The sequence below is a fragment of the Nansenia antarctica genome (genome assembly GCF_963989245.1).
Source record: "Nansenia antarctica genome assembly, chromosome: 3".
Taxonomy (NCBI): Eukaryota; Metazoa; Chordata; class Actinopteri; order Argentiniformes; family Microstomatidae; genus Nansenia; species Nansenia antarctica.
The window spans coordinates 23,345,720-23,417,808 of NC_137688.1; the positions used below are offsets into that span (position 1 = coordinate 23,345,720).

The 72,089-nt window shown below is 43.0% G+C and overlaps 2 protein-coding genes across 2 annotated transcripts in view; both read left to right on the forward strand.

Annotated features, from left to right (window-relative positions):
* LOC308153904 (kelch-like protein 10) overlaps window positions 1-1,376 on the forward strand; it is a gene marked incomplete at both ends in the record, with an annotated part of 2,431 nt that extends 1,055 nt beyond the window's left edge. The window contains 3 exons of the mRNA XM_080527088.1: window positions 30-647; window positions 768-917; window positions 1,005-1,376. Of these exons, the coding sequence (XP_080383214.1) occupies window positions 30-647; window positions 768-917; window positions 1,005-1,376 (1,140 nt within the window). The remainder of the gene's footprint in view (window positions 1-29; window positions 648-767; window positions 918-1,004) is intronic.
* A 14,193-nt stretch (window positions 1,377-15,569) lies between these two features.
* On the forward strand, window positions 15,570-18,778 carry slitrk4 (SLIT and NTRK-like family, member 4; the record flags this gene model as incomplete). The annotated part of the gene is made up of 2 exons (XM_080525576.1): window positions 15,570-15,674; window positions 16,250-18,778. Exons 1-2 carry the CDS (start codon window positions 15,624-15,626, stop codon window positions 18,776-18,778), a joined length of 2,580 nt encoding a protein of 859 aa, XP_080381702.1. The 5' UTR covers window positions 15,570-15,623.
* Window positions 18,779-72,089: the final 53,311 nt, after the last annotated feature.

The window sequence follows — 72,089 nt, forward strand, 5'->3', positions numbered from 1 at the left end:
AGTATATCTGTCTGTATCTGTTTGCTTAGGTACGCATTGCCTTGATGACAGCAAACTACTTCATGAGCAATGTGAAGAATAATCCACTGGTGAGAGACAATGATGACTGCAAGTCCATCCTCAACAACACACTGAAGGCATTGTATGACTTGGACATGAATGGGCCCTCCAGCTCTGACTTTGGCAACCCTCTGACCCGCACTCGCCTGCCCTATGCCATCTTACTGGCCATCGGTGGTTGGAGTGGTGGCAGCCCCACCAATGGCATTGAGGCATATGATGCACGGGCTGACCGTTGGGTCAATGTGACTCGAGAGGAGGAGAGCGCACGGGCCTACCATGGTGCTGCCTACCTCAATGGTTTTGTGTACTGCGTGGGAGGCTTTGACAGCGTTGACTACTTCAACAGTGTGCGCAAGTTCAACCCAGTCACACACACTTGGCACCAAGTGGCACCCATGCACTCACGGTGCTGCTACGTCAGTGTGGCTGTGCTGGGTGGCTGCATCTACGCCATGGGCGGCTTTGATGGCTATGTGCGACTCAACACTGTTGAGCGCTATGAGCCTGAGACCAACCAGTGGACACTCATCTCACCCATGCATGAGCAGAGAAGTGATGCCAGTGCCACCACACTTTTTGGAAAGGTAAGTGGAACAGAGGAATAGGTAAGACTAACTGTACCTGGAACACAACTTGGTAATTATTGTACATTGAATCTATTAAAAAGCCAGGATGGATGAATTTACGAGTTGCCTTAACTCTAGGTATACATATGTGGTGGTTTCAATGGGAATGAGTGCCTGTTAACAGCAGAGTGCTTCAACCCTGAGACCAACCAATGGACTCTGATCGCCCCCATGAGAAGCCGACGCAGTGGGGTGGGGGTCATCGCCTATGGGGAGCAGGTCTATGCGGTGAGACCTACATAAAAATACACAATAAATCTATGCTCAAGTTCTGATATTCTGTTATTGACCCACATTTCTCCTATCCTCTCTTAGGTGGGCGGCTTTGATGGAGCCAACCGTCTGCGAAACGCAGAGTGCTACAATCCCCAGACCAACACCTGGCGCGCAGTTCCCACCATGTTCAACCCACGGAGCAACTTTGGCATCGAGGTGGTGGATGATCTTCTGTTTGTGGTGGGCGGCTTCAATGGCTTCAACACCACCTTTAATGTGGAGTTCTACGATGAGAAGACAGATGAGTGGTATGACGCCCATGACATGGGGATCTCCCGCAGTGCCGTTAGCTGCTGTGTGGTGCCCGGACTACCCAATGTGCTCGAGTATGCTGCCCCGCGAGATACCCTGCAGAACCCCCGGGAGGAGCTGAAACTGTCCACCTCCAATAGCAGCATCCTTACTGTCTGACACCATATCTACCCACCATCACCCCCCATCCCTACATGACCCAGTCCTGCCCACTGCAGTCCATCTGGGCAGAGACAGAAACTACCCAAATAAATCCTTCAAGTGCCCATGGAAATCACATATGCATAACATTTCTGTCTTTCTTATTGCTTCTATCAGGCGGGGTGGTACAATTATTGAATGTATAAGGGAGGCTTTAATTGAATGCTAGTTTGCAATCATGTCTTAATGAGGCTATTGGGAGATACAAGAGGATATTTTCTCTTTGATATTATGACTTCTGCGTTGATAAAGTGAACACAAATGTAACATTCCTTACTCATTCAAACAAACTCATATTTCACGAAATAGAAGAACGTAAATTGGAGTTACAGGGCAGATAAGTACATAAAGTATGGACAAGCTTAGCTCTGGTCCAGAGCTAAGACTGAACCTTTGTTCTTTGTATGTGCAAGAGTCTCACTTCTCCAAAATACAAAATGAAACACTATCTGTTAACGTAACGGTACACATATTCAGAAGAAAATCGGTATGGGTCTCTTGGTTCGTTATACGAACGAATGCAGCGTTATTTTAGCCACTGCGTTTGCAGAACTTTTTTGTGTGTGTGTAACTTTATGATGAAGTGATTTCAGCCAGTACGCATAAGCACACACACCACAGAAAGATTGCCGGTAGTTTAGCAATTGTTATGTTATTCAGTATCTCAGAACATCTCAGGTGCAAGAAAAAAAACTGTGAAGTGCAAACCCAGCTCCCCATGGCATTTAAGCAGCCTCTCACGAACAATTCAGACCCCATTTATGAACAGCACACAAGCACACATCTGGTACATTTGGAAACTTAGCAGTGAACTCACCTCTCTCCATTCTGAGTAAGTAAGACTATCTAGTTAAGCTGGACTTCTGTTGATACCTGTTGATACCTGTCTTGTTATTAGTAATAGAGTAATAGCTGTCTGTTTTAAGACTATCTAGTTAAAGTTGGACTACTGATACCTGTCTGTTCATTAGTAATAGTGATAGTAATAGTAATAGGGTGATTGCTGTCTGTTTTAAGATTATCTAGTTAAACTGTCTGTTTTCAAAACAAAGGCTTCAGAGTCATTCTAGTGAAACTACCAGTTTCTGGACCTAAGTAGGTGCTAATCTGTAGTAGGAGGAGACTTCTATCTCCCCTATATAGTGGATAGACCAGGGCCAGGGAGCTCATACATGCGACTAGTGAGAACACCTGTCAGTCGTTCTCATTAGTGCTCGTTAGAGGGGAGGGGCTACAAGCCTGCTAGTGTCCATAAATATCTGGCCTGTCTGAGAGCGACAGCCTCCTGACACTAAGACTCGTGACAACAAGACAAGGGAGTCTATCTGTGGGAGTCTAAGACTCGTGACAACAAGACAAGGGAGTCTATCTGTGGGAGTCTAAGACTCGTGACAACAAGACAAGGGAGTCTATCTGTGGGAGTCCATCGAGGAAGGCCTGAGAGGAAGCCAGGGTACTAAGTACCTTCTCTTCCAGTTGTTTGTAGTGCTGCTGTCTTCTCTTGTCACATCGGTCTACTGAGTGCGATTAGCTACTCCTAGTTCTGCTGGTTCGTTAGCCCTCTTCCCCTCTACGGACTTATATCACAATGTGCTTTCTCCCTATTCCTGTTCTTCTGACACTCAGGAGTACACCTAGATGCTACATCCCCCCTCGCAACCCTTCCAATCTCATCTACCCACCTTCTTCTACCGACCATGACTTTATCGTCACAGGCGGTCTCTGGAATTGCCAGTCGGCGGTCCGGAAAGCTGACGCTATCTCAGCTTATGCATCTCTTATGGCCCTCAATTTCCTTGCTCTTACTGAAACCTGGATCACACCAGAAAACACAGCTACACCAGCAGCCCTCTCTGGCGCCTACTCCTTTTCTCATTCCCTAGACCCTCTGGTCGAGGGGGAGGCACAGGACTCCTCATCTCGCCCAAGTGGTCACATACTGTCCTTCCCCTGGCACACCTGTCTATATCCTCCTTTGAATTTCATGCTGCTTTTGTCTCCTCCCCGGTCAAACTCCACATTGTTGTCATCTATCGCCCCCCAGGCCAGCTCGGTGACTTCCTAGGCGAGATGGATGGCCTTCTCAGCTCCTTCCCTGATGATGGCACTCCGCTCGTACTACTAGGTGACTTCAATTTCCAATCAGAGAAGCTTCTCTCATCCGGAGTACTTGACCTTCTCCTCTCCTTCGGCCTTACCCTGTCCCCCTCTCCTCCGACTCATAAGGCAGGCAATCAGCTCGACCTTGTCTTCACCAGATCTTCCCACACTTCCAACCTTACTGTTACCCATCTTCCAGTTTCTGATCACCACTTTATATCCTTCTCCCTCCCCCTCAAAACCTCCTCCTCCCTGTCAGCCTCTAACCACTTAAGACCCTCTCGTCGTAACCTACGTACCCTGTCCCCCATCACCCTCTCTTCTTCTGTCCTATCCTCCCTACCCTCTGTTGAATCCTTCTCCCTTCTATCCACTCATGCGGCATCCTCAACCCTCCTGTCCGCTCTCACCTCATCCTTCGACACCCTCTGTCCACTAACCTTGAAGCCAGCTCGATCCTCTCCTCGAGCTCCCTGGCTCTCTGAAACGCTACATGCTTGTAGACTCGAGCTCAGAGCAGCTGAGAGGAAATGGAGAAAAACTGGCCTTTCTGATGACCTTAACCTCTATCACTCTCTCCTTTCCAACTACGCCTCCTCGGCATCAGCTGCTAAAGCATCCTACTATCATTCTAAAATACATTCTTCTGCCTCTAATCCTAGAAAACTGTTCTCCACTTTCTCTTCACTCCTTAATCCACCTCCTCCCCCTCCTCCTTCCTCCCTGTCCGCCGATGACTTTGTCACCTACTTTGAAAAAAAGGTGGACGACATCAGCAGCACCTTTTCCCCCCCACCTCTCCCTCCTCCTACTAACGATGCTAACACCCATTCCAAACTCTCTCCTCGACACTCGGTCTCTGGCTTGTCATCTTTTTCCCCCCTCTCTCCTGATGAGATTCTCACACTTATCACATCAAAGCGGGCAACCACATGCCTTCTTGATCCCACCCCCCCCTCTCTTCTCCAATCCATTTCCACCGACATCCTTCCTTACCGTACCAGCCTAATCAACTCCTCCCTATCCACAGGATCTGTCCCAGCGGCCTTCAAAATAGCCAGAGTCAAGCCCCTCCTCAAGAAACCTACCCTTGACCCTTCATCTGTCCACAATTACAGACCTGTATCCCTTCTCTCCTTCCCTTCCAAAACCCTTGAACGCGCGGCATCTAAACAACTGTCTGACTATCTCCGGAAGATGGAACACTTAGACCCCCACCAATCCGGCTTCAAGGCTGGGCACTCCACTGAGACTGCACTCCTTGCTGTCACAGAAGCCCTCCACTCTGCCCAAGCTTCCTCCCTCTCCTCTGTTCTCATTCTCCTTGACCTGTCTGCTGCCTTCGACACAGTAAATCACCAGATCCTTCTCTCCATCCTCTCAGAACTGGGCATCTCTGGCACCGCACACTCCTGGTTTTCTTCCTACCTGGCGGGCCGCTCCTACCAGGTGACCTGGAGAGAATCGCTGTCTTCTCCACGAACCCTCTCCACTGGGGTTCCCCAGGGTTCTGTCCTAGGGCCCCTACTTTTCTCTCTCTACACCAAGTCTCTTGGCTCGGTAATCTCTTCACACGGGCTCTCCTACCACAGCTACGCAGACGACACTCAACTCTTCCTGTCCTTCCCCCCGTCTGATGTACACGTGGCAACCCGTATCTCTGCATGTCTCACTGACATTTCAACTTGGATGGTTGACCACCATCTCAAGCTCAATCTTAACAAGACCGAGCTCCTCTTCATCCCCGGGAAAGCCTGCCCTCTCCAAGACTTCTCTATCACAGTGGAGAACTCTACTGTAACCCCCTCCCTGACAGCCAAGAATCTTGGAGTGATCCTGGATAACCGACTATCCTGTGCGGAGAACATTGCAGCAACGGCTCGCTCCTGCAGATTCTTCCTCTACAACATCAGAAGGATACGACCATTCGTTACCAGAGAGGCAGCGCAACTCTTGACCCAGGCACTGGTCATCTCCCGCCTGGATTACTGCAACGTACTCCTGGCTGGTCTCCCCGCCTACGCCATTAGACCTCTGCAGCTCATCCAGAACGCTGCTGCACGTCTGGTATTCAACCTCCCCAAATACTCTCATGTCACCCCTCTCCTTCGCACCCTGCACTGGCTCCCGGTAGCAGCTCGCATCCGATTCAAGACCCTGGTGCTTGCATATCAGGCAGCTAATGGGACAGCCCCTGCCTACCTAAAGGAAATGGTAACCCCCCAAACTCCAGCCCGCTCACTCCGCTCCTCCACCTCGGCTGGCCGACTGGCCCCACCACCTCTGTACAGCAGTCGTGCTGCCCGATCACGTCTCTTCACAACTCTGGCTCCCCGCTGGTGGAATGAACTCCCCACGGCTGTCAGAACGGCAGAGTCACTACCCATCTTCCGTCGTAGACTGAAGACCCACCTCTTGGACTTCAGCTCCGCCTTCAACACCATCCTTCCAGACAGGCTAGTGACCAAACTACTAGACCTGGGTCTATCACACTCTATATGTGCGTGGATCAAGGACTTCCTGACCGACCGCCCCCAGAGGGTGCGGGTGGGCCCCCACACCTCCACAGCCCTCAGCCTCAGCACTGGGTCCCCCCAGGGCTGCGTGCTAAGCCCCATCCTCTACAACCTCTACACCCACGACTTCACCCCCGTCCACCCCAGCAACTACATCGTAAAGTTTGCAGACGACACCACCGTGGTGGGATGTATCTCGGGGGGGGACGAGGCGGCGTACAGGGATGAGGTAGAGCAACTGAGCAAGCTGTGCAAGGTTAACAACCTGCTGCTAAACAAGTCAAAGACCCAGGAATTCATCGTAGACTTCAGGAGGAAAAAGTCCGAGATCCAGCCCCTGCTCATTGACGGAGAGAGCGTGGAGAGAGTCTCAACCCTCCGATTCCTGGGACATCACATGCGGGATGACCTGGCCTGGAAGGACAACACAAAAGGCACCATCAAGAGGGCACAACAGCGGCTATACACCCTGAGATGCCTCAGGAAAGAACACAACAAGCAGGAGATACTGGTGGCCTTCTACCGCGGCGCAGTGGAGAGCATCCTCACCTACGGCATCTGCAACTGGTTCTACAGCTGCACAACGCGCTACAGAGAGTCGTGAGAACAGCACAGAAGATCACCGGCGCCCCCCTCCCCTCTCTGGAAGAGCTGTACAACACACGCTGTCTCAGGAAGGCCTCCAAGATCTCCAGGGACCCGACCCACCCTGGGCACGTACACTTTATCAGGCTGCCCTCGAAAAAGGAGGTACAGGACCCCGGCCGCTAAGACAAACAGACTGAAGAACTGCTTCTACCACAGGGCCGTCAAGGCCCTGAACACAGCAAAGGCCTAAGTTCTGGGCCCAGGACAGTCTGGACGGATTGTATGGCAGCTAGTGCTGAGGCACAAACATGTACATTTCAAGCCTGCAAACTGTGACACTTTAAATAACGTGAAAAAATACTTTTGTGCAATATGACAACCCTAGTTGACTATCTGTGCAGTATAGTACAGTGGATTGTGTACATAGCCTTTATTTATGTAAACCAGCTCCTTACCTTCTTGTGATTTTATTCTTTTTCTAAACGTTTTTTTTTTCTTTCCTAACACCAGGGGAGCCACCCCTCCTAAATTTCGTTGTTTGGTACCTGTACTGTAGCAATGACAATAAAGTCCATTCATTCATTCATTCATTCATTCATTCATTCATTCATTCAGGTTACACCTTAACTGCTCCTCCTGAGACATCTTCTGCCCCTCAGCACTACGTCTCCTAAAGACGTCCGCTTTCCCCTCTACTGTGTCCCTAAGAACTTCTATCGCCCCCTTTGTACTGCTTCTCTGTTCCTCCAGTATAAAAAAAAAATATATATAGGGTTTTAGAAGAAGGTGGTAGAAGAAGGTTTCTCCTTCTATCAGTGGCCCCGGGCCTGAGCTAGATTACTCTTCCTGCCACGAATGGTGGACTGATGGTTCACATGCTTAGCATTCAAATGTATTGTAAGTCGCTTTGGAATAAGGCGTCTGCTAAATGCCAAAAATGTAAATGTAAAATGGTAGAGGTACTGAAGTGTCAAAATGGAATGGAAGTTGGAGAGGCCAGGAAGCACAATTCCAGTCACAACAGATAATGCTAGAAATATTGTCAATGCAATCAGTGAAGCTGGACTGGGCCCCCAAATCGGATGCTTTGCACATAATTAAGCAGCACAACAAGCAGGAATCAACCAGGTGTCCAGGCTGCTAGGCAGAGTCAGAAGTGTTGTGCCTTTCCTCCACCATAGCACAACAGCTGCACATACATTGCAGAGCAAACAGGAGATGCTGAATGTGTCAAAATACATTTTTGTCCCCACTCGCTGGAACTCCAGTTATGATATGATGATGCGGTATCTTGAGCAGCAAGCTGCTGTTTACTCAGCATTGACAGAAAAGGCCCTCAAAAACAACAAAGACATAAATATAAATACGTTGCATGACCAGGATGTGAGAATGGCAGAGGAGGTAATTGGGGTCCTTAATGCCCTAAAATCTCTCACAACACTGATGTGCAATGAAGACCACACCATCAATTTCAATGGTCCTGCCTCAAAGCTCAAAGCTGCAATAAGACAGAGACTAAGGGACAGATACGCTGACCCTGCTCTACAGGACTTCCTTCATAAATGCACAGCTCTAGATCCAAGGTTCAAGGCCCTTCCTCATGTGGATAATGCCTGCCGTGAACGGATCTACCACAGTCTCACCACAGAGATTGAATAACTGGTATTGAATTCATTTTACATTATGCTTGTTTTCTTATGCATAAATGCCCTTTTTTGCTTCATTTGAAACATTGTATTGCTGCTACAATGTTAATAGTACTCATTTAATTCTGCAGGGTGAGGCCACAGAGAATACAGGAGCCATGTCATCCCCAGGGAGAGCAGACCCAGAGGAATCCCGAGTATCTCCTCCTATCAAGTCAGCCATGACCGAACTATTTGGTGAGCTCTTCAAGACTGAGGAGAGAAACAAGCCTACTTTGCAACTGGTGAAGGAAAAGGTTACATCATACATGGAATGGTGGAGGAAAAGGTTACCTCATACATGGCATGGTGGAGGAAAAGGTTACCTCGTACATGGCATGGTGGAGGAAAAGGTTACCTCATACATGGCATGGTGGAGGAAAAGGTTACCTCGTACATGGCATGGTGGAGGAAAAGTTACCTCGTACATGGCATGGTGGAGGAAAAGGTTACCTCATACATGGCATGGTGGAGGAAAAGGTTACCTCGTACATGGCATGGTGGAGGGAAAGGTTACCCCATACATGGCATGGTGGAGGAAAAGGTTACCTCATACATGGCATGGTGGAGGAAAAGGTTACCCCATGAATGAATGAATGAATGGGCTTTATTGTCATTAATACAGTACAGGTACCATACAACGAAATTTAGTAGGGGGGGCTCCCCTGGTGCTTGGAAAAAGACTAAAAACAAGAGGGCCAAGGTTAAAATAAAAAAGGGAAAAGAGCTGGTTTACATAAATAAAGGCTACAGTATGTACACTATCTACTATACTATACTACTATACTATACAATATAGTATAGTGTGCTGTACTCTATGCTATGCTATAAATATCCTAACTTTTCCTATATCTGAACCTTATGTACACAAGGGTTGTCATATTGCACATAGTATTGTTGCACATTCATTTAAAGTGTCGCAGTTAGCAGGTTTGAAATGTTCACAGTTGTATTTCAATATTGCACTTATGTTTACAATCTAGTAGCTGCCATCAAGTTGTCTAGATTGTCCAGGGCCTAGAACCTAGGTCTTTGCTGTGTTCAAGGCCTGAATGGCCCTAGGGTAGAAGCTGAGCTTCAGTCTATTTGTCCGTGCGGACATGGTCCTGAACCGCCTGCCTGAGCGCAGCCTAACAAAGTGTTCGTTCCCAGGGTGGGATGGGTCCCTGGAGATCTTGGTGGCCTTCCTGAGGCAGCGTGTGTTGTACAGCTCTTCCAGAGAGGGGAGGGGGGCGCCGATGATCTTCTGGGCCGATCTCACGACTCTCTGTAGCGCTTTCCTCTCTTCGGCTGTGCAGCTGGAGAACCACACGCAAATGCAGTAGGTGAGGATGCTCTCCACTGTGCAGCGGTAGAAGGTCACAAGCAGCTCCTGTCTGAGGTGGTATTTCCTGAGGACTCTCAGGAAGTAGAGCCGCTGTTGTGCCTTCTTGATGATGGCTGCTGTGTTGGTCCTCCAGGACAGGTCCTCCTGTATGTGCACCCCCAGGAATCGGAGAGTTGAGACTCTCTCCACGCTCCCTCCATCGACTAGCAGGGGCTGGACCTCAGATTTCTTCCTCCTGAAGTCCACAATGATTTGCCATGGCATGGTGGAGGAAAAGGTTACCTCATACATGGCATGGTGGAGGAGGGCACCGTTACACTCCTACCACCCGAGCACTTTCTTGACCGTAATTTGTTGTTGTTGGGTGGAGTCACATGTGACATATTCTCAACTCGAAGAAACTGGAATAAATGCTCCAAAGCGTCCCACAAGGCTCACCTTCTCAGCCTCTGGAGTTTGCTTGGGGCTATGTGCCACTGTCATCTCGCTCTCTCATTACCCCTCATTCCAACACCGCTGTGCACTGCCAATCAAAATGTTTACCACTGGAGCTGTGTGGGATTAGGCTGTGATCGACAGATGGTAATGAGCAGGGTGAGAGGTGACGTGGGGAAGGTGTGTTTGCATAGCAGAGAAATCACATCTACAGTAGTAATTCTCTGTCCGCATGTCAAATCAAGAGAAGGCGTCTGGTTAACATGGTTTGTCAGTACATGTTACATATACACACCCACTGAGGGCCATTTACATTTGGCCTCACCGTCCCTCTTTCACAGTGCAGACATTGTCATTAGGACAGCCCGTCAGCATTTGAAAAGAAGAGAGATGATGATTATATAGTGTGTCAAATGAAACAACTACACAATCCAAGTCAATTTCCTAACTTAATGTCAAGCAAGCATTACAGAGCCATCTTCTCCCTTGGATGGAAATTCATATTTCATATGTTCTAGTTCTCACAAATAACAGTGTTATACAGACTGTAACATTTTGTCTGCTGATCAGTAATCCCACGGTGGCCTTGGAGGAAGTGAGCAGAGAAGTGAGATTGCACCAAAATGAGCCTGATTCAGACCCATGCATAGAACAGTATTGCTCTGTTTACTCCCCAACATGAGGGAAACATTAATGATATGCATATGGAATCAGACTCGGTGTTGTTCAAATCTTATAAAACAATACAATAAATAGAGCAGACACCCAGAGGAATCCGGAGTATCTCCTCCTATCAAGTCAGCCATGGCTGAACTGTTTGGTGAGCTCTTCAACACTGAGAAGAGAAACAAGCCTACTTACTGGTGAAGGAAGAGGTTACCTCATACATGGGACCAATGAGCCTAAAATATCCTCACGTTGCCATGTTAGAAAAGCGCTAACTGTCTGTATCTGCTACCTCTGTCCCTAGTGAGAGGGTGTTCTCCATGGCGGGAGACATTGTTAGTGCCAGCAGATCTGCCCTTTCTGCAAACAATGTGGACGAGTTAATTTTTCTGAAAAAAACCATGAAAATAATGAATCTCAGTACAAGTCCTAATGTGAAGCTGAAAGCTGCTCATGTGAATATAAGTACAGTACAGTTCGAGAAGAGTTAATTTTCTAAATGCTGCACCTTAATATTATTTCATTATATTTTATTTATTTGAGAGAATATTTATTTTGATTTACTTTTCCTAGGGTTGCAGCTGGTCGCAGCAGTATTGACAGACTTTGTTTATTTAAGAAAGAAAGACCCATTGTTTGTTCAGTAAACCACTATTTAATAACAATGTTTATAATATTATATAATAACACTGTCATACAGACTGTAACATTTTGTCTGCTGATTAGTAATCCCATTGTGGCCTTGGAGGAAGTGAGCAGAGAAGTGAGATTGCACCAAATGAGCCTGATTCAGACCCATGCATAGAACAGTCTTTTACTCCCCAACATGAGGGGAACATTAATGATATGCATATCTAATCAGAATGGGTGTTCTAAAATCTTATAAAACAATTCAATTGACAACCTCCCTTCAAAGACATGCATGGCCATTTACTATTTGTCCCCATCACCTATTCTCCTCCGTGAGAGTTAAAAATAGGCGTGTGATTTGCATATCAAAGAGAGGAGGCTAGAGAAAAGAGAAGAAAATGAAAATGAACACGACCCCCTTCACTCGAAGAGCAAACACTGTCACTCTGGTAAGTACAACACTGTCTGAAGCTGCCTCACTCTCACACCTGCATACATTCAGAGAATTACAATAGCACAACTGGTGCACAGCTCTAAAGGCTTTGTTGCTATCGCATACCGTGTTACACAGAAAGGATAATACATGATGCACTGTACTGTACCAACGGTTACTGCAACAACAGGCTAGAAACATGCCTCCTTTTTCCTTGATAAATAATGGGACAGCCTCATGAATAAATAATGAACTATCAAATGCTTTTGATTTATGTAAAAACACTTGCATGCATGCAGTTATTGTTACTGCTTCAACTTGCTGTACACAGAAGTCTATTTTTGGAGTGCTGAATCACACGTAACACTGCAATATAACTAGATACAACATTCTCAAGTTGTGCCTGCAATGTCTATTTTTATCTGTAATGTACAGTGGGGGAAAGAAGTATTCAACACATACAAAAATAAAATAATTCAACATATTTCCATTGCAACTATTCACATGAAGTTTAGAGCAGACATTGGTATTAATTCTTAAAAATACACAGCAAAAAAAGATCCGTGGAAAGATCCGTGGAATGACACAGAAACACAGTATTGAACACAGTAAGAAAAAACACTAAACCAGCTCATGCCACTAATGAGTTATCCTACCTGTGCTAATTAGAATCAGCTGGGCTAGTGTATGTTGATGGGTAAGTACTTCCACTCTTTGAAAAAGGGTTTCCCACGTCTGAATGCAAGTAAACAAATAATTTGTCAAGCTTTTCTGCAAGAACATATCTCATGATGGGTAGAGGCAAGAGGAAGAGCTCTCCCAAGACCTTGGCGACAAGATTGTTGAGCAACATAGTAATGGCACTGGTTACTAACAGATTTCTCAACTCCTAAACGTTCCATTGGGGACGTTATCCGCAAGTGGAAGGAACATCGCTCAACCATCAACCAGTCATGCACAGGAGCTCCTTGCAAGGTTTCTGACCGGGCAGTCAGAAAAGTACTCCGAAGAGTCGCCCAAGAGGCAAGGACCACTCAAGTAGAGCTCCAAAAAGACCTGGGAAGCAGCAGGTAGAGTTGTCATAAAGAAAACAATAGGCAATGCACTTCACTGCCACGGTCTCCATTCACGATCACCCTGGAAGACTCCATTACTGAGGAAAAGCCATGTTGTAGCTTGTTTGAAGTTTGTTACAGAACATTTGGAGAAGCCTGTAGATTACTGGGAGAATGCAGTGTGACGAAGACAAGATGAATGAAAACATGTACCGGGAAATTCTTGAGAAGAATCTGTTCCATCTGTGCCATCCACTAGGATGGTAAGGATAAGACACAGGTGGATCTTCCAGCAGGACAACGATCCAAAACATACTGCAAATTGCTTCAAGAGGAAGAAAATAAAGCTATTGGACTGGCCTAGTCAATCGCCAGACTTAAATTCAATAGAGAATTTGTGGAAGGAGCTGAAGATTCACCAGTGGGCCCCCGAATCTTCAAGATTTAAAGACTGTCCGTGTTGAAGAATAGGCTAAAATCCCACCTGATCCCTGCAAGAGATTCGTTTTTTTCACACCGGAAGCGTCTTGAAGCTGTCATTGGAAACAAAGGTTTCTCCACCAGGTACTAAATACAGTTAGCGTGTTCAATACTTCTTTCCTCTGTCATTCCGTTTATTGCACATAACTTATTTTTATGGAGTGTAACAATTTATTTAACTATGTAGATGTATTAATACCAATGTCTTGTCTAAATTTCATGTGAATATAGCTGCAATGTTGAATTATGATGTTGATGTGTTGAATACTTATTTCCTCCACTGTATCTATTGTTGTACTGACATGACAACAACACATCAACATCAACAACATTCTTTATGTATTCTAACTATGTCAAATGTAAGGTCTTTCATTCATCATTTCTCAAAATACCTTTAATTTGGGGTGGCTGGCTACACATTTTCAACGTCTAGTGCTGCATAGCTTCCCACAGTGCATTATAAATCATGTGAAAATCACATCAACCAGGTGAGGGCGCTACCTTTTATTTCTGCATGTGTAATAAACCTGTCCTACCATATCATCCCCACACCGCGGGCTAAGGACAACCTGGAGTTTCCATGCTGATCTTTGAGTCAATCAAGGAGTGCAACAAACATAGGATGTACTGTCTGTATAGCGTCACATATTAAGATGTCTACTAATTAATGTCATGTCAATATGCTTTTTTTTCCTCTCTTTTTTAGAAGTAGGTAAGGCTTGTAAAATCTTACAGTTATTTTTGAGCTAATACTTTAATTAACGTAGGCTATGAATGTTATTTGAGCAAAACATGTGATCTCTGACCTATTACTCCGTAGTTTCTATTCTTGGCGTCACATGAGGAAGTGTGCACCTGTTGTCTGAGAACTAGGGTGAGGTTGAATGGCAGCCAGTGTCTGATGTCAAAACCCTATCCAAGTAGGCTACTGAACAGAGGTTCTTTACGCTTTGTACTAAGACAAATGTGAGAGGTGGTACTGAGCTGTTTCCTACTTCCCTCAGCAATGCTTTGCTTTGACTGCAGTCCTCCTTGAATAATACTCTCTCCATTAGAATGCCGCTCACGTTCCGTGCCGTTTTAAACACTCCAATCATAAAATAGAATGCCAGGCGCCAACCCCTCTTGAATTGTCAGGTAAGCGGTTTCATATTCAAACGAAGAAGCCTGCTGTATGATCTTGATCCAATAAGGTTATTATAGCACAATGTCTTATGCATAAACAACATTTTGCAGTTGATCATCACCACGATAAGAAACACAATTCTAAGTCTGTAAAAATACTACGTCTTTAAAGATTCATTTCAAGGTCTGAAGTTTTCCCTTTTGTCTGAAAACCCCCTCCAACCCCTCTCTCTCTCACACTCTCTCTCTCTCTCTCTCTCTCTCTCTCTCTCTCTCTCTCTCTCTCTCTCTCTCTCTCTCTCTCCACCCCCCCACCACCCCCATCTCTGCATCTCTGCATTCTCTCCTCCCGCTAGTCGTGTGGGAAGCTCAATGCAGCTGGAAAGCAGCATACTTATGAGGCAGGCAGGAATAGTTGCTATTACGAGACACACTCCCTCCTTACTGTGTTGCAGGAGGATCCCTGGTGACTGTTTTAACAGTAGTTCATTTGAACGCAGTTTCTTGATTCCGTTGGATGATGAAGAGCGGCACCGTCTACTTGCCCGCAACTGACTGAATGATTAATTTTTCGCGTCAGTTAGTCGCCGATCACATTTTTTTCTGCATATCACAGCGCGCGTTTTTCTTTTCCTTTCCTTGGAATAGAGACTGGCTGAGACCACACCAGGAACCCTATGAAGCCCTACCGACTGCACGATTCGAACAGGAACGCTTAGCATGCGATTTCATGTTTTTGGAGGTGAGTAAATAATGCGTAGGATTGTTTTCGCTTATGAACTGTATAAGGGGTTATTATTTCGTTTTGCCTGAACTGCTCAGTCCAACTTCAGCGAACCCTCGACGTAAGCGTCTCCCTGGACGGGTATTCGAACCGCACCATTTATTCTCTGCCCCCCCTCTCCTCTCTCGAACTGGAGAATGCTGGAGTTGTTTTGCAGTCACTCCAACTGCTCGCCCTCGGTCCCTGTTGTTTTAACGCTGAGGTGGGCGCAGTGTCTTTAGTTCATTCCAAACTGAAATGCTTCATGGAGATACAACAACCGTGGGAACCCTACGAGAGAGATAATTTTTTCAAACAAGTGGAGCCTGTCAAGAATAGACGCATAGGCTGAAATCTGAGCCCACTGTGATACCGACGTCTGAATGGGAGCAGAACGTCTCAATGCCCTGCCAATGTTCGCCTCGCAAGAAACCACATTTACAAACGCTCTGGGTGAGTGCTCGATTGTTTTTTTCATACATGCTTTTAAAGCTTGATAATGTGTTTTCAACGAATTTATTTAGTTTTAGTATAATGTGCTTTGGTTTGATCCGCCCAAGGCACGGGCTGAATTGGATGTTTATCCAACAATATGTCAGCACAGGGTGCAGTGTGTCTCCTACTCTTTCTGTTGAAGAACCAGAATATATGCCTGTGGAAAGAAATACAATAAAGATTATATTTGGTGGATAAAACAGTGTATTTTATTCTCCTGCAGATTTAAAGATATTTGGTAACATTATCTAGATCAGTTGTCAGTTACAATATATATATATATATATCACTATTATAATTATTAGTTTTAATATCATTAAATAATAATAAGTATTGTTATTAATTAACTGTTAAGAAACATTACTCCCTTTTTCAAGATAAAATGTCATTCCATTGGCTATGAATGAATGTAGTCAGTAGACACAACACTAAAATCAGCAGGAGTACTATGATGCACAGTATGATATGCTGTATTACTTGTTTGTACAGTACAAATATGTGTTTTGATTGTTTGTTTGTTTTTCCTCTCAAAGGTTACTAAATGGTTTTCTGGGGGATTTATCAAAGGCAAAATGCTGCTTCTAGTTCTGTTGGCCTTTTCCGTATCAAGTACGTTTTCTGACTTGGATTCTGACCTCTCAGCTGAGACCTGCAGCGCATGTTCTTGCATGTCCATCGAGAACGTCCTCTATGTGAACTGTGAGAAAATAACTGTGTACAGACCTACCCAGCTGCTGCCCCCAGTCTCCAGTCTCTACCATTTGAATTTCCAAAATAATCTATTGATCATTCTTTACCCCAATTCGTTTCCCAATTTCACCCACGCAGTGTCTCTCCAACTGGGAAACAACAAATTACAGAACATTGAGGGAGGGGCCTTTATTGGTCTTAGTGCATTAAAGCAGCTGCACTTAAATAACAATGAATTAAAAGTGCTTCGTGCTGACACTTTCGTGGGGATCGACAATTTGGAATACCTCCAGGCCGACTACAATTTGATCAAGTATATCGAAAAAGGATCATTCAACAAATTGCATAGGCTTAAAGTCCTCATCTTGAATGACAATCTTGTCCAGAGCCTTCCCGATAACATTTTTCGCTTTGCCTCCCTAACACATTTGGATATACGAGGAAATAGGATTCAGAAGCTGCCGTATCTTGGAATTTTGGAACACATTGGACGTATAGTGGAATTGCAGCTTGATGATAACCCATGGAATTGCACTTGTGATTTATTACCATTGAAAGCCTGGCTAGAGAACATGCCCTATAACATTTTTATTGGGGAGGCTATATGTGAAACCCCTAGTGACTTGTATGGGCGGCTTTTGAAAGAAACCAATAAGCAGGAACTCTGTCCCATGGGAACAGGTAGTGACTTTGATGTACGAATGCCACCCCCCCAGCCAGAGAATGGACAGACACCCAACACTGCACCCACTACAATAGCACCAATAGCCACCAAAGCCCCCAAAACCACAAACCCTTCTAAGATATATGGTAATGGCATTGTTGCTGGTTTACCTTTTGGCAATAGGCAAATTGTGTCCTATCAAACGAGAACCCCACCTCTCTCCTGCCCACAGCCCTGCACCTGCAAAGCTCACCCCTCTGACTTTGGCATTAGTGTTAGCTGCCAAGAGAGGAATGTAAACAATCTAGCAGATCTCATCCCTAAGCCACCAAATGCCAAGAAGTTGCACCTGAGTGGCAATTACATCAATGATATCAGTCCAGTTGATTTCCAAGGCTTTGAGGGTTTAGATTTATTACATTTAGGGAGCAATCAAATAGTCACAGTCCAAAGGGGGGTGTTTGCTAATTTGACTAACCTGCGTAGGCTTTATCTCAATGGAAATCAACTAGAGCAGCTGCATCCTGAGATGTTCCTCGGGCTCACTAACCTCCAGTACTTGTATTTGGAATACAATGCCATAAAAGAGGTGTTAGCGGGGACCTTTGACTCCATGCCAAATCTGCAGTTGTTGTATCTGAACAACAATGTGCTGAGGAGTCTCCCTGCTTACGTCTTTGCTGGTGTCTCGCTGGCTAGGCTGAACCTCAAGAATAACCATTTCATGACTCTGCCTGTGAGTGGCGTCCTAGACCAGCTCAGGTCTCTGACTCAGATTGATCTGGAAGGCAATCCATGGGAATGCTCATGTGATTTAGTGGCCCTGAAACTCTGGCTGGAGAAGCTGAGTGACGGGGTCGCTGCCAAGGAGGTCAAATGTGCATCCCCAGTGCAGTTTTCCAATATAGAGCTCAGGCTGCTGAAAAATGAGATCCTGTGCCCCAAACTCATCGCTAGGCCCCCTTTCATCCTGACTAGCGCCACCCCAGTGGCGACCTCTATGTCGCCAGCGGGAGTGGGCAAGGCTCCCCCGGGGGGTCCGGTTCCCCTATCCATCATGATCCTCAGTATCCTGGTGGTGCTCATCCTCACAGTGTTTGTGGCCTTCTGCCTGCTGGTCTTTGTGCTCAGGCGCAATAAGAAGCCAGCAGGGCGGCAGGAGGGAATGGGGAACCAGGAGTGTGGCTCCATGCAGCTCACGCTCCGGAGGCACAATCACAAGTCGAGCAAGAAAGACGACCTGGGCGGGGAGACGTTCATCCCACAAACCATCGAGCATATGAGCAAGAGCCACACGTGTGGGATTAGGGACTCTGAGTCAGGGTTTAAGTTTGCTGACTCCCAGAGACAGAAAATCATCCTGTGCAACAGCACTGACAAGGACTCACTGCCTCTGGACCCCCGAAAGAGGCTGAGCACGATTGACGAGCTGGACGAGTTCCTGCCGGGACGGGAGTCTAACATGTTTATTCAGAACTTTTTAGACAGCAAAAGGGATTTCAACAGTATAGGGGTGAGTGGGTTTGAGATCCGTTATCCTGAGAAGCAGCACGATAAAAAGATGAAAAAGTCCCTAATAGGTGGAAATCACAGTAAGATTGTAGTGGAGCAGAGGAAAAGCGAGTACTATGAACTAAAAGCAAAACTTCAAGGTACACCTGACTACCTTCAGGTCTTGGAGGAACAGACTGCACTGAGTAAAATGTAAGCTATCTACACCCCACCCCTTCACCCACACCCCATCAATGACAAAAGTGCCTTCTGGAAAACCTTATTGACCAATGGAAAACTGGGCACAAGGCTCCAGTAAGATTACAGAATTTCTTGAGAATCAGTGGCTGTGTTTCAAAATACAGACATTTCCCCCCTGATGTGGTGATGCCATTTTACCATATATGAGTATCACATCATACTTACCATACAAGACATCCTTAAGAGACAATTGTAGTATTTTGCTGCTATTGAAATTGGTACTTATCAGAGTTTTTGCAACCAAATCATTGGGTCATGAAAACAACGTTGAGTGTACCTCATTGTGATCCCACTGCAGTGTTTCTTTTTTTTGGTGGAAATATCAGATCAGTATTTTCGATGAAATAACAATATGAGAAATTGGTGACTTTGAAGTTTCCCTGGGAATACAGTAACAGTCTTTGGGATGCCTCATATTACTTACAGACTATTGCCACCTGTCTGGATTATAAATGGCCACTGCTGGGGGGAAGGGGGGTGCGGGCGGTGCTCCTTTGTTTTCACTTAGGAAAGGCACCTCAAAAATGGACAGCAGATTTGGAATGCTAGCTCTCATGACTTGTTTGTGTAAAGAGCCATGTTAATAGTGTTTGAATGAGATGTGTTTCCTCTTGATATGTTTGGGCATATGGCACTTGTCGGGACATTCTTTACTAAAGCCCAAGAAAAAAAGAGCTGCTTGCCATGTAAGCGTACCTGGATTTATTTTGTAAGTCTACATTATTTGTATCTGTGGGACAGTTTGTAAATTACAACAGAAGACAAAACAACTATACCATAAAAGACAAAAAAAATATGAAAAAAAGACATGTCAAACAAACACAAATGTATGATTGATGACCCCTGTCAACTGTCAATTGGTAGTCAATTAAACAACAGTACATGATTAATTTATTTTTCTATGCAGGATTATTTAAAGAGTATTGGTACTATTTAAAAGTGAAATGGACATGTAGAATGCATTAAGCAATTCAGGCCCAGATATCGAGCCACAAATTATTTATCAGAGTAAACATTTCTTCAAACGTTTTCTGAGTCTCTACTGCTGGCCTGGAATAAGGGGTAATAGTGATGTATGACATTTTTCACTATTATGTTGCACGAGTTGAGGCCTGGTAGTTTGTGAAGTTAAACAATTTCCTTATTCTTATATCCCACAGTATCTTGTCAAAGGTTTCTTATTAACATTATGCAACCAAAATAAATGTGCATTAAAGAGATACGATTCTGGATTGTTTGACTGTTTGTGAGGGGAATGGAGTTAAAAGTAAAAGGTTATGAATGAGATATGTAAAATTAATCTTTGGAAGGAAATAGTTTGGCTGAATTTGTTTTTTTTATTGCCACTGATTTGGACAGAGTCATATCAAACACCATGTGCAATAGTAATATGCTAAATCATGAATTGCTTAAATCATTTATTTTATTTATTAGTTCAAGATTATATTGTGGAGACAACTTATATTGTTATTTCAAATTATTTTATCCACTTTATTTTATTCCGTCCTTATTTAAAAAAAAATATTGTTAAGTTAATAAGTGTTTCAAATACAAATGAATAGAATGTACCTTGAAAGATATAATAATTACAATTTTTCTATCAGTCAGCAGAATACTGTATATTGGTTAGTTTCTATTGTATAAACCTGTTGAAGTCAAGGTATTAAAATCAGCACCTATTTGCACTGTGTTTTTTCTTTTTCTTCTAGAAAATGTCATTTTGTTTCCTCAGTCGTTTAAGTTGCTTTACAAATAAAGCCTTGGATGCTCATGAAGAAAGCCTGAGAATAGTTGAATGTTTCAACACCGCATCTACCACATCAATGTGGCATACATTTCAATTCAGAAATCAACAGATACACACACTTGTACAGCAAAGACAGATAATGATGTAAGCCTGTCATCAATTCTTTGTGGGTTGATTTCCTGAGTGGTTGAACGTGCTTAGCTAACAATCTCTTTTTTAAAGGGCCCTAGCCTGTAATTATTTGACAAAATGGGTTGGTTCTGTATATAACAGAATTCATGCATTACAGAATGCAAAAGTATTATAGTGTCATTATCTTTGCTGATGTTCTTGTGCGTATTTGCTTGTGTACTTAAGATGCCTTCATCAAGCACATTGAGTCTTCCACTCGTCCTGTGCCTCAGCCCAAGGGGGGTGGGTTAAACATTTGACTCAGATTCAGTCATGAATAACTCATGTTTTATGATGACACAGGGGGTGCTGTCTCAACGATGGAGTTTAAAACTATTGTTGAGTTCTTAGGAGCGACAGGACAGCTGATGAAACAGGGTTTGATGTGGTTGGTAACTATTGTTTAGAGGTTTTTGGAGGGACAGGTCAAGTGAACTTTTTACTGTAACATGATGTATGCACCTACAATGCACACACCAATATGGATTTAGCTAGTGGTTAAAATCAGTGTGTATTGGTTTCCCCAGCATTTGTTTTTGTTTGTTATTGAATGCACTTTAATAGCCTTACATGCTCCCTCCAACAGAGATTTATTGTTGTGAATTTATGTGATATTGCTTTCTGCTGATATAGTAGTGGTATTTAAAAAAATGTTATTAATTTATCATGTTCACAGCGAGGTGCCATCCTGTCTTTGTTGAATTAAAGAAATGTAGGACATCATTGAAGTGACCATACTCAAGAGTATAATAATGTTGTCATATAATTGTCTATTTTGAACGTTTCTTGTATTTGTTTCTTGTGGGTCTCAAATAGTAAACACATTGATGAACACAAAGGGAAAGAGGACATGGACATAGATCTTAGTAGAGCGACTTGAAGATTTCATGTGATTATTAGCAATGTTTTTTTTTTTAAAGAATAGAGGACTCTGTGTGCTGGTCCATTCTAAATTGAATCTTGCTATATGTTTATGGGTTTCTGCTGTGTGTGTGTGTGTGTGTGTGTGTGTGTGTGTGTGTGTGTGTGTGTGTGTGTGTGTGTGTGTGTGTGTGTGTGTGGGTGTGTGTGTGTGTGTGTGTGTATGTGTGTGTGTGTGTGTGTGTGTGTGTGTGTGTGTGTGTGTGTGTGTGTGTGTGTGTGTGTGTGTGTGTGTGTGTGAGAGAGAGAGAGAGAGCACAATTGTACTGTGTAAGCTGTTGCAGAAAGGACCAGAGGTGTGATACCACAGCTCTATGACGGTGCTTATTTTCCCAAATTACCCGTTTTGTCTCCTCTGTTTTGCCAAATCAGTGAAGGAGGACTACAGCAACTGTTGATAGAGATGTCTAGGTTTAATTGGCACCTTCAAAGGGAATTATATAACCCTCCAAATCCTGTCTTCTCCATCTCTAGATTTTTTGCTGTAATGTGTATATAGTGCCTCTCGTGGAAGTTCAAAAGAAGTGCATTTGTGTGTTTTCATTTGTACAGTACGGTACTGTACTCTCATATATTTTGTGATGTAGTGTGCAGATTATAATCTCATATCCCATCACCTGACCTTGGGATTTGCACAACTGAATTCTTTTTTTTCATGTTTGAGTTGCCTTTTTTATACAACATACTGGAACAAGATGACTCAGATTTTTGTTTGATGCACCCATCCATGGGCTTGTAGGGTATGGCCTCAGGAAATAGTTAGCTATATATAGAAAGTCCTTCTGCATGGTTAAATCAATCATCTGGGATGAAGAGATTATGATGCGCATGTTCCAAATGTGTATCCATGCCATGAACATATTATCCAGATAATTACACTGAATATGTAAAGTGAGATAATGGAATATTATGTATGTCAGAATTTGTTGAATGTATTATTAATATTGTTATACTTATGTTTTCAGTCAAAGTTTAACCTGAATATGCACATAATTGTACATACATACATGCCATTATTAGCATTAGCAAACTGATCATACTGCTGTCTGGCTATGTTAGCATGGCTATGCCTGACTACTTTTAACATTATTTTGCTTCGACTGGCTCACCTTTGGTTGGAGTGGGGAATGCATTGTTGGGAGTCATGGGGTCTCTAGTTTGAATTACATTGTTGTACTGTATGATGTCAAAATCACCCATTGCCCCACTCCTGTCCTAATAGATGACCGCTGGGCCCTCCAACCCCTCTAACCCAGTCCCTCACCCTGCAAGCAAAGCCCTTTTTACCTTTGTAAACGATGCGATAGAATGCCAATTGATTTATTTGTGTAGATTTGCATCCACTCAATGCCACATGCTCATTGGCCGCCTGACTTCCTGTTTGAGGCCTCCGTTGGTGCAGGGGAGGTGCAGGGCTGCATACACAAGCAGAGAGCCTGAGTCAATGGATGCCTTTCCATTTCCAACCACAGAGCGATAAGGACAGCCGGGGCCAGAGCTGTGATTGGTAGATAACAGGGATGGATTAAACCTCTGGGTCCTTGCCTCCTGCCTGAATAATGTGGTCATTTGTTTGAGAAAGAAAGAGAGTGGGGAAACGAGAGCTGAGCTGAGCTGCAGAAGGGTTGTGTGCCGGCTTCAGAGGGCTGGAGTGAAAAGGCTTAATGATGACTTACAGAATTTGAAATCCCATAGCGACTCTCTCTCCACGTCCATGACTATAGTTTAACAATGTACAGTTGTCTGTTAATGTGCAAGGGTGTGAGGTAGTTAGTGTATCGTCACATAGGTGAAATGATGATCAAAGTCGTTTGCATAAATAGTATTACTGTAATACGAATTATATATAAATGATTTCTCTTGCTTTTACTTCATGGGGGGTTGTTGTCTACATGCTGTGCATTGCTTAATACCATTGTGGGCACTTATTTAGTTAATTCTATGTTTGTGTTAAAGTGGTCAATCTTAGAGGCTCATTAAGAGATACAATTGTTTTTGGTTTTATTTCTGTAAAGACCTCAAAGGTATGCACATGTTGTGCACTCCTCCGTTTTGACTTAAAGTCAATTTTTATCCACTTTTGATGTGAACAGATTTCAATATTACAGTACAGCCCTCTGTCATTATATACTCAAGATGTGGGTGTTAGAGGTTGGCAGCAGATCGTACTGTCAAACTCTTGAGAAAAGTCAATATCACAGGAGCATGCACAATTACAATAAGCTGCAAATAAGCTGGCCCCATGTTATGTTTACAGTAGTCCTAAACATTTCGGTCACAGACCCTCTAACATTTCAGCTGCACAATGGGATGTTGCTTATGACTATTTAATTTGCGAAAGAACTTGAGAGTGCAGGAGTTTGAATCGTCAATCTTGAATAATACAGGAAAAAAGGTACAAGAGTGTCCCTGTTGACAAGTATACACAAGCTATGTTAACAACATCGGTAACAACCTGAGCATTTTAAACTCCCTCTGTGCAGGGGCGCCAGTGACATGACTAGGATGTAACAGAGTTGTTCTACAGGAAAAATAAATGGATATCAAGGCTAGGAATGATAGAGGGGAGCCAATGATAGTTTGATGTGTGCCTCAAAAGAAAATAACAAACAAGATGCTGTATATGTTGACTGTCACAATCCGTCAAATGTGCTGCTTATTTTGACATAGCAGACCTATCAGCCAGGATATTCTTTGTGTTTTGTATGGGTGGTGTTATTCTACCAGATAACTTATGGATTATGAATTGTGCAGATATAGAGAAATGTAGGTTAATCAAATAAGGTTATTATTATTTATAGAAAAATTGGGTTTATGGAATCATCATTGGTTGGCTGTGGCTATAGACATGAATAGAGAGGTCTTGTTTAAGAGGTGTCTAATGTTATTCTTCCTCTCTGCTGCACTTTTACAGCTGCTGAAAAAAACTTATTTTGGACTAGATACTGAGCCAGGTTGTCCAGAAACAACCGCTAGTCCTGACCCTCTGAGTGCCTAGACACTGTAGAGATGAAAGGACTGAGGTTTAGTATGAGCAAGATGGGGATAATTCCGCTGAGCCTTCAGTATCGGAAGGCAAGGTGAAGCTACAGTACCAGCTCTCACCATCTTGCTAATGTCTATTCCATCCTTTAAAATCTACAGAACTGTCCGGAGGGTAGTGGCTTGATAGCGATTGTTTTTGGACAGGGCCAGAACCATAGCATTTCATTCATCGATCTTCATTCTAGGATATCACTACTACACTGGATCACTGGTATTATACTGAAAAATAGCATGAGTACAAGAAGCCTAAAAATGTATGAGATTCATACATGCCTCTTGGCAGAGATTGTCAAACTAAATTACCTACTGTATCCAGTACCATAGCTAAATCCAAAGTCCCCCCTCAAATGAGTGACAACTTGACATATTAGTAAATGAAATCCAGTGTAACTGTCACAGTGTGACCCACAGTATGGCTTTGCATTTCTGTATTATTTCTCCATGCTCCAGAAAGCGAACCGGCCTGGTTTCTGCTATTCCCAAGGCAACAAGCAGTTATATATGAGTGCTCAGTCTGGATCGTTCAGGCAAAGAAGTTCCCGTAATGACATGAAAGTAGAATATGTTCAGACTCGATTGGGTTACCGTTTTCTTTGAATATAAAACAACCTCTGCCTCAGTTATTTGCAATTCAATACAGGGAGCACTCACAATACACTCCAGTAATTGTAATTAGCATGCAAACCAGTCCAATCAATCTGAAATCAATTTGTGCAGGAGAAAAGTTAAGTATATGCAGTTAAGATTAAACCGAAAGAAATCTAACAATATAATTCGAAAACACAACAATCCCCATATCGAAAGCAATATAGAGATAACGATGCCAGAAAATGACCTCCAGTTCTAGAGGAAGACAAGTTGATTATTTCTCTCAAAAGTGGCTCCCCAAGCACTATGGTCGTGCTCTTTGGAGACCCACTTTTTGTATGTATTGTTCCTCTGGGCACGTGTGCAGAGAAGGTAATTGTGGTCTTCAGATTGAATTCTCACTCATTGATTTCCCCCGGGAATATATCTACAGAATAAAACAATTTGTTGTTGCATTTCAATCTGAAATAAATGAATGAGTAAATGGATGAATCTGTAGAGGAGAGGTCCGGAGCTTTCACAGTGTCCCAGGTCAACAGTATTGTATTCCCAGTGGATACAACATTGTCTAGACAGATATTGCGGTGTCCCATAATGATGGCCTATACTGTGACGCACCAAGATGTCCCCAGTCACACTTAGAGTGAGTCTTAATATAATGTATATTTAATGCACTTGTCTAATGTGAGATCTTTTCTGTGTCAGCTTTACACAACAGACTGTTGCTTCGGTTCCTTATGGAGTGCTATATGTTCTTGCCATTCTATTACATCATGTTCTAATGTTAACGAGTGTGCTGGGGGGTTTCTTCTCCAAAGACTTTGATATGGTTAAGTATGACCACACATTAATATGTCTCTACATGACGATGTGAAGCACATTTTTTAATCATGGAATGTGAATTTGTTTGAACTTCAGTTGGCAGTGAGCTAGGCAGTCGTTGTCAGTGGTTAGTGTCAGTGGTTAGTGTGGCTATCTGAGTACTCTAGTTGCATGTACAGTTGGCAGTCAGCGTCTGTGGTTCACCACACTCTGACAGCTGCTTGTGTCACACACTAACTACAAACCAGTGAGTGGCTAAATCATGCGTGGTAATCATGGTCGTCTTTAAAAAAAAGAAGATCCATCCATTATTCACACAGGTGCATAAGTTAAAGACATGGCTTTCCATTAAGATTAGGTAATTTACTCTGACTACACTAGCACACAGGTTGCACATGAATAATAAGGGGACGTGTGTGTGTGTATGTGTGTGTGTGTGTGTGTGTGTGTGTGTGTGTGTGTGTGTGTGTGTGCGTGTGTGTGTGCGTGTGTGTGTGTGTGTGTGTGTGTGTGTGTGTGTGTGTGTGTGTGTGTGGAGAGATAACTTACATTGTTGTCAATGGCATATTACTATACTGTTGTAATCTATTTTCTATGTACCAATCATAAACAGTTTATTGTGCACATGCTGGAACTTTCAATTTCAATTTATTTTCTGGTGCTTAAATTTATTTTGGGATCTTCAAACCAAAATACATCCATCCCAGCTCTAGAGATATATATATACAGTATATCCATTATTGGTTGCTTCTTGACCATGTCCTTTTTTAAATTCACAATATCATGAATGTGTATGTCCTTTCCTGTTCTTATGTCCTGATCACATGTCTTGAAAGTGGTGTGTGATTTACAGCAATGGTCAAGTGATGTAGTCCCAACTGGAGCCAGAGCAACTGTTGAGACTAGTGAGCAAAGACAGATGTGCAGTAATAGTTGAGGAGTAAGGCCTGGGGGGTCCGTCTACACCAGCAAACTTGTCAGCACTCTAACTTGTTGTTCTAACATTTGTTGTCGCCACTTGCTGTTTTCTAACTGACAATAACCCAGTTCTGTCTTTGTTCACTACAAGCAGATTCAACAGTAGCTTAGAAGCTACATGTTCTTGTTTTTGCTGACATACTGTACTGTTGTTTCAGATCTAGCTACAGTGCTTCTAAGCCACTTAGGCTTTACAATTTGCCTTTGAGTTTAATATGATTTCCCTTATGAAAGAGCCTTACCGTATGATTAATTTTAGCTTTGGTTGTACTAATACATAGTCGTATCCCTGTTTTGAGACAACTTACTGCAAGACTTCACATAGATTCATCATGTCCGTACTGTATGTGAAATTACTCATCAGATTCCCTCATTCCTTGTGTGTGTCTTCTGTGCAGAGTCACCACACAATGCCTGCCTGTATTATTATTTCATGGACCTCAAGCTGCCCTTGCCATACTGTAATGGCAACAATGCGCTTCCCTCACGAACATCCTCAGGCTAGAATCTGATAACATTGGTGGGGAATGGAGACTCAGTTATCTCAGTGTTCATCATTTAAAACTCAAATTGTGCAGTCTCAATGGGGGCTACAACCAAGTTACATCCACACCACAAACTGCAGTACCTACCAGGGTAGTTGTACAAAGGGACTGCGTGAGGAACCGCCTGGGGTGGGGGAGGACTGATCCCTGTTCATCCCAGAAGTTTGGCTTTTATTTGGGGACTTTTATTCTTTGGTTGAGTTGAAGGGGGTATTGCAGTGGTGGATTTCTGTATTATTAATAACATCTCTCCCCCTGGCGCGCGGCTGGCCCAGGTTTCACTGGGTGTGAATTATAGTCAATTGGTTGCATAATCAACCCCCACATAAATCATGGATGCCGTTCCCCATGGCAACTCTTTTAAATAAATTAGTCCTTTTTTTCTCTCCCTCTCTCACAAGGCCGAGCTGAGGCTTCTAATGTAGATGTATTAATGGCTTCTTTCTGGGCTCAGTGGACATCAATTCAAATTTGGATGCTGGACTTCACCGATGACGTTGATTTACGTTGCGTACTTTCATTCCATAATCTTATCTCCATTTTTATATTCTTTTTGTGGGCTTTGTAAATGTTGGGGTGTGAATTTTTTCTATATACGTGTGTATATATACTGTATATATATAGGCCTATATATATATATATATATATATATATATATAAACATTTTTTTAAAATCTTCTTTTTTTTCTCTACTGTAAATTAGATGGTATGGCAAGCCAAGTCGTGACAGATGAACCATCACTGCAGAATAGTTGACATTCTCCCTCTCCCTTCCACCCTCTCTCTTTCTTTCTCTTCCCTAACTCTCTCTCTCTCTCTCTGCTCATGGTCCTGAGGAGGATGAGAGGGAATATTTATAATGTTCCATGCTGCATATACTTGCTGTCCTGTGTGTTAGTGTGGGTGTGTGAGAGGGAGAGAGAAAAAGAGAGAGAGAGAGAGAGAGAGAGAGTACAGTAGGATCAACAGAAGGACAGGCGTTCCTGTCAGTCGGCCGTCACCAGCACCACACACTCCTCGAGGGACCGTGGTGTCTGCCGCTCCATCAAGGATGGGCCTGACTGAGCTGGCGGTGTCCTCCCTGCGCCTCACCACACATCATTCTATATTATATATCGCGTTCCCTGGCCTCGGAGAGTGGAGACGGAGTAAAGTGCCTCTTAAACTGGTTCAAATGGGTCATTAGTTTAATCAGGGGGAAAAGCAGCGGAGTGACTCAGTCCATTAGGGGGATGGCGTTTCTCCCTTTCTGAACCGCGCACCGTTGATTTGTGCTGTTCCAACAGAAAAAAAATGCTCTGTTTAGAACCCTCAATCCCATGCTTCTCTCTCTCTCTCTCTCTGGCGTGCCCACAGTCCCTGTGTAAATCCATCAAAGGACGGATGGATGATTAAGCAAAAAACACTGACGCCAGAGAGTCGCTGAGAAACGTTAGAAGTCAATTTTCATATGGAGAGCGAATGACTCGAGAATAGTGGTGGTAGTAGTGTTGGTGGTGGTGGTGGTGGTGGGTGTGTGTGTGTGTGGTTGTGTGTGTGTGTGTGTGTGTGTGTGTGTGTGTGTGTGTGTGTGTGTGTGTGTGTCTCTCTGTGACTGTGTTTCTGTGTGTGTCTGTGTGTGTCTTTGTGTTTCACACGTGCATGTGTTTAAGTGAGGGTTAGAGGATGTTGATCAGGGAAGCTGTGTGTAAAGCACGGTGCTCACCACATGCTGCTGAAATGTGATCTTATTCCCAGACAGGTGCTGTTCATTTATCTGGCTGGCTGTTCCTTCGTTTTGTTATCAGCCCGCTGAGTACTCTGGGGTCTAGCCCTGATCCATCACTCTTCTCAGTGTTAAATCTTCCCTCGTTTACTCTGATCATGTAGACACGGACAGCTGAAGGCATTTGCTTTTTGGTCTACCCACCATTTTATCTGTTGGTCTATCGGATAACTCTTTACTTAATATGTGGAATGTTTAGGGGGCTAATAGCTAACCAGCTGGTCTCACGCCAATTGGGGAAGGGCAGATTTTCCGGCTGTTTCCGCTCCTGTTTGTCTTTCCTTTCCTGTAAACATGGCTGTGCCTGTGGTCGATGAAACTGCTCAAAGAGAAATGTATAACACCGCCTCCCCCCAGCCACAATACTAACAGAGCTTTTTTTCTTCTTTTTTTTAAAACATGAAACGTGCAAATATATTATTCAGCTAAACCTGCCCTCACTGTACAGTCAGTATAATCAGCAGTATTTGCAAATGGATAAGGGGAAGTAAGTGTTTAATTTCCCTTAGTGTGGTATTTGCAAAGAACTCTCATCTTGTAACACGAGGCTCCTCACTGCTCTAGAAATGTCATTTTTAAAATAATTGCATACCCAAAAGAGTGATGATGTCACAAGATGAGGTGGGATCCTTGCCAAGTACAGTATAGCGTAGAGGGGAAACCTTTTGTTCTTCCTTGTGCCACAAAGCTGCAAACATCAGCCAAAAGATGAAGAGTAGAGAATTCAACTTGTTCATGTTACAATACCTCAACCATTTTGTCTCCTCTTTGTTTAAGAATGCACTTTTCCATACTTTTAATTCCACACTTTTTTTTTTTTTACCCAAACAGACCTCTAAACTCTAATGAGTATGAGGAGTGCAGGGACCCCTAGGCTTTCCAAACTCAGGATCGGAGGGTAATTATGCAGATTGTATTCATAAATCCATTCCCAAAGCATCGCCTCTGCAGGGACATACAGATCAAGATTGCTGTCAGGCACAGGGGTCTCTGTGGGCCACAGATAAAGAGGCAGCTTGAAGTGTCGCAAAATGGTTTCCGGAACATTCCTTTTTCAACTCCGGATGAAAAGACGTCTTTTTTCGCACCCGAACAAGCATGGACGGCTAACAATAGGTTTGTTGTGATATTAGACAACTCCCATAATTCAAGACATTATTGGATATGATTGCAATGGACATAGAGCTTATTCATTCACTTTTTTCATGTCTGTGAGCTAATATAGTAGAGTGCCTTGTGCGAACAGAAATATAGATTTCAAAGTCACAGCTTATTCAGTGTAGTGGGAACCAGTGCTTCATGCAGCAGTAATGGACAGCACAGACTCTTAACTTATTTTTGCATTCAATTTTCACAACTTGCAGTGCTAGTGTGTTTCATCAACCTTAGTCGTTATTTTACAGGTTGAAAGTGGATGTGGAAATAGCAATGGTGCAGACAGAGTAAATAATCTGTAGCATACCAATACACAGATATGAAATCAGTGGAACGATGTTGATGTTTTTTCTCGCATTTTGTCACTCAAACACTGCCTTTGATAAGCAATCACAGACAGAATGAAACAGTCCCGCCTGGTGCCCTCCCTCTGTCTCCTGAATAAAAAGAAGTAGTGCAATAAAAGTGACATCTCCACAAAGACTCCATGCAACTAAGTAATTGGGGGTCTTTCTATGGAGAGAAGACAGACCCCATTAAAAAAGTAATTGTTCATACTTAATCATTTCTGTCTTTGTCATGAGAATAGAAATTGCTTTTGGGAAAATGGAGTTTGGTTTTATGTGTATTAATTCCCCCCATCACCCCCACACCACTCCATCCTCCCTAGATCACAGGTGGTTGAGTCTAAAGGAAATTGTTCTGTACATAAGTATGAAGTATGAGATAATTATCGGTTCACAGATTAGAGAAATGTTGGAACTGTCCTCATGGCTGCCAACATAGTTGTATTACTGTGAAAAGCATTCCTTCCACAGAGGGTCCAAAGTAAATGCAAATACAGGAAGTACAGCTTGAACAGTTCAATATTGTTATTGTACCCACTGCGTTTCATTCATAAGTACAAGTCAGGTCTGCAAATATAAAATGTTCGACTTTCAACAACAACAACAAAAAGTAGAGTAGAGCGGATATTCAAGAAAAGCCAGACATCATTAGCAAAGTAATAAGAGCATCTCTTCCAGGTAAATTGTTATGATGCAATGTGCACATTTTTCTGTTCTTGTCTCGACTAGTTGTGCCGTCATGGGGGTCTGCATATGAGTTAGATAATTAGCATTTTCTTTGTTCTGCACTATAAAGCCGGTACCCTCCTCCCCTTACACCCCTTGTCCTCCTTTGCTAATTGATCTGTGGAGTGACTGGGTATTTCTGTTTGTTGCATCACTTGTATTCCTACAGTCTGTCAGTTAGTCAAGTGTGACTACTTACTCCATATTCATGACACCCTCATGTAATACATCGTCAAACCCAAGCCTTTGTTGTGATAGGAGAAAGCAGTGAGAAGAGAGGTAAGGGTCACGATGGCTGCGAGTGGAAGAGAAAGGATTGGTCATTATCATATAATTGTGACTGACAACAGCACATAACAGTTACATCACACTGATTACGGACACTGCCATAACAGACATTAAGGTGATTACGGGTGACACGTTTCTGACAGTGTTGGTCGGATTTATTTGATCTCTCTGTGCCTCTGATGGTCTTTCAACATGCTTGACTTGTATGATCAGATGCTTAGCAACATTGCAGCGCACCATGAACATTTCTACAACCTCTGGTTATGTTCTGGTAGGGTCGTGACTTGGTCCTCAGCCAACGTTATCTTGACAACTTCCAATTAGGAGCACATCTAGACTCCCAGATTGTTCCCCAAAAGTATTGCCATTGTCAGTGGAGAACAGTATACCCATCAAGTTTGCTTCTGTGTTGTCTCAAGTCAGGTTGTTTGTTTGGAATGCACAGATTAGTATCAGGCTGAGGCGTTACACTCAAGGTAAAGAATAGATGTACTAGCCTACTGTGCGTTATGTGTAGACTGTTACCAAGTCAGGTTAATTGACAGGGTGTCTTAAACCACTTCAGTCAACCAGGGTCCTTCTTTTGTTTCTTATCCTTTGTTTGTGATTGGTCATCCATAAGTCCAGAATCAAAAGACATGAAGTTGAAGATCTAATCGTCATGCACTATTCTAATCTACCTCATTCTAAATCTATTCTAATCTGATCTACCTCATCAGAGAAATTTGGAGAGATCTGTTGCAGCTAAAGTGGGGCAAATGTGCCTTCGCTGTAGATTTATGAAGGAGGTCAAGAACACACCCATCTCTATCACAGGAAATGTTGGAGATGGTTTGAGTTCAACATGATGGCGTATTGCACAATCTTGTCACGAAGCGCTCAACTCTCACTGATGCGTGTCACTGAAGTGTGAGAGAAATCAGTCTACATTAATCAAAGGAGGTTGGCCGGGGCCTGTGAGACTGGCATAACCGCCGCATCTAACAATTCACCTGGGATTCCAGGCCTGGCTGAGATACTGAGGATATCAGTTACTGGGAAACTGAGTTCAGTATTTTCTGGGGTAAAACAGTCGGAGAGCATGTCCATTGGAACTTTTGACTGACTTGAGTTTGTGACTTCACTTGATCCCCTCTGATGAACATCAGCGGAACCCAGTCTCCCAGGTGATCAGGATGGATTTGAGTATCAGAATAAACAAGCAAACAAACACTGTAGAAGTTCCATTCCCTTTCAATGGCAGCCGGAAGTGGGCGGCATCACTTCCATAAACAAACTATAATTGAGTAGGAAATATTACCAAATGGCTTCCTTCTTTCCTGCCCAACATGAACAGACATAGCTAACACGAAAACGTCTTCAACTAACTCCATGTTTTCATTTCGTACAGTGTGTGCAAATCGGTTGTACGGGCGGAGGAGGAGGGTCAGTGCAAGCAACTCAGGTCCATTTTCTGTGAATTCAACAGAACATTTTGAGGGGTGTGAAGTTGCTGACAACTTTCATTTGCGCTTGGGACACCTGTTAATCGCGCCTCAGGACATGACATGGAGATCAAAAAAGGTGTGGTAGTCATGGAAATGCTTCCACACCATGCTTCTTTTGTGTTTGTAGATTTAGGAAAAGTCAGAGTTATTTTATTAGCTTTCACAAGTGTCACATCACGCTCGTGGCCCTCCGTCAGGGCGACTAGTGTTAAGGCAAACCTTGGACGAAATCACACTTTCAATAGACAGTCTCCATTGAAGATGTTTTAGTCTAGGAGTAGGTTACACCCTGTACAGTAGCATGCCTTCTCGCCTTAGGGGTGGAGATTGAGTGCACTATGTGAGAACACTCATGTTTCTTTCCTCGATGAAGTGCCAACTTCTTCATGTTTGTAATCTTCACATAAACTAGTGTTTATAGAACCAGAAGTAATAGGCAGCTAAGTCTCATTTAAAGATTTGTAACGCATGTTATGACTGTATTTGGTTTATATTGCAATGATTTTTAACCTCATCCTAATATGTCTACATATAGTACATTATTCCAAACTTTATGGCACTCTGTGGCCATTACGTTGCAGTCAATGTTCTATGGGGTTGGGTTGGAAATAATTGGAAATTAAATGTATAGCAGTGTTACATTCCATTACTTCTTGCCTGTGGTTACCCAGATTTAGAGTCAGTGTAGAAACTATAACTTTGTGTGAGAGTGGCCATAAATAACAATGATCATCACATTTCTTCCATGTGTATAAAGTGTAGCATTGCTGTAAAACTGTGTGGGTATATTTACCTTGAAGTATGTGAGGGCGTTTCTAGATCATTGCAGGTGCAGAAAGCAAATCTGCAAAATAAAATGTGTTATTAACCTACTATATATATATATATATATATATATAAACCTGTTGTCAATTAGTCTTGTCTCCTAAATCTTCAGAGGAAGAAAGTTCTGGGTTTTGAGGGGGAGTGAGTGGCGACAATCCTGCTTCACTTTCTCCCCATAGGACATCTATGTCATTACTTCAGTCTCTACTTCTAGATCAAATTGGTTGCGCCGGGACTCATTTCAATCATTTAAGTGGATGTGTTACTCCCACTCCAGAGATCTATCTATCCACAGTGAAGGGAAATGTGAACGACACCCAACTTTTATGCTTTCCTGTTCCTTCGGCGTGGAGCTCATGCACAGTGGCATGGATCACTCCGTGAGAGATGGGCGCAGAGACAGAAGGTAATGTGTTTTTTGGGGTGGGAGAGGTTAGAGAGGGAGAAAGAGAGTGAGAGGTGGGGAAAGGAGAGAGCAGTGGTTGAAGGTCTCCTCACTCCGGCCCCCCTGACAGGTGTAAGCTGAGGCGACAGGATCCTTCCCTCTACTCTCGTGCCACCTTTCATCGGAGCCAAGGATGAGCAGAGAGGACATGGGTAATTTGTGGAGCAGCTGAAGTGCACTGCAGCATATTGATCCTCGTCTCACTGCAGGACCGGGACTGCGGGGGCTGCCAGTAAAGCAATGTGGCAACAAGACATAAAAGGGTGTGTGTGTGTGTGTGTGTATAAATGCTGGTTGCCAGGGGAAACTGTTCATAGAGACATAATGATCAAGCAATTCTCAATTTTCATACATAAATGTTTATTTTCGCTGGCATATTAACATGTCAGTGGCGTTGTCTATGTGCTGTCAGAATAATTCATGTTTGTATGACCAAACCAACTCAGTTTGTCTCTTTCAATTTTGTTAAATTAAGCAGAGCAACGTATCAATCTAAATCCTCAGCATGTACTACTCTTGCATGATAATAAGGTTGTGTCTACAAGGCAGAGCAAGAAAGGATGCAACCTCAGCAAGCCTCATTAATACGCCATCAGCTTGCCTGGGTGACAATTTTAAAGATAGGAAATGACAAAACATTCTGTGTTGCATTACAATCTACTGTGATTCGCAGGAGAGAAGCACCAACCTCGTAAAGCCGAGGGGTCGATGTGCTCCTAGTGTAGCGAGACAACAGATATGAGTAATGAATGATTATTTGCTGATAACAAGACAATGCATAGATTGCTATTCTGTTCCCACACTTCTGGGGGAGAAGACATACTGCTCATAGTACCAGGGGAGGCTAGTGGAGGTGACACACATGTTACCATTGATACCAGTCCTCATTCCATTCTATGCATTACAATGAGCCCGTCCTCTGATTTCTACCTCCACCAGCCTCCACAGGCTGATAACTTATCCATTGTGAATATGCATTCGATATTGTTGGGTTAATATTCATTCTGGTGCCATTAAATATTAAATACCTTTTCCTGGGAGTTTACATTGGAGGATTGCTCAATTGTTCATTCTACTGTTTTATTACAAATCTCAGTTTAAACCAAGAATATAAGATGATAAAGAAAATACAGAACTGGGATAGTGAGATAATAAAACATGTTTTACCATCATTATCAAACTGTGCACTGTTTGCAAATATGTTGACATGTGTGCTTGCCTTGTGCACACGCTTAAGAACACGATTAATCACAGGAGAGAATATTCTGGAATGGCAGAAATCCAGTCAAGATGAATATCTTCTGCTATCTTTTGTTTGCACCGTGCATCTCTTGAAATGATTCCCAAACTGAATGTGTTTGACACCAATAACAGCAAATGTTTCCATTTTGCAGAGGTGACAGCAGCTATGTCAGGTATCTGCTTTTGTGTTATTGTAATTATTATCTGAGACAAATGTTGTCATCACACTGACCTCCCTGACTGCATCAAACTGTGTGGAGTTAGCAGGCTAGCTACGGCCTCACTGGCTAGGGAGACCAGGTCTTTCTGTCCAGCTGAAGAAACCAAAGTTGCTTATCTTCTAATAACCTCCTTTGGGAAAGAGAACCATATAATGAAACCAAAAGAGGAGATTGAAATAATTTGACTTCACAGTATTACATGGAATGACATTAACAGTCTCACTTAGCAGCAATCTGCTTTCAATATAAAAACATTGCTCTATTTGGCAGCAGGCTCAGTGTAGTGGGAGCTAAGGGAAAGATGAGAAACTCAGGCAATTTCGAAGTTTTCAATTAAGCTTGAAAGAAAATGTATTTGACCTTAATAGCCACTGGTCTTTTATACATGTATTACTGTATCTACATGTTTTGTTAAGGTAAGGGCTTCCCTACTTAGAATTACTTACAGTGGTCAATGTTCAGTTTAAATTAACAGAGGCTTATAATGTAGTCTTGGTAACCTAACTTGGAATGATATGCCTTATGATGCATTAAAACAAAAACAATTATCCTGTTTAATAGTCAGATATATCAATGTAGTGTCTTCTGTCCTGAACTATCATCAGAAGATGCGTTTAAATTGCATTTAACTATCATCAGAAAATGCACTTAAGTGGAATTTACTAACAACTTCACACAACTTCAGAACACTTGGCAACACTAATTATTGTGTTCTTCTGCAACTGCTGATAACAACAACAGACAGACAACAACAACAGACTTGTTTTACTCATATTGGTCTAGAAATTATGTGGATCATTACACCCAAACGATGAATATAATAATTTCCAAACAAAGGTAAAATATATGTACAGTATATAAATAAAGTTATAACCAGGCCATCCATTTGGACTCAGGTTTTAATTTGAACCCTGTTGCACAAGAACCTATCAAAGTGTTTTGTGAACATAACATGCACAACAGAAAAGGTTCTTCCACCTGACCAACTACAGGCAGAGAAAGGAAGTCATTGTTTGAGTCAGTATTTTGGAGTGCTACTGTAAATTAGCATCCATTGTTGTTGTAGATAGTGTTGTTTTGTTGTGGTATATAGCGTACATGTACAATAATTATACTATGATAATGAGTTGATTTATCCTGCTTTATTTCCCCTCTGAGAGCAGAGTTCCATCCAGTGAGGAGGTATAGAAACAGTCAAATCAAAATAAAGTGGTAGAGGAGTCAGAAGAAGAAGAAGACGATTGCCGTATTTGGGGCTATAATTAAGTACTCTCCGTTCTACTCACTTTAGTTTCAATATAGCAGGCAAGGGAATGTTTACCAAAACAAACACAGATTTTTAGTCAGTAATTGTGAAAGCCGTTATCATTTATTTATGTTCCCATCTATTTATGGATAATTAAGCTTACCATTTCATATTTGACAACGTACTGGAAAACATTTGGGAGTGGGCACCAACAGCTGTTTACGTAGTTATGTAATATGGGAGACATCAAAGCTACTCAATACATTCTTATCAGTTTTTTTTATTTTATCGTAAACTGCACGAGCCTGCAGTCAATGAAGTGTAGCGTAATGTTGGACAAGCCACCTGTCAGACTCACCTCAGTGCTATTGGTAATTGGTGTTGAACCACTTTACTCTCCACACACAATACATAACAGCATTGTGCAGACATATATTGGGTACCATAGATCCATTTTCCTGACACTCTGGGACAAACCTCTGAGTGGAGCTGATGATGTGTTTTCTCTCTCTCTCTGTATGTGTCTCTCTGAAAGGCACACACACACACACACACAGAGAGAGAAACACACACACGTTTACACTGTTATTGATGATTTAGCTCAGCTTGTGCACAAAATATGCCCATTTTTGTAAATGGTGTCAGTCTCTGTATGCCGGTCAATGGCCTACGAGCGCAAAATGATGTACCGTCTTAACTCATAATTGTCTTATCTGTGAGAAATATCATATTTATCCCTTGTACTCCTGATAATGTCTGCTACTATGGCAACGGGGACGTGAGGAACAATTACAGAATGTCTCATTTGTGACCGGGAGAGCTGTCCTGTGACAGATGGAGACATTTAAAAATACTTTAAAAATGCCAACCAAGGGAGAAGAGAGGAACAAGATGAAGGCAGCATAAAAGGTGAGCCACGCTCTTTGTTCTTCAAACATCTTCATCCCATTCTGCACATGTGTTGTGTATTATCATAATGTGACATATTTCCTTCAGAAGCGTTTTGACGATTGAGAGGGAGGGGTGCGAGATCAAAGTGAGAGTTCATATCTGAGCTGTGGGTGCACATAGCACCCATCTGGTTCAATTATAGCACTGTGACCACTGACTGCCTTGGAACAAGGCCAAACCTCCAGGGATTACTTGATGTGAAAAATGTAATTCTCAGAAGGCTCTCGTGGTGGTATGTATGATTGATTTTATTTATGACTGTATGTTTGTGTGTAATTGCATTGTATGTGTTTCTACGTCAGTAGCTTTTTTATGTTGTGTCTAATTTGTTTTTAGTGTGTTATGGTTGTAACTTGTTTGTAATGTAAAGGTGTCATTTGTTTTGTATTGTATTTGTGTCTACAATTGGGTGAAATATAGTTTTCCTTGGACTAGGTCTGTATGGAAAAATATTTGAACTCAATGAGATGAACGTTAAATACATTTAAAAAATTATAATAATTAAAAAAAATATATATATAGCCTGTTCTTGGTACACATTATTATTGTGTATTTCAAATAGTAAGTGAAATTGTGTGACCGTCCAGGGTTTGAACCCAGGGGCCTTATTTATAGAAAGTACTTTGTATTAAATTTGATCTTACCCATGGCGTACGTAGAAAAACACATTAAAAAGTAGTGATTTATAAAATCACTATTTATAAATAGTGATTTTACAAGATGTGAGTCAATTTTACTGTGGAAACGATCGTAGCTCTACGTCAGGTCTTGACTTGACGTACGCACATTACCTACTGGTTATGCAGAGTTATTATTGATTGATTGATTGAAAACTTTATTAGAAGATTTGCAGAAGTAGGTACATGAAAGTACATATTACATACAAGGTCAACTAACAGGATAACAACCCAAGAAAGCCACTGGCTTATTTCAATTGGGGTCCTTGATTCTCAATTCATCGTTACATGTAAGACAGACAAAAAAACTAGTACTATCTACAAGATAATACAGACAAATAACTAGTACTATCTACAAGATACACATACATCCATCATGGGAAGAACAATACAACAAAACATAAGGTATGTACAGCGGGTAGGACAGGTGGGGACATACACCACAGGTGGGGGCGGGGGACAAAACACAAAGTATGTACAGTGGGTAGTTCGGGTCTTTTAATTTGATTTTTGATTTAGAGGGTCCAGTTACGGATTGCAGCCTCCTGTAAATGTTTTTTGAGAGTGGTTTTGAAGGTGGGCAGTGTTTTGCACTCCTTTAAGATTATAGGAAGGGCGTTCCACATTTTTACTGCATAGTTTGCAAACGAGTTTAACCCCTTGTTTGTGGTGCAACGCGGTTGAACGTGGTTCGTGGAGCTTCCTCTGGTATTGTATGTGTGGACGTTGTTCACTTTTTGGAAGTATGTTGACAGGTACTTGGGTGTCTTTGTGGTGTAGCGTATCTTGAAGACCAGGCCCAGTGCAAGCTGCTGCACTCTGTCAACTACTCGTAGCCAATCAAGGCTCAAAAAATGAGCAGCGGTTAGATGTGTCCTAGGGTTGAGGCCTAGCAGAAGCCTAACCAGTTTATTTTGGGCTGTCTGGAGTCTTGTTTTTTGGGCCTGTGAGCTGCACTCGAACATGTTAATGGTAATTGAATACTGTAATTCATGCTGGTTCCATTCATTATGTTACAATGTTGCACTTGGACCTGGTTCGATTCGTTGTTCACACTGCAATCTTGACAGAGCAAACGATCTTCAAGTCTGCTGTGGTTCTGAATACGCCCTCAACACCACGCGCTTGCTAAAAGTTTTGTGATTGGTCAGAATTTGTGTCAATCAATCTTTGAGAACTCTATTCTAATTTTCTAACCCTTCTAGCACTTAAGGTAAACGCTCAAAGAAACTGTTCATGCCTCGCTGCATGTGGTTATGTAAATGCGACAAACTCCTTTGGAGGTAATGCGACAGTGGCGTGTTGCAGCAAGTCCATAAGAAACTTCCTTCGAAATGTTTTAAGTGCGCTGCAGCGTTACCTTTTAAGACCCTTTTAAGACCCTTTTTAAGACCCCCTGTACACTGTGTTTGTGTATCTGCTGTTGTCTCTAAACCCCCCTTGAAACAAGATGATTCATCCTACGTTTATTTTTATATGCAGCATAATTTCTTAAATAAATGAGTAAATAAATGTATTTAACTCTCTTGCCACTTGTCAAGAGTCAATTTTACCAAGAGACTATACTTGCATGCTCTGTGAGAGAGCTTAACAGAGTGTTACAATATGCATAGAACTGTAAAGAGATGGAGAGCTGGGGAATGAATTGTATCATGCTCATCATTTCATTCAGAGTGAAAGAAGAGATATATCATAAATAATAAATAATAAAGAGATATACAATTTTTAATTATGTTATTTTTGCACATTCACAGTGCTAAAAGGAAAATACAATACAATGTGTCTCACAGAGTTTTACTAACATATTTGAGGCAACTATCATTCTGGTTCTTAACCTTCCTGTCGTGTTCGTTTCTCCCCCCTTACTTTGCTGTTCCCTGTTTTAACTGCTCTTACATTAACACAAAAACCATTGATCATCATCACCACATTTTATTTAACTGCTAAATAAACTTTGAGCTGCAACGTTTGCAGGGAAAGCGCTATACAAATAAAGTTATTATTATTATTATTATTATTATTATTATTATTATTAAAGCATATACCATTCCTGCTAAGACTGCATGATTCTTCCATGTAGGAAGGGGAGATATGGTGGGTGCCTGTCAGCGGCCTTGTGTCATTAACCTGAAACCCCATCTGGGGTTGAACCCCCGGGGAAGAGTAACTCACCCCCAGCAGGTCTCCAACTGGAAAGTGGGATGGTGACCGGGATGGTGAGGCGTGTCCATGTGAGGGATTTGGTATAGTGAAACGTGAGGGCACGCTCTCCCGAATGGAGGGGTAACATAACGCCAAGTGTGAGGGCACGGTCTCCCGAACGGAGGGGATAGTGTAATCTCCCTGGATACAGCCGGTTAGCTGCTCTGCCAACGGACTTAACTCCTTTGGCATTGCCATAAGCACAGTGTTTGGGAAGCGGGAGATCAGGGTTTGAGACCCACTGGACGTGAGTTGCTCTACTCCGGGGTTCGTCACACGATCATTTCATGCTTTTCACTTGCACTAACCACTATGTTATTAAAAGTCACTAGAATTGCTTGTTTACAGTTTTTCTCAGTTGCTAAAACACATTTCTTGAAACCTCCACCCATTTTCTCAAAACTTTAAACACAAATCCAAAAACCCCAGACAGGTACCCACCCAGGTACCAACACCCCAGGTACCCACCCTCAGAGTCCTCATAATTGTCCTGTTCTCCATCAAATATTTGCTCTAAAGCCTCAGAAGCAGTATATGATTTCTTTGCCATTGTTTTACCTTGTTATGGTCAATGTTATATGATGTTATGTTATATATCTATATCTTCCTCGTCCCCTTCCTCCTCGTCCACCACCTCTCACACAAACTCTTCCTCCTCTGCCTCTCTGTATGTTTCCATCCATTGTAGATGGATGCACATGTGCCACCTGTGCACTCTGAACTGACTTTTATCCTACCCAATTGGTTTGATCACATCATTAGAAATATGTGTTAAGTGTTTAGTTGTTGTGTGTAACAGATGACAACTGAGTTGGAGTTGTGTTCACATTCTGCTGCCAGTGTTTACAATTTTGCAACACACAAACACTGTGTATCACAGTGTGAAATGTGTTTAGTGACTGAGAATGTGTTTAAGGTTTGGCAACAAAGAGCGGATGAGTTTTGCAAATTGTGTCTAAGTACCTGTTCAGTGTTTAAGGTTTGGCCAAAAGAGTGTTTGATTCCACAAATTCGTTTAGGCCACTGAGAGTGTGAGAGTGTTTAGTGTTTTAGCAACTGAGAAAAACTGTAACAGGTGATATGAAACATTTTCTTGGAATAGAAACAGTCACAACTCCCCCCCCTTCATCTCCCTCAGAACATTTAGGCAGCACCCCATTCTGAAATATACTCCTGAAATATGTCACTGGAGCCAAATAAATATCACCTGAGCCAGTTAAAAAGCTGCTGCGTTCATGTATTATGAATATACACAGTAACAGCTACTATTTTTTTATGTCTAAACTGGATCTGCATTTGTAAAGGCAATATCTACAGTGTGTGGTGTTTGCAAACGTTATGTAATTGGTTTGTTTTTGGACGTGTTGGGATTTTATTGATGAGATAGTGGAGGTTATGTAAAACCTTGACTCAGGTGGAGGTGTTGTTTTGTTGATGTAAGGCCAAATGTCACACCTTTGACATTATCATATTTAGAAGCGGAAAAAAGTTTTGTTGAATTTTCAACGTTCTTATTTTTAAAACAAGGTTGCTTAACATGAAACGTTCCTGCTTCTTTCCTGGTGTAATGGGAGATGGTGAGGGGAGTGAGGGCCATGATCTGGAGATGTGCTTCCTGCGTGTGTGTGGGTGGGTTGGCATTGGACTATGTATGTGTTTGTGTGTGAGTATGCGCCCTGACTGAGTCCTGAGTTGAACGCAGGCAGCCTCTTCACTGCTGGGGGTAGAGGAGAAGGAACCAGAGAATGTCCTCACAGTTTAATTAGAGTAAGAACACGAATTCTCCTCTCCGTTTCAGCAACATGAGAAACTCTGATCAGCAGCCTGATTGCTCATGGACAAACTTAGTAGTTAAGTTACCACTATAGCATAGTGTCCTCCCTTACTGTATTGTACAAGTACCCCCCCAACCCCCCGCCCCAAAAAGCACATGCAGCTCTCATTACTGCATATGATTAACACTAGAACATCCATGAGGGGTCATTTGAGTAAAGAAACATTTTATATCTTTGCACTCGATCAAATTTCAGGACTCTCCTTTCATGACTTTTCCTAGATATGTGCGTTCTACCACCCAGTATCCTTATATTTTCAAAATCACACCAGGATAAGCTAATATAAAGCTATTTTACCGTCTTTCTGTGTAGGAAGCAGGCTAATTTACAAGCGGCCAACTAGTGGTCGTTGTGTGTAAATAGCAGCTTGAGCTTTGCAAAGGGGCGGCTCTTTTAGTAGGTTCTAGTATACTAGTTGATTGAGTTCTCTTTCATAGTATTCGTTTCGTATCTCACTATGGGAAGGCCCCCTGCGTGACCTCATCAGAAGCTGAATTACACTGCGCCAGCCCATTGGCTGGCCCAGGCGACGCTTGTGTCAGGAGGGACGGGACCCTCCGCCTATATAAGGCTTACACACGGCGTCTGTCGTCATTCAAAAACCTCTTCTCACTTCTCACTGGAGCTGACGACAACTGTGCGGTTGGTTAAAGCTAAACAGTCCACAGATACGAGCGACCAACTCGTGCCGACTGGGCGCTTTGCTGCTAAACTGCATAAGTTGACGTTCACAGGAGTAGAAATACTTCTGTTGAAGAGTAGGAATACTCTAACTCGGGGTAGCAATACCCCGTGTTACGATTCGAGTAGCAATACTCACCTTGCTCAGAACGAAAAGAGTAGCAATACTCCTCGTTCTGAACGACACGAGTAGCAATACTCCCTGTTCTGCAAGTAGGAATACTCCGAACGGTTAAGGGTAGCAATACCCAGTGTGAGAGACAAAAGTAGAAATTACTTTTCCTCTATAACGCACTGCTAGCAGGTAGATAGTAATATCCCTCCCCTGGCCCCTCTGTTTTCCCTTGATAGCTGACAAGCTAACGGGTGAAGTAGCGAGGCCTGCTAGCAGCTAGCCTACAACCCCCTAGCTAGCAATGGCTAACGTTGAGGCTAGCGGACCTAGCACAGCCGGGGCTAGCCAGAAGACCTGCCCGTGCGGCAAGTCAATGGCTAGCTGGGACACTCACTCTAAGTGCGCAGCGTGTCTGGGATTAACCCACGCCCAGGCCGCTGTTATCTCTACCGATGAGTGTATCCACTGTGGGAGAAGATCCGCTTCTGTGTGAGGCAGCCGAAACGCTGCCATCACAGTCTAGATTCTAGATAATTTTTTAGATTCATTTATTTATTCAAGGGACAGGGCATATTAATAAAACAAAAATAAATTGTAAATACGCCAGAGTTAGCCCGAAAGCTAGTTTTCATCCGCAGTCCCTATGCCATGATGTTGTATACGGCTCCCTGGAGGAAAAAAGTACATTTAAAAGATAAAATATAGGTAGACCTAGGCACAAAAAAGTAGACAGGACAAGCATTTAGCTTAGGGGCATAACATAGGGGGTTAAAAGAGCATACATTAATCATAGGCGGTTAAAAGGAGGGTACATATAAGCAGAGGGTTAAAAGAGCATACATTAATCATAGGCGGTTAAAGGGAGGGTACATATTCGGTAAGCAGACTAAAAGCAAGCAACATATGCACGGTAAGCAGACTAAAAACAAGCACACAGACTTTACAGGTAAGACATGTTAGGCGGTACACAGACAGGCGGTACACATGACATACAGGTATAGGCAGTGACGTGCAGTCAGGTGAGGCAGGGTAGGCAGTGCCTCACCCAGGCATTTAAGAAAGAAAAAGAATATCAGTCTTTTTAAAATATTTTTTTATTATTTTTTTATCTCAAAATTATATTTTTAATTTATTTTACTCATTATTCTTAACTTTAATGTGTTAATATGTTGTTAAAATAAAAATAAATGATGTAAAATGTGTTGTTATAAAAATATAATGCATGCCCTGGCACCAGGAGAGTTTGCTCCCAGAGGCTGAGGCAGACTGTGCTTGTGCTTCTGTGCTATGCGAAGTGACAGACCAACGGTTTCGTAGGTTTGCGCATGCGTAGTCTGTTCTCACATTGTCTTCATTGGAGGACGTTGAGGCACTGTGCCACGCTGCTTCTGACAGCATGATTGACAGTTTGCGTTTGGCTTGCCGTAGCGGCATCCTCTGCTGTTCGCGCCGCGGTTCTAGGTGAATGTAGGCAATGCCATACAGGCTGTTGCGCTACGCTATGTGTAGTTATGAGATAACAATACATTTGACATTTTTGACCAGCTATTTGATAGTATAGTATATATGGGCTATGTGATTGACTTTAGTATAGTATATTAGCCTACATTACAGTCATTTAGCCGACGCTTTTATTCAAAGCGACTTACAATAATTGCATTTAACGTAGGAGTGTACTGCTTTTTTAAGGCAAAATGAAGAATAGCAAACTAAAAATACAGTATAGCAATATAGCAATAGCAATAGCATAGAGAAGAATAGCAAACTAACAATACAATAGGTGCAGGGAGGATTCTGGTAGTAGACCTACTTCTTGAAGAAGTGAGTTTTGAGCCTGCGTTAAAAGATATAAGGGCTATTGATTGCCTTTATAGTATGCGCTATGCCATTTGAAGTCTGGCTGCTGCGTTAATCGCATGATTTTTTTTTAATAGCTCACTGCCTACCCAGCCAATGACCTCACTGCACGTTACTGGGTATAGGACAGGACATTTCAATGTTGGCAGGTGTGTGTGTTGATCATCCACTGTTTTAGGTGCTTTCTAAATGATTTAAAGGTGCCTAATTCTTTAAGGTGCCCTGGAATCAGGTTCCATTCACGTGCCCCTCTAACTGACCAGGCAAACTGACTAAAGGCACTCCTCCTAAATGGGATGGTGCAGTCCCCTCTGGTGACACCCCTTGTGGTGCGTGCTGTACTTCCTGGTCGTGAGATGAAGGTGTTAAGTGGTGGTGGGGCTAAATTGTGGATAGTTTTATAGACAAGGCAGAGGTTTGTGTAGGTTTTCAGATTGTCCCAGCTTAGAATGTTGTGTTTCTTCAGTATTGTGCAGTGGTGAAAGTGTCTTGGCTTCTTGTCTAGTGTTTTGATTGTTTGTTTGTATAGTGACTCGAGTGCTTTGCAGGTTGTGGGATTTGCTTGTGACCAGCTTGTTATGCAGTAGTTGATGTGTGTGAAGATCATGGCGTGGACATACATGGTAGCTGCCTCTGTTGACATGTAGTCCATTATAAAGCGGAAGTTGGACAGATTGAACTTGACAACTTTACAGACCTTTTTGATATGTGCCTTAAAAGTGAGGTTGGAATCTAACAGCACCCCAAGATATTTAAACTCGTTCACAACTTCTAGTTGTTCCCCTGAGATAATGACATATGCTTCTTCAGCAGAACGGTTTGTTTTGGTAAAAAACATGCTGACCGTCTTGGAAACATTAAGTTGGAGACGACAGTGGTTCAACCATGTAGTCACCTGAGCCATAGATTTGGTAAGTACAGCAGCTACCTCCGTCTTGGTCTGACCATGTACAAATAGTACAGTGTCGTCAGCATACATTAGTGTATCAACCTCAGGACACACTGATGGCAGATCGTTAATAAACATGCTGAATAAGACTGGCCCCAGTATGGATCCTTGCGGAACACCGGTAGATAGATTCAGTGGCTCAGATAGGCGACCGTTTACACAGACTGATTGAGAGCGGCCACACAGACTGATTGAGAGCGGCCATGTCTCCAGGTTTACCGCGGACATGTCTCCAGGTTTACCGACACCATGCTGGGCGGACTTAGTGACTCATAGCCCTGACATCGGTTTCCCGGTACTGGATGACAAGGGAGTTGACAGCTTTACTGCTGCTCGCTATGACCCTAGGAGAGACTCGGATAACGATGAGGGAGGGTCGCATGACTCAGACCTCATTTTGTCCACCGATGATGAGGAGGACTCCTCATTCTCAATCGGTAGGCGCGGAGCTGAAAAGCCACTCATGCCTGGCGGAGGCAACCAACCCTCCGCCCTGTCTCTCATTGACTGCGACATGCAGGACATGTGCAAGCGAGCAGCAAAAAGGCTGAATATGCCCTGGCCCGTCGCCCAAACCGAAACTGTTAAGTCACGCTTTGATGGCAAAAGACTGCAGACGGCGGCTAAGACGGGGAAACAAGTTATGCCGTTTTTCCCCGAGCTACTCGATGAGATAGCGGTTACGTGAAAAGAACGGCCATTCAGCGAGAAACACCCCATAATCGGGGGTTCTCAACTGGATTGTGAGGGGATGGACTCCCTCGGCCTCCGCCACATCCCACCGGTCGAGACGGTGGTGGCGCGCCACCTGCACCCGAAGACCCTCGTATCATCGACTGCCCCGTCCTTCCCTCCAAGTTGGACCGCTTTCAGGCTAGCCTTACAGACAAGTGCTACAAAGCAGCGGCACTGACAGCGAGGGCTCTCAATGCCTCCGCACTCCTATCAGCCTACCAGGCTGAGCTGGAGGAGGATATGACTGTTAAGCCAGACAATACCCTATGGGAAGAAATCTGCGTTATAACGGATCACATCCTCCGTCTCCACAAGATGACCATTCAAGCCACGGGTAAATCCATGGGTCTCATGGTACTACAGGAGAGAGCGCGTTGGCTCGGTCTCACCATTCTGTCTGCGAAGGAGAGAGAAGAAATTCTCGACACCCCTATCGTACCGCACGGTCTCTTCGGTGCAGCAGTCACCTCAATGCAGAAGAGATGTGAGGAGAAAAAGAGAGAGGATGAGGCTATGGATCTGTGCCTTCCGAGAAGAGCGCAGCCCGCAACGCCCGGGACCCAGCCACGGCAGTCATATGCGCAGGCTGTCTCTCGCCCGGCCCCTGCTTTCAAGATCCCCAGAGCGGCTAGACAGCAGGCAGCGCTCAGGCACCCAGAGGTCCCAAAAACCCATGGGCCAGGAAACAGGCTCCCCTGTGAAGTCCATGCGCTCTCGGTGCACCGAGAGTGTACAAAGTTCTCCCCAGGGGACTCTAGGGTCAGTCTGATGCCTAACCCAGCCTTTATTCCGAAGGTTATAGGCTCTTGCACCCCTATAGAGTTGGCTGCCTTCTATCCCCGCCTTTCGCCTCGGAAGAGCACAGGTGGTTGCATACTTTATGTCCTGTCCGCGCGCTGCGTGTTTACATAGACAGGACTCAGAGTTGCATGAAAGGTGACCAGTTGTTTGTATCCTGGGCGAATCCACACACGGGAAAGCCAGTGTCAAAACAGCGCTTCGCCCCACACGTTCGCTAGATTTTATAGGTTGGATGTTACCAATGGCTCCAACGCTATCACACTCAGTCCTCGGTTTGGGTTCCTCTTAGGACGTAGTTCCTAGAGTGTGAGGGTCCATTCTGGGACAGTTGTCGTTTTGCAGGCAGGTCTGGCAATACGGGAGTAAGTATATTCCCATAGTGAGATACGAAACGAATACTATGAAAGAGAACTTTAGGTTATTTACATAACCCCGGTTCTCTGAGTAGTATTCGTGAGTATCTCACCGGACCACCCTCCTTGCTTTAGAAGCGAGGAAGAGGTTGCTTGTTTTGAATGACGACAGACGCCGTGTGTAAGCCTTATATAGGCGGAGGGTCCCGTCCCTCCTGACACAAGCGTCGCCTGGGCCAGCCAATGGGCTGGCACAGTGTAATTCAGCTTCTGATGAGGTCACGCAGGGGGCGTTCCCATAGTGAGATACTCACTAATACTACTCAGAGAACCGGGGTTATGTAAATAACCTAAAGTTTGCCTGGTGCAATGCAACTAACGTAATAGTCCCACAGGTTACTCCCTACTCCAGGCAGACAAAAAACTCAAATAAATTCTCTAATTATTTTAAAGTACTGTTTGACACAGGCCTGTTTGGTAACAGTACAAGTAATAATAATAATAATAATAATTCATTAAATGTATATAGCGCTTTGGGGGGGGGGGGTGGCCGGGATGGTGGAGATGGCTAGGGGTAGGGGAGGCTGTAGGCATGGGAGAAGAGGTAGGTTTTGAGGTGGGATTTAAAAGTGAGGAGTGAGGGTGAGTCTCTGAGTGGTTGAGGGAGAGAGTTCCAGAGGCGGGGTGCAGCTCGTGAAAAGGCACGGTGACCGAAGCCTTTGAGTTTTGAGGGTGGGACAGTGAGGGGAACAATGGATGAGGATCGGAGGGTACGGGTAGGGCGGTGGGGGAGAAGGAGGTCAGTCAGGTAAGGGGGGGCCAGGCTATGGAGGGCTTTGTATGTGAGGATGAGGACTTTGAATTGGATCCGTTCTTTGATGGGGAGCCAGTGGAGAGAGTGGAGGACAGGATTGATGTGGTCACGGGAGCGGGTGTTTGAGAGGAGGCGTGCAGCAGAGTTTTGGACCATCTGGAGTCTATGGAGGGAGCGGGAGGTGATGCCGGTGAGTAGGGAGTTGCAGTAGTCAAGGCGGGAGGAGATGAAGGCGTGGATGAGGGATTCAGCAGCGGGCGGGGAGAGGCAGTGTCTGATTTTTGCGATGTTTCGGAGGTGGAAGTAGGATGTCTTAACAATAGAACTGACGTGGGGATCGAATGAGAGGGTGGGGTCCAGAATGAAGCCGAGGTTGCGAGCCAGGGGGGAGGGGGTGATGGTAGTGTCGTCAATGGTGAGTGTGATGGGTCCGGTTTTATTGAGGGTGGATTTGGTGCCGATGAGGATGACTTCGGTCTTTTCACTGTTGAGTTTGAGGAAGTTGTGTGTGAGCCAGGTTTTTATTGCTGAAATGCAGTTTTCGATGTGACTGAGGGGTGGGTTCTGGGTGGAGTTTGTGGTGATGTAAATCTGGGTGTCATCAGCGTAGCAGTGGAAGTCCAGGTTGAATTGGCGGATGATGTGACCGAGGGGGAGTGTGTAGCAGAGGAAGAGCAGGGGGCCGAGGACTGAGCCTTGTGGGACCCCCTGTGTGACAGAGGAGGAGGAGGTGTGACCGGAGAGGGAGATGAACTGTTGTCTGTTGGTGAGGTAGGAGGTGAGCCAGTCCAGGGCGGTGCCCTCAACACCCAGTTGGCGCAGCCTTTGAAGGAGGATGGAGTGGGACACTGTGTCGAAGGCTGCGCTCAGGTCTAGTAGAACTAGGATGTTGAGGGCACCTCAGTCTGCGGAGGTGAGGAGGTCGTTTATTACTTTGACCAGGGCTGTTTCAGTGCTGTGATGTGGGCGGAAGCCAGATTGAAGGGGTTCATATAGTTTGTTGGATTGGAGGTGGGAGTGAAGTTGGGCAGCGACAGCGCGCTCTAGGGTTTTGGAAAAGAATGGTAGGTTGGAGATGGGGCGGTAGTTGGAGAGGTTGGCTGGGTCAAGAGTGGGCTTTTTGAGAATGGGGGTGACAGCGGCAAGTTTGTAGCTTGAGGGAACGTGGCCTTGGGATAGTGACTGATTGAAGAGGGCAGTGAGGTGGGGGATGAGGGCAGGGAGGCAGGCCTTGGTCAGGGTGGTAGGGAGGGGGTCGAGGGAGCAGGTGGTTGTTTTGGAGGTGGTGATGATAGTAGTGATGAGGGAGGAGTCAACAGGGGAGAAAGTAGTGAGGGGAGTAGGGGGAGGGTAATCAGCAGGGGGTTGTACAGTTTGATGTACACTATTCTTCCCACCCCAGGCCTGTTTGGTAACAGTACAAGTATAGTTTGATGTACACTATTCTTCCCAACCCAGGCCTGTTTGGTAACAGTAAAGTATAGTGTGTGTATTTTACACTGTTCATCCCAACCCCTGTCTTCCTTCAACCTTCATGTCCCTGGGTTTACCACTGTGGGTGGAAGCCCTGCTCCTTGACATTTCAAACAGAACTGAATGACACAAGCAGTGACGCGACCTCTAACCCCTTGGTTGCCAGGAGTGTCTGTACCACAGATTCAGGTCATAGAGGCCACCATGATGATGAAAAGGACATTGTTCTGTACAAGTTGTGTGTGTGCATGCGTGCGTGTGTGGGTGCATGCGTGCGTGTGTTGGTGCATGTGAGCGTGCGTGTGTGCAAGTGTGTGTGTGTGTGTGTCTGTGTTTGTTTGTGTGTGTGTGTGTGTGTGTGTGTGTGCGTGTGCGTGTGCGTGTGTATGTGAGTGTGTCCCCTCCCTCACCCTGTGCCTGTCCATTTTATGTGGAGGTCTGGCAGTTACAGGCGGTTTCCCTGGGCTCTGTCACAAAAGATTACCCTATAAAGGGACAGGCAGCCTGAAGGCCATTTTCTGGGCCCAGCTGTCTGGCCAGCCCTGTCTGATGGACAGGGGCGGAGATAGTTCATTTTCAGGGGGATGGCACAGGGGGGGGGACAACAGTTAAATTGCGGGGGGGCAGCCAAAAGTGAAAAAAAATGTTGGTCAAACATTAAGGCCGCCACCGACCTCTCTCTTCAACATTTAGACTACTAAGTGGAAACTATTAGGCTACTTTAAAAAAAAAGGGACAGTTACACAGTGTCATATGTCTTCACATATGTCTTCATCATATTTTTGTTGGCTACATTAACTCTTTCACTGTGTAAGGAAGTTGCATATGACCTTTTCATTTTGCACTGTCAACATTCAAATTCTGATTGATATGTCCCCTATGATACTCTCATTAACATCTGGCTCTTATGTGCAATTAGTAAACTCACCAACAGTAGCCTAAGACAGATTATTTGGGTGCAAGGTATTGTGCAAGAATAACACTTTACAGTTGATCAAATATTGCAGTTGATAATATTCATTAGGCTACTATTATTTTTTTTATAATGACAATCAACTCAATTCATCAATACATTTTTCAGATTACAGACATATCTGCTGATATTGACTTTCTTTTTGAATGAAAAACTGATCTTTTCTAGCATGGATCCCTCAAATGTGTCTGTCAAAGAGAAATTGTGACAAAGATGTGCACTGAAGGCAGGATTTCTACATTTAAACAATAAACTTTATAATAAATAATAATAATTTATTAAATTTATATAGCGCTTTTCCAAGGCTCAAAGACGCTGACAATATATGATACACATGGGGACACACAAAAACAACAAGTAACAACAACAAGTAACATGGAACACAGAGTCAGCGAACGGGGAGGGGGGGGGGGTGGTGGTATAGAGTCCGGTGTTGATGTTGCTGGGAGCCTCGATGGATGTGGCGGCGGCAGCGGAGAATGCCTGCCTTGGTGGCAGCAGCAGCAGTGAGGCGATGGTTGTGGTTCAGTGAGTGTAGGTGAGACGAGAGAAGGGCAGGGGGAGGTGGGGGGCAGGTGAGATGGCCGGGAGTCCAGGGCAAAACGACAGGCGGTGCCGCCGTTGCCGTTGTCGTCAGTATTGCCAGCCTGGGACCGAACCCGCGCGGCCGGCCAGCCTAGCCGTGCCATGCCAGCGACCAAATCGCGCAGCAGTGAGTGAAGGCTGGGAAGGACCGACACTCACCTGCGGAGATGGCAACCCCCGAGCCGGGGAGGGAGCGGTGGCTACCTCCCGGGACGAGGGTAGTAGCACGGCACGGCCAGGCCAGCGATGTCTGAGAGCGGCGCGCAGCGGGTCGGTCGGCAACACAGCGCCGGGGGACAGGAACGATGAGGCGGTGAGTACTGCAGTCCGGTAGTGAAGGCGGTGAGTACTGCAGTCCGGTAGTGAAGGCGGTGAGTATTGCAGTCCGGTAGTGAAGGCGGTGAGTACTGCAGTCCGGTAGTGAAGGCGGTGAGAGGCGGAAGATGGCGAGGGGGAAGGCAGCGGAGGTCGGCGGGACAGGATACAAAAAGGATAGGACAGGATACAAAAAGACAGGATACAAAAAGACAGGATACAAGAAGACAGGACAGGACCGGGAAACAGAAGCGGCAGTCACAACGCGGACGCCAGCGTGCTCTGAACCCGGAAAAACAACTGAATTTATTAACTTAATATTTGTATGGATATTTTCTTTTTCCATTTTAAGGGAAAATAAAAGCATGTTCTATACAATAGAACAAAGAACAAACTATATAGACAATTTAACACCCTTAATCACTATATCACTTAATCACATTAATCACTATAGGCCTACAGGCTGTGTAGTAATCAGCAGTGAGCAGAAGTCAAATTCTCACAGTGGAATTTCAAAGTTCTCATTATAGGTACTGTAGAAGAGGCTCTGACATATCTGGGTGCTAATCACTTTAAGAATCACGTTCCCCAGTTACGGGAACTGACATTTCTGTACCCCGCTAGTTTTTGTTATTGCACATGAAGAAATAGTGTCTAGAGAAGTGAGAGAAGTCTTAACTTCAACGTGCACCGCACTACAACCTATTATAGTTTAGTTTCACCTATTAGTGACCTTATACTGTTTTTGTTTGTTTTTTTACATCCACAATTTATAACATCCTTATTTCTTCATATGTGATCCAGTTTGTGACCTTCTATCTTCAAGTATTGAGTCAATGACGAAAAACTGTGATTATAATACTGAGAGTGACCACTGGAACACAATAACAGCTGAGAGAAGAAATTACGTCTCCTTGCACCATGCACCATCCTGTTTACTGTCTAAACCTAAGATAAACTAGCCCTGCTTAATTACCTCAGCAACAGGTACAGACACTTCAAAACAACAGTATTTTGCGATTTCCATGTCGGCTACTAAACAACCTAATGAACTCATCCATATCCAAGACACGGATAAGCCAGGTTACAGATTGCCCCTAAAGGAGAGAGCTAGCAGCCAAGTTGCTAGCTGGCTAGATAATGTTAGTTAAGACGGAGCCTGACTACAACATGAAAACATTAGTCTATTACATGTAATTTAAGAACAGTTTGCAAACGGAACCAAATTGAATTGTAACAGTAGTTTGAAAAACATTATTGTGTCTCATATATACATGTAATTCTCAATAACTTGATTGCAGCAGCTGGATATATAAACTTGAATCTGTGCCGTCAAAGCACACAATGATTGACATCACTAAGAGCCAATGCAATTGGGGGGGCCAATCCAATCGCATCACTTATCGAAACTTTGCGAAGCACAGATCTCAAAACGTGAACATTAGGTTTTTTTTAAGTATTTTTTTCTGAGTGGGGCAGTCCCACTCATATTTTTCATTTTTATTGACAGTACAGTATAGATTATGACAGGAAGGATGGGTGAGAGAGAGAGGAGGGATGACATGCAGGATATGTCCCCGGCCGGAATAAACCCGCTACGCCACCTAAGCGCCCCAAAAAAACGTGAACATTTTTACTGCTTGACAGCACTCAACACCCAATGGCGTTGGGTGGGCACATGGGGGGGCACATCAGATCACAGGGGTGGCCGGTGGTGCTACGTACCCCCACAGCAGAACCGCCACTGCTCATGGACAGGAGCAGAATGGACCTCTCTTAAGTAGTGCTCAATGCCACTCAGCAGCCCTTTATGCTCGAGGGCTCACACATTATGATAGAGTTGCTCACCTCCAGTGTTACACATGCATTGCACACATGAACACTCTGTAAGTGAGTACACTAGAGAGATCAAAAGACGAGCTTTCTTGTCACTCATTATGAAAAAGTCCCCCAGATGGACTTCTGACTGGACTTTATTTATGTATTTACAGAATGGTTTAATGGTATAAGTGTAATGCAGGTGTTTAACGTCTGTTTAACTTCAATCTATGAAGGAGGCATAGCTCACAGTGTATCAATCAATTCACCTTGAATAAAGAGGGGGGACCTTGCCGAAAAACCTTCTACCGTTGTTAGCTTTATCCCCTAAGTGTGAGGTTCACTTCTCACAGTGGTTCTTCTCACAGGGATGATGGATGAGTTGAACATGGATGTCGGCCCTGTCGTCTGGTTACACCTCCTCAAAATACCAGCGGAGAGAGAGAGACAGCCTCCAAGACCCACCTCCACCTCAGGAAACCTCATTTTCCTGGTCCAATCTCTCCTCCCATCAATCACCCCGCTCCTTGCCTTATGTCCGGTCGCCATGAGTAATGACTACAGGCTTAGCAAAAAAACGTATTAGATGTGTAATTTCCCCCCCTCGCAAATACAACTAAAGAGAGACCTACTTTTTGAGTGTCATGGTATCCTTGCCTATATTAATCTGTTTAAACTTGAAGAGATTAATAGCTGTAAAACAGGCATTAATCAAAACGGGCAACCTTGCAAGCCGCTACCTATTTTCGCTAAATTAGCGCTGGGTGGTATTGCTTTCACACTGTTAGCGGCGCAGAGGCGGGTGTAATATGCCTCCAGGCCAAATGCTCCGTCTCCTCTTTGGGAGTGAGCATTAAAGTGAACAGTAAAAGTTGAAACTCAAGGAAGTAACTCTCCAAAGATGTTGATGCAACTGTCCCCCACACAACCAGTGCTGTTGTGTTTTGGTGAACACGACAAAGGTGATTGGTCGTCTTGTTTATCACGTCTATGTGACACTGATGAGGAACATCAATTCCACATAAGTTTTGTCTTCTGCTTTACACCAAGTTGTTTCTCCAAGCAGTGTTATTTCTGAAGGAGCACCATTGATGTTCAGCAGTTTTTTGTTTTGTTATATGGCAGCAAGGACACACCAGTTATTAATGTAAGCATCAGATACTGTATGTCCAAAAGCAGGAGAGAGGAAGCATATCTTGATTGTATGATACATAATAAGTAAGTAAGTTGGCAGCATTACACTGTTTAGTTAAGAAATGGTGTATTCCATTTGTGACACACTTTACTTCAAATGTTTTTATTCCAGACCAAAAATATTTGTTTTTATTTAACAGCATATTAGCCTATAGTGGGTGGGTTTGGCAAGTTTGAAGTTATTCTCAAAGCCTTCATTTTGTGTGAAGTGGATTCAGGTCAATCATTGGAGGTTTCAGATCAAACATTGTTCAGAAATCTTGAGTGCATGCAAGATTATAGACTAATAACTTTGACATGTTCAAACATTTATTGATAAGGATCATCTTCATCCTGTCTGAAGTGTCTTGTGTGCCGTGTCACAGGTGATATTTGCCTTCAGAATTCAGACAGAAGAGATCCGTCTGGAATAGAATAGAAGCAATGATTCATTTGCATGTTTAAACCTATTTTACACAGGCATTCTTTTTGTTCTCTGTAAACAATAGACTGTAATTGCCTTTGTGTTGCTAAATTGCATGCCTTTCTCTTTGTGAGGAACACACTAAACATTATATGAAGCTAGACGACCGTTCCCTTCATATAGATAGATAGAACAGGCATATCGGTGTGGAGGGCTTGTGTCTCTTATTACAAAGTAGCATTATTGGAGGGACATCAAAGGAAGCAGTCAAATAAAACAGTTTATCTTATATTATATATGTCATTAGCCGAAGTCTCTAAACTAAACTTATGTGCTGGCGTTCTGTGTGATTTGTCACTATGATTGTACTAATTTGCTACATTTATATATTAAATGTTCATATAGAAGTATATATTTATGAGGAGTTGCCTATCTGGGTGTGTGTGTGTGTGTGTGTGTGTGTGTGTGTGTGTGTGTGTGTGTATGTGTGCGTGTGCGTGTGCGTGTGCGTGTGTGTGTGTGTGTGTGTGTGTGTGTGTGTGTGTGAGAGAGAGGTAGAGAATTCCTTCCCAATATTGCTCAGTGTAAATGCATGATCTATATCTGTGAGTGACACAGGGCATTCATCAGCATTGGCCTTGTAGCCCCGGCAAGGGCATATCTCTCTCATTGATATGTTTGCTGCAGTCAAGTGATCAATCGCAGGAAGGCCTCTGCCTGCAGATTTGCTACACAACATCAACAACATAAGTGGAAATTGATTATCTATTGCATTCAAATTATTCATTATTGTTTTATATCAGTTGTCAGAAAGTAGTTTTAAAAACAGTGTCACGTGTGTGTGTAGACATGTGGCAGTCCTTTTGTTATGTTCCTATACAATATATGATATTTTTAGAACTCGATGCATTTGTTTTCAAACACACTCACAATACATACAAAGGCATGTTTGTGTCTGCTAAAAGTGGAATCATCTAAAAATGTGACTTGCGTGGTGCTTAGGCAGTATATAGGCATTACTGTAACTTCAAGTGGGGTCAGAAACCTTCTGATAAATTTCATTTTTTTTCCCGGAATTTGTCTATAGGAAGTAATGTCTGGGAATTTTGGGGATTTGTTTTAAATAAATTCATGAATTTAAAAAGTTAGCTTTTTTCTGTTAACAGTTAACCTTTTTGTATGATAAATATAAGCCAATTCTAGGTCTTAGATCTTTTTTGATGAAACTATCCCCAATTTAATGTAATTGCAACCATCTGCATGCACAGTGCACTCTTCCATCACATGTGCAGTGCACTCTTCCATCACATGTACAGCTGATTCTCAAGATATTGCACACTAATGAGATACTATTGAGCCTACACTAATACACTGTCTGGTAAGTTAGGGTTAGGGTTGGAATGGATCATTAGCCATCATTCAATATTCCCTTTCTTTTGCTGTTCAGTGAAATCATCCCATGTGATTCATTACAGTTCAATTGGTAACTAAATGTATATTATTATTATTATTATTATTATTATTATTAGTAGTAGTAGTAGTAGTAGTAGTAGTAGTAGTAGTAGTAGTAGTATTTTATTGGAAGGATTTAATCATCTGCAATTATATCTACTTATATCTGCTTATGATAAGGTAAACGGTCTATGATTCTGTCTCATAAATATACCCAATGCAAAAAACATTACATTTAAATGGTATTAATATTAATTTGCATATATTTCTGTTAATTCCCATATATTCCCAATAATTCCCCCAGAAAGTGTCCACCTCTGAATATTCCCCAAAATCTGATTATGGGTACATACAGTACATGAATTATGATATGCATGTCGGTGAGGCAGTATTGAGTATTAACTTTGAGTGGTTAAGGTCAGGGTAACATAAGCAAACATAAGAAGAATCAACAACAATTAGCACAAACAAACAAAAATGTGTCCCAACCTCGATTTGGATCAGTGATGTTGAGATTTCAAGTCAGGGTGCTAATTATCTCCTAATGAGGCATTCTGCCTTTCGTATTGAACTGTCAGGTTCTGCCTTTCGTATTGAACTGCAACTGCCAGTATACTGTAAATGTTCCCTTCACGTCCGCATGGTTGCATTCATAGCTTTTCATACGACCTAGGTCTCAAGATTTCATATGATTTTGGCATTCTGCTTTTATGTGTTTTTTTCATATGAATTAAGCATGATCTCCTGTTGGCATCTGAAAAATACGGTGGTACACTGTCGACACTGACAGGTGCCTACTAAGGGCCTGTGTAGTTACTATGGATGAAGGATCATGTTTAAACCATCAGTAAGTCTCAGGGTAGATGTACAGTAAGTATGTAAGTGTATGTACACATGCACATGTTTCTATAATGTTCTCAAATATTAATGTGTTCATGCTACAAGGGAAAACCGGAATCCTAACTAAATCCGCCCCTGGTGGTATGTATGTGGCCCAGAGGACTATCGTTGTTGTATAAATGTATGCTCTTTCAAAACACTTGCAGGTTATTTCAAGAGCACTGCAGAGGCACACAGGGTTCCAGGAAGCCTACCATATTGCACATTGCAGAGCCACGTCATGCTTTTGACAGGAACACTGGATGTTGCTTCTTCCAAACAGTCACTCTTTCTCATTCTGCCCTGACTTGCCCAGATATCGGCAGCTCCCCTTTTTTCTCGACTGTGACCGAAATACGATAGCACCTGACCTTTATGGGCAGAGACAAAAATCCATACGTTGCTGGTTCAATTACTGACAATCAATCTGTATTTTGCTGTCAGTCATCAAGAGTGAGTAATACCATCTCTATAAGGCTTTCTGTAACTCAGGACATAAGATTAACTTCCGAGCTTCAGCCCAAACTTATTCTTAAATAACACAATGTCCTATCCTCTTCATAAGTGTGGCTTTTTACTCCTCTCCGTGTCATGTACTTTGTTTATGCTTGCAGCGGTTTCTGTGAGGCGCAGACCTGCTGCCAATACCATTAAGGTCGTGTTTATATTACATAACCATAGTGAAGATCCTTGGGTTCGGGAAAGCCAGAAACACAGAAGCCAACAGGAATATCTTCTTCTAAAGCCTCCATTTTTATTTTCTGGCCTCAAACTGGTGCAAAATGACTAATACATTAAAATCAGAAGGATTTAGCACTTTATTCATAATGAGTACGGAATGCAACAGATTGCTACAACGGCACATGAAACACATACGTATACATATGTGTGCTATTTACTTTAACCTTTAACGTCTGATAAACAATCTCCAAATTCTCATGGACATTTTCAAAAGTGATGTTACAAGATATAACTTTGATGCTTGGTCTCACTGCATGTGGGAAACTACACCTATAACATATTACCCTAGCTGTTAGCATGACAGTTCTATTCAGTCTCTCCGCTCTCTCCCTGCTTTAGAAAGGGGTCTTTACAGTGCAGTCTCACAGACCTGCAGGCACTGCCACCACACCCGAGCCAGTAATTAAACTGGTCAGGAGCACAAGGCCCCGTGGAATTAAAAATTCAAAGGATTTCGTAATGAAAATGAAAACCAATTAGCGGTCATCTCTCACCGCCCGAGATAGAAGGGCCTGGATGAAGGGCTGTGAAGGCTTACTAAGATGCCGACCCCATATCGCACCCAGATGAAATATGCACAATGGCAACTCATTACAGTTGATCACCATTAGGCTGTTATTATTCCTGTCCTGAGTAGCCAACGAATGCAGCAGCATTAATGTAAATACTATAAATCACCTATACAGGTTACAGACCAAAGTTGAGGGGGTGGCATCAACGTTTGTACCCTGGTACATACATTGACCCCCCTCTCAATATTAATGGTGGGTAGGTGGGGGGGGGGGGGTGGGCATCCATCTCATAACTGATGAATTATGGCTTTGGCCCACCCCATGAAAATCAATGCTTTTGTGGTTTGATGATCTGGCATATAAGAGCAGAGTTTTTACTGCGTGGCCTTTTGAACTTGCACGGATGGACAGCAATAAAATGTGCAGTGTTCAGCATTGCTGCTTCCCATGGCCTCAAGACATGGAGGAAGAAAATTGAATAGTCTGCACTGTGCCTCGTTTCTTTCTTTTTTTCTTGCTGCCTTTTCTTACTGAAATGGCTTGAATGAATATTTTCCAATTCCTGTCAAAATGACTTTGTCCATTCTAAAGGTGAAGTATCAGTCTCTGGAGGACAAGACCTTTGCTGTAGCCTTTAGACATTCAGGGACACTTTGGACACATTCAGGTGTGTGTGTGTGTGTGTGTGTGTGTGTGTGTGTGTTTGTGTGTGGGTGTTTGTGTGTGTGGGTGGGTGAGCGGGCAGGCGGGCGGGCGGGTGTGGTGTGTGTGAGCGAGCGAGTGAGTGAGTGAGCGAGTGAGAGAGAGAGAGAAGCAGCATCCAAAACGTGTCTTCTAACCAGACATCCTATTTCAAATATTCAACACTCAGCAACATTTTTACACTAAGTGGAGGCTTTTGTTACCTCAAGGCCCTCCTCCATTTACCCCAGCATTTTTTGGCTTTCGCTTCATCACACTGACAACTAAATTAAGGGAGGTAAACTTGCTCAAATCGATGATGGTTGCCTGGGCTAATATATTGCTGAACTTTGAGTGGATGGGAGCTGAAATGCCTTGGGGCTGTGAGCAGAAACCTTCACATGACGAATGGAGCCATTCACTCCTGCTCAATGTGCCACGGCTCAGAGAGCAGGCTGGCTAATTGGCAAACAGCCCTAATTCTAACGCCATTAGCGGCCCAATCTGTAAACGCTGCCACATAATTACTAATCCCCATAAACCCCACATATTCTTAAACTGCCAATAATCCAAAGGGGATACCATATCACATTTGTTGTGTTCCGACCGTCAATGTTGGAGGTGTGGAGTTTGTTAGGGGGTTGAGGATGTGTTGTTGAAGCTTTTGGCGTAGTCGGTTGGACTTTGTTAGGGGGTTGAGGAGGATGTGTTGTTGCAACCTGATCTCATTGTCCTACGGACGCATTTTCCGATTCTTCATGCTTCAGAATACGACCTATGTTAATTTAATTAATTAATTTTTCCATTTAGCAGACGCTTTTATCCAAAGCGACTTACAATTTCGAATTACAGGGACATTCCCCCTGGAGTAACTGAGGGCTAAGTGCCTTACCCAAGGGCACACTAGTAGTGGTGTGGCTTCAGGCGGGATTCGAACTCACAACCTTCCGATCCCAAGTCCAACTCACTATCCCCTAGACCACCACTACCCCTTTTTTATGTTTGTTTACGTGTGCTTGACCACGTGAATTACAACTTGTGTGGCAGTTAGGCAGTTAGGCAGTATTAGGCATTAACTTCGAGTAGTTACGGTCAGGGGAAGGCATCCGCAAATATTAGCAAAAGCAACAAGAATTAGCACCAAAAATAAAAGTTGTTTCCCAAACGTGACTCAATCCAGAGATATTCGGGTTGCAAGTCAGGCAGTTTCTGCAACCACCACCACCCCGACAACTTCCTTATGTGACGTCCCCGATGCACTTCCTCTCCTGGAGGAGTGTAGAGGGCCTTTATCAGCACTATACAATTCAAATTCTCGGGGAAAGGCAGGGAATTCCTGTAGGGATATTTGATTGCATCAGGCTAAAATGGGTTTTATTTACCAGAGAGGTTCACAAAAGGGTTGAATTCAATACAATTCAACACATTCATTTTATGATTGGCACAACTCTGCCTATTCAGCATTGATCAATACTAATGTAATAGTCGTCAATATCAAGCTGGTGAAAGGATTATGTTTCATGTTTTTCTCACTTGCTCTCATAAACCTGTAAGGATTGGGGGGTCGCTCTATTGGTTGAGCGACCCTTTGGCGTCCCCTTTGGTTAGTTAGTCCTCTTCACCCCGTTGAGGGGCATAGGGCGTCCACCAGAGCTCTCCATCTCACTCTCTTTTGGGCCTGGGCCTTTGTTTCTTGCCAGCTCCCCCCGATGTTCTTCAGGTCTTGGAGTGTGGAACGTCTCCAGGTGTTTTTCGGCCTTCCAACTTTCCTCTTCCCCTGCGGGTTGTAGTCCAAGGCCTGTCTAGTGATGTTGTTGGAGTCCTTCCTAAGGGTGTGCCCTATCCAGCTCCACTTTCTCCTTTTGATGGTGGTAGCTATGCTGTCCTGGTTTGTTATTCTCCACAGCTCTTCATTTGTGATTCTGATGGGCGTCCCCTTTGTTGTATGTATGTATTTTTGTCTGTCCTAATTACTGTGATTGTTAACAGGTGTGAATGCTTAGTCTTTGCCTATTTATGTTCCCCTGTGTCTTCCCTCTGTGTCAGTTGTTCGCTACATGTTATGCGGTGTGCGTCTTTCATAGCCTTATCGTTCCTCGCCTGCATGGAAGTTAAGTATTGAGAGACTGATGCAAAGTTCATTGCCTTGCCTTGTGCTGTTGATGGATTTTGGAAGAATAAGCCTTCTCTTTTGTTTTGTTGCCTTCTCCTCTTTTGTTTTATCGTTTATTGTGCGGTTAGTTATTTCCGCTTACTCATATAAAGAGTACCTTTATTTTGAATTCTACACCTGCATCCCGATAGCTACTCATAACAGAGACAAAAATACATACCAACGGCTGTCAGAACGGCAGAGTCACTACCCATCTTCCGCCGTAGACTGAAGACCCATCTCTTCAGGTTACATCTTAACTGCTCCTCCTGAGACATCTTCTGACCCTCACCACTACGTCTCCTAAAGACACCCGCTTTCCCCTCTACTGTGTCCCTAAGAACTTATATTGCCCCCCTTGTACTGTTTCTCAGTTTCTCCAGAAAAGAAAAAAAGAAAAAAAGTTTTAGTAGAAGGCGATAATAGGGAGAAGGTTTTTCCTTCTATCAGTGGCCCCGGGCCCGAGCTAGAGTACTCTTCCTGCAACGAATGGTGGACTGCTGATTCACATGCTTAGTATTCAAATGTATTGATTGTAAGTCGCTTTGGAATAAGGCGTCTGCTAAATGCCAAAAATGTAAATGTAAATGTAAACATACCGGTACATACATCAAAGGGGACGCCAAAGGGTCGCTCAACCAATAGAGCGAACCCCTAATCCTTACAAAATCTCTAACTATACAGGGACTGTATAGTTTATTATACAGTTATTATATACAGTATTAATTCTACTATTAATCATGAATGAGGGTTTAAAAAAGTGTACATACAATCCTGGGTAAAGGTATAATCACAAGGTGAAGGGCAATTCATTAAGTTTGTGGGAAACATTTTTTCATTACTCCATTGGTTCCTATCTGCAAGTGAATATGTATCTTTGTCCCGAGGCACTGAGTATTATACACAGCATATACGCTTCTGATGAGTAGAAACTGTGTCTGTAGAGAGAGAGACTAGCTCTATTTCCAGGACTAGTCTGGCTTCAACCCTTCTGTTAGATCGGTTTTGACAGAGTAATGCACTAGCACAATAGATAACAGATGAATGTATATAAATGAATGAGATCCTGACCTCACTTTGATTCCTACTTTCCTTTCTATTCCCCCCCCCCCAAAAAAAAAAAACACTTGTTAGGTTTGCTGAGCTTACAGTACAGAGGATCTTTTTCACTGTCTTTTCACCTGCAAAAGAATGAAGACAGAAAAAAGGTGAAAGAAACAGTCATTCTTATCTGTAACAAAGGGAAACACTGAAATACTGGGATGCCTAAGAGCTCTATGACTTCATCTACTCGACTTAAACTCGATCTAGAGAGGAACTCTCTTCTGCTTTGACTTGAGGCTGCTCAAACAGAACTGAGGAAATGCACTCCATCTTAGCGATGATGATGCTGTACACCCTTCCTATTTTAAGGTACTCACCCAAGAGAGAGAAATATCACGGCGGGGGGGGGGCGGGTGAATAGGGAGCCAGAGAGAGATGGAAGAGAGGGAGGGAGGGAGCAGGGTCGGCCGCTGGCATAAACACTATGTGGTCTGCTAAATGGTAAAAATGTAAATGTACATATGGTTGTCTATACGGCTACCACCCGTCAATCCAATCTGACAAATAAAGTTTGAGGCAATCTAAATGATTCATGTTGACCTTATTGAACTTTTGCCACGGTCAAAATGGTCTGCCTGCAAGCATATTTGCCTGTACGTTGAGGAGCAGAGGGTCGGAGATGTTTTCTGCACACAAACAAATATTTATATGACAAGCCTCTTAACATACAATACAATGTTATTGTATATCCATCTGTTACAGTACATCTGTCATCTGTTCTGCTCTTAACCCCCAATCCACCCCCCCCCCCCCCCCACCACCACCATATGTTTTACCACACAAACATATGAGAGGAGCACAAGGTCAGCCGCAGTGGAGCTAGTTTGTGGTTTTGTGCCTTGCTCAAGGTTACAACAGCAGGAGATTGGCCGTCCAGTTGCCAGTTCAATTCCTACTTTTCTAGTGTCCGAATTTCCATAGCAACACTGGCGACCTGTTGGTTACCAGTTGACTGCTCTTACCTCTAGGCTACCCACTAGACACGTATTCATTAACATTCAGTACAAACAAACGAAACAGAATAGTTTAAAGGATACATTCCAGTACTTGACTCTCTATATACTGGAGGAAAACAAGCCTTGTGTAATATCTCATTAGCATATGAAGAGCAACTGCTTCATTGCATTTGTTCTCTCATAATATACAAGCCTGAGGCCATTTGTTTGGAATAAGTCTCAAGAATAGATTCGAATGAATGTTAAAATACATCATACAAATGCATTTAAAAACTATTGTGAACTGTCTGAAATATATTCCTGGTAATACCTCATGTTTCAGTGTCTAAAACGGAATGGTTCTTCATACGCTCAACTATACTATACGAGATATCACTCATAAAGTCACTTAGCTTGGATACCTCTGAATAAATGTATATTCATGATCTTTGAGATAGCGGTTTAAGTAGAGCATAATGAATGTTAATCCTAAAACCCTAAACTATGCTGGAACATATATCTAAACTCCCCATTGGCCTAGCTTTATTTTAGAGTAGTATTGGCACACAATGTATCTTTGGAATGAGTGCACTCCATAGGCCACTCCAGGGCATGCCACTCCATCCTTTTCTTTTATCCTTACAGTATTGCTGTATTTCCTTTATCCTTACATAATTGCTCATCTATGTAGTTGGATACTGTAGTTGAGTTTATAGGATATATATTACTGAGTTAGGGCATGCCATTTTGTACATAGTATATCCACCACAATCTCATAGCAAATTGGTCCTGATGATGAAAGTATTAACTTTCCTTGATATTTGAACTCCCTAGCCAGAAAGTGGATTTCTCTCATGTTGGAATATTGCTACGTTCCTCCTAAATGCTATATTTAAAATGTTTAGCACATTATCAAAAACACTCCCTCCTAAAAGTTAGGGTTTTCTTCAGGCATGTTAAGCCTCATTATGTAATAACGGCACATTGTAATAAATCGGTTGAACGCAAAATGTAATAACGTTTGCCTTATTATGTAATAAATGTATTACATATTGTGCAGGTCATTACATAACGCAGTGTTATTACATATTGAAACTTGAGACTTTATATTACATTTTGGGATTTTGTTACATAATGTGCAGTTATTACATAATGAGGCTTAACAAGGCATGTAGGAAGGGGGCGTGCGGGTGTCATTTTTTTTTGCGTTTACGTTTAGTACCACTAACCACTATGTTATTCTCCCACCAAAAGTCTCCAGAACTGCTTGTTTAAGGTAATAGGCAACAATCAGGACAAATATATGCAACGCTCTCATGATCAGAGCTGTTTATGGGGTCTGGACTGGGTCTGGACTGGTGCACTCAGGTAAATCAGCTGTAGGCCTAGACTGCATCGGTGCCACATAATGGACTGTAGTGCTGCTACAGTGCTGCTGAGTAGAGTGGTAGTAAAACCAAGTTTAGCCTTGAAAATGATTTGTGCGTAGTCCATTATGTGTCCCCTATGCAGTCTAGATGGGGCACTTTGAACTGTTGGGCCAGAGTAAAAAGTCAACAACACTCGACAACAACAGTCAACCCGCTCATGGTTAAAACTCACTTCAGATACAGAAGTGTTGTTGAGTAGGTAGTTGGTAGTAAAATCATGTTTAGCCTTGAAATGTTATGTTTGTACAGTCCATGTGCCTTTTATAAAATGGCGTAATTGCACAAATATGTATATTATGATAATTATAACTTATTTTTTACATAATATGTTCTTAATTCATGAAAAGTATGATCAAATATTGTGATCCCATCACTTTACAGTTATCTATTAGCTTATGCTTTTATTAAGTCTTGAAAACAAAACTGGAAGTCTTATTGTCAAAGCCTGACGGACATTCATCAGAGCAACGCATCCGTGTCATGCCCCCACCCCTTTTGGGGGGAAAACTGGCAGTAAATTCTGGCGACTAGTTTGTCTGGCGGTAAATTCAAATTTGATGTCTCTGCCAATTTAATGGCATAAAATAACTAAACAGTATTGCTTTTTAGCTATTAGAAGCCAAAATCTGATGGCCAGTCAGGTATACAATTGTGTAATATTGTTCCCGATCAACAATCTGCGTCATTATACAGAAAAAAAAATACAAAAAGGGGTTGATGAGTGTCCTTTCAGTCTGCCCCCATCAAAGTGGACGAACGACCCGACCCAATGGGCTGAGGTGTCATATCCTGACATATACAACTACCTTATTGAATCTTCCGGTAATGCATTTCTGACATCTATCACTTTTTCTGTTGTTAAGACACTTTATTTTTCTGTTTTGGTAGTCTGTCTAATGTGACTAGCTCACGTGCCCCCTCCCCCGGCCCTAGTTTTGACTATAGCTTGTAGGTTCATTATTTTGATGATGAATCGTAGCTAACTAGCTATAACCTCTTCATATACTGTATATACATATACTATTTACTATGCAGGCTATATACTGATTAACAGTTCATCATTGGCAAATACACCATCTCGGCCCATTGAACAGATTTATTCATTATCCTATATCCTAAAACAAATGTAACACTCATCTAGGGATTTACATGGCAAGTCTGTAAGGACTTGACTGGAGGGGCCCCACTGTTCACCATGTGCATCCTCTCTGCGGATGGCCTGAAGCCACAGATCTCTTCTTTTACTGTCCTTCGCTCTTTGGGGAAGCAAAACAAATCGCAAACTGGGACTTTTTTTAAAATATATTTGATGTGCAAAATACTACGCAGCAGTTTTTAGGCAAGGTGACATTAGCTTTTCCAATAAGGCACCAGCACTTTTCCGCACTCGATTTCCTTCAAGAGGGGACGTGGTCGTTTTGGATCATACACAGTTCAGACATATGACTGATGAGATCCAGAAATGCTTGTTTCACAGGTGATATGCATAATACGCAGCACCCCCTAGCAGAATATACTTCCTATGTCCCTGGTTTTCTTTACAGAAAAGGTTATGCTTTTAACATGTTGGTGGGTCACGTGAAGTGAAATGAAAATAATTAATCTTAACAACAATTACTGACTAAGTTATGGTAGAAGTTATGATAGTGATAAAAGATAAAAAGGTACAGTATAAGTCATAACAGAGTGGTCATAACGTGTGGTCTACATTGGTTTTGGCTTAATGTACATAATCTTGTTTTCATACCTATCGGTTATCTGTAAGTTCATATCTTGGTGTTTATTCCAAAGTTACTAAAGGGAATTGTGTTGTGAATGATTCAAATATTTTCTCAGAGAGTATTATGTTTCTTCATAATGCAATTTGAGATGGAAATTCAGAAGTTATGAGATTGAAGTGACTGGAAACATCAAACTGTATTGAATTGCAGTCCCTCGAGCATTTATTAGACATTTCCCTTTGTGTGAATGGATATCAAATTCAATAATGGTCAGCGAAATGCTTTTGCATGAGCTGGAGTATAATCTATTATTTTGTCCTTGTGTTTGGTGAAGAAAAGGCTTTTGAAAGTGAAGTTGAAACTGTGAACAGTGGTTCAGCATGAACAATTCTGACATACTGTAGAATGGAGTTATTTAATTTCCATATCAAAGGGCCTGGAATCAAAACCAGCACAATCACAATGTAGTGTCTCGAGGAGAGTGTCTCGTTTTGTATCTTACCCTATAAGCGAGGTAGATTTCCTCACAAGTAGTTTCCCTACAAATAAAGGCTTGTTATGCCAAGGGACCACCAGTAAATTAACAGAGAAATATCATTTCTGATCTTGTGGGAATATGTTCTTTTTTTCGTGCATCTGGAGAATATTACAAATGTCAAGTCCCTGTGGGGTGCTGCTGTAATATCTAACCAAATGACAGCATAGTAAAGTAGGCTGATCCTAAGACATCCCTGCAAACTATTAGGTTATGCTAGGATATGGCACGTACAGTAGGTGTTCTCTTCCAAAAGAACAAGCATCATATTTACCTTATAACTACTACAGCCATCAAATGTCATCTCTGATGATTTTGATGCTTGAACAGTTATGTCTAATAGGAATCCATAAGCTGCTGGCCGTATTGATGTTTGGACAGTTATAACTGTTTGAAAACCTCTGACCACAGTCCTAAGACTGGCCATGTTCCATGTCACATGACCACAATGTTCCAGTCTGCAACTCCTATCCCGTCATGTCTGTGGGCAGACAAGCAGCCTGCCGTACAAGTTGACATGCAACTGAAACACTGTCATTTTCCTGCACAATTCTCCCTGCGTTTGTTAATCACATTTGCCCACATAAGACTGATTCAATTGGGAGAGGCCCCAACGTTCAATCTGCATACCGTATCTGCATACTGTCTTTGGCCCACTGTGCCTTGTCCTATCAATCAAAAGTATTGACATTCCATTCTGAGCCATTTAACACTTAATCAGCCATGAGGGGTCATTTGTGAGTAAAAAAACATGTTATATCTTTGCACTCAATCAAATATCAGGACCCTCCTTTCATGACTTTTCCTAGATATGTGTGTTCTACCACCCAGTATCCTTACATTTTCAAAATCACATCAGGATAAGCTAGTATAAAGCTATTTTGCAGTTCTTCTGTGTAGGAAGCAGGCTAATTTACAAGCGGACAACTAGTGGTCGCTATGTGTAAATAGCAGATTTACATTCTAAAGAGGTGGCCATTTGACCCCCGAGGTGGCTCTTTTAGTTTGTAAAAATCATTATCATCTTAGAATGATAACAGGGTTCTAAGCTGACCGTGGGTGAATTTGCCCAAAGCTTTGCAGCACTATGATCACATTTACGTCCATAACTCACACAGACCATAAAATGATCTTACTGTCAGAAACGTTTACACCTGTGAGAGTTTATGACTGCATCTTGTGTTTTTATTATTATTTTTTCTATTGTTTTGCGTAGGACCTGGAGAGAAAAATATTTCTGTTGTTAACATGGTCGTTGGAATCCAGAGGTCTTTGGTGTGATCATAGTTGTACAGTTGAGAGAAATGTCTTCGTGCCTGCACATGTGGTGGAGCACTAAGATCTGGTTGATTGTGTTGTTTTGTAGCAGTACTTTACAGTGGAGGTGACAGAATGGGGCCAGATGGCAGATTACAGGGGCGCTCGATGGCACAGGACTTTTGTCATACCCACACAACACTAAGCTCTCTAACATGTAAACATTTCAACACAACATGGCCCCCACTACTATATCTTTTGTATCCAGAATTTATTTTATATTTAAACTGTACTTAGATATCATTTATTTACATGCACAGTTAACCTCTTATTCTTTCTCTAAGTTTGTGGATTCATTTGTATTGGATAAGTGGTCAGCGGGGATATCATTTGTAACCTAAATGACTTAAAATGGCAAATACCTGATGTTAATAATTGGAAATTGTGTTTGTGTCACAATGGGAGAAATTAGGTTACGATTATCCAACATGCCCAACTGTACAATGACACTTTGACATGGACAATGTGAGAGAGAGAGAGAGAGAGAGAGAGAGAGAGAGAGAGAGAGAGAGAGAGAGAGAGAGAGAGAGAGAGAGAGAGAGAGAGAGAGAGAGAGAGAGAGAGAGAGAGAGAGAGAGGGGGAGAGGGAGAGGGAGAGGGAGAGGGAGAGGGAGTGAAGGAGAGAGAGGTGGGGGAAGGGGAGACAGCAAGAAGAGAGAGAGAGAGAGAGAGAGAGAGAGAGAGAGAATCTCCATGATTATCCCATATGCCTGCAGATTCATTCATTGTCGCAGAGAGAGAGAGAGAGAAAGACAGAGAGAGAGAGGATACAGACCGAGAGAGAGAGAGAGAGCTGTCCTTTTCATGTGGGTGTTCTGGCCAAAGTCCCCAATCCGACTCTCTCAATATGGCCATTTAATCATTCTCTAACCTAATTCGCTAATTTGATTTCTGTCTTGCCACAGCAAATCATGTGTGGAAAGCACTCTGGCACAATTCAGGAGCTGTCAATCACAGATCAGCATGGTTAGTACCTGTTGATAGCCCGTTACAGGACACAGACATCCAGATCTTAGAAAAATTACACAATTGCAAATACCGGTAGTCATTCTTATCGGCATTAGCTGTACATTTCACCATTAGGGCCTCATTTCATACCAAAACACTGCAATTGTATAATCCAACACCATAGTTGTGACACTGCAATCAGCACCTGAGGAACAAGACACAGCTGTTAACAATTAGACACTCAGACCCACACCACACATGACAGACATGGAGACAGACAGAGTGTGTCACACATCACAGGTGTGATAGGTATCGTTACATATACACCCATCATACATACTGTAGTTCAATCATTATCTTTTGAACGGTCATCACCATGGACACTATTGTATCAATTTATCTCATTGTGAATATATGGTTAAATAATCTTCACCTTTATCTCTTTCCCCTCCTTTCCTCCCACCTTATCATGGCCTCTTATCATCTCCAGCTCTCTTGCTGGAGAGTCTTTGAAGTATAAATCAGGCCTCATTATCTCCCATACTACAGTCCCCATGGTGAGAAGCAGTGAATCGAGGACATCCTTGAGAGGTATTGTCTTCCAATATATATATATATATATATATATATATATATATATATATATATATATATATATATATACAAAAAAAGACATCAGGATATGGGACTGAGCTGATTTGGAGAGAGGACTTGAGGTATGGTCCATGACAGATTATTTTTTCTCTCTCTGACACTAGGACTGTGTAAAAAAAAAAAAAAAAATAAAAAACAGGCAGGTAGGTAGGTAGACACCTGCTGTTTCTTGGAACTGTGTGAACCTCCAATTCTGGAAATATGAAGCCGAGTGTGTCAGTGTTGGCACCGCTCTCAGGGAAACTGGGCCTTCCCGTGTCTCTGAATCCCAGGCTCGGGAAGTCTTGTGATTGGCTTGCTTTTCCAGGCAAAAAATGATCTGTTGCTGGACACAACCCACAATATCTGGCAGTGAAGACTCTGTTTTTTGTTCCCTTGGAGAGCTGTCACCTTGAGAGCACCAATGTATTGTTGGGTTTTTGAGTGGATTAGAGATAATGAGCTTACAACTAAAGCAGTGTGATCCTGAGTGAGCTTGGAGAGCTATTGCCATGTGTTATGTACTGTAAGGCATCGATTTTATGGGGAGTTTTTTTTCTCTCTATCAGTAAGAGTACAGTGTGAAATGTATGTCTAGTCAGACATGGGAAATATCTATGACTTGAAATGGAGGCACTGAAAACAGGTGAAGCAGAGACACTGTACTGTCTACTGTAGAGACTACAGTACCATGTTAATGTTGGTTATTAATGATAGATGACGTTTCGGACCAGACGAGTTGAAGACTGAGGGAAAGAATGTTTCTCTTCATGTTTGTTCTCTGTCTATAACTGGCTCTGTGCAAGCTGACATGAACAAAGACTATCTCTGCCTAGTATCCTCTCAGTGTAACCACATTAGAAGATTAATCATTCAAAATGAAACCATATGGTGCAATATATTTACTTGGAATGAACAAAATACTACAGTCT